Below are 71,679 nucleotides of genomic sequence, written 5' to 3' on the forward strand. Positions count from 1 at the left end.
ATGCTTTGAAAACTTCTGCTGAAATTGCTGCAAAAGGTCCTTGTGAAACTTATGCTGGGAGCAGAGTCAGCCAGGTTTGTCTGATGTGTGTAATATGCCTGTCATTTGTGCTGAATATATGCCGTGATTTGTACAACTATGCATTATTTCACATACAAAATTAACTGATGGTAGAAAACAATAAAATATTTCCTTGCTCACCATCAGCAGCAAAGTATTTATGGAGATATCAGAATTTAGCATGATTTACTTATCAACTATGAAAAACTCCACAACAATTTACCTGTGAGAACCTGTGAGATAGGCTCTTCCCACTACTTCTGTCCCCAACAAACCATTGATCATAATTAACCACTAGCTGCAAATTTGCAGTATCCGTATCTCTATTGTAATAATTGTATTCAGATATTGGTATTCTTTCTCGAATTGTTTTTAATGGAACTCTTAGAGTTATGTATGTACAATCATCAGACCGTTTTGTTCCTCTGTAGGATTTTAACAGCCAAATCCTATTTCTAAGGTTCTTGTCCATACACCTATGCAGGGCATTCTTCAACCTGATATGTGGAATGTAGTGCCATCAGACAGATGGGACTGGCCAGCTGTAAGAGGGATGATTTCCAAAGTTGGATTAAGGAACTCTCTTCTGGTTGCTCCAATGCCCACTGCTTCTACTAGTCAAATTCTTGGCAACAACGAGTGCTTTGAACCATACACGTCAAACATTTACAGTCGAAGAGTTCTAAGGTTTGTATATCTGCTCCTTGTAGCGCTGAGCTGTTGAAATTATGATGGTTCGATGACATACTTGCTTTTCTCTTGGCAGTGGTGAGTTTGTTGTAGTGAACAAGCATCTCCTCCATGATTTGACCGAGATGGGTGTGTGGTCTCCTGTTCTGAAGAACAATATTATCTACCAGGATGGCTCTGTCCAAAAGATCACTGAGATCCCAGACGATCTAAAAGCAATTTACAAGTATGTGAAATATGATCATCTCATGCTTTAGTTTTTAAAGGTGTCAGTTTATGCATATCTGAACTTTTCTATATCATTGAACCAGGACTGTTTGGGAGATCAAGCAGAAAACTGTTGTTGACATGGCTGTTGACCGTGGCTGCTATATTGATCAAAGCCAGAGCCTCAATATCCACATGGATCAAGCAAGCTCTGGAAAGCTGACTTCCCTGCACTTCCACGCTTGGTCAAAGGTTTGCCTTGGCTCTACCGTTCTGTAGTTTTACTGAGAAGTTCAGCAATTAGTGACATGTTTAGGTTCCTGATTTCCCAGAAAGCACAAGTGCATCAACAGAAACATAACATTTTTTTCCTGTCATGTGCTAGGGCCTGAAAACTGGGATGTATTACCTGAGGACGCGAGCTGCTGCTGATGCGATCAAATTCACAGTGGATACTAGTCTTCTCAAGGTGATAAGACAACTTACCCCAGTCCCTTTTTGGGTGCTTTGATGAACTGCAGATTTTACAGCGATTTTTTGCTCAACTGCCAAGTCATCATTCTTACCACGAGTAACAACAAATGTGCAGGATAAGAAGCTTGCCGAGGAGGAAGAGGATCTGGAGGCGAAAATGGCACAGGTGACCTGCTCCTTGAACAATCGGGAGGACTGCCTGGCCTGTGGAAGTTAGATTTGCTGTTCGCCCTTGTGACGTGCTACGCTGACCCATACAATTAATTTCCGCTGGCTTGTTGTTCGGTCTGATTATCTCGATAGCTGTAAGCTGCCTGGGCATGATGAACTCTGGATCAAAGCAACCGTTGTGCGCTCATGCATAGGCAGTTGGGCATCGTGCTTGTATATCACCTATATCTAATTAATGTATAATATTTGCATGGAACAATTTTTATCTGAATAGTCCCTGGTATTCTTAATCTATGGAATTGGCAGTAGCCAAGGGGTTCCATGGATTGCATTTTATTTCCAGATTTTTCTTGGACACTTTTGGTGTGATTCTGTCCATGCATAAATCAGCCAAGGGGTCCGTGAGCATGGACAGCACCGCAACCTGGTTTTACCACCGTGGCTGGTTAGGAATCAGATGTGGTAAGTGTATTGTTTACCAATTTGGGATTTTTTTCCCAAATTAAACCGATTTGGTTTGATTTTCGTAATTCTAGTATTCTACGTGTGAGACATGTGGTGCTTGTGGTTGGAAATCCTTGTTGAAGCATTGTGAAGAAGACAAGAATATCTTTGAAGATTTGATTCAAAAGGTGGAAGATGAGCTTGAGCTAGCTCATGAGAAGAAGCGTAAGATGGAGGAGCTCATGCCAACATTGAAGATGATAAGTATACAATAAAATGGAAAAAGATGCAATTGGAGTTGTAAATTGCCAACCTTGTTGATGAGTAAAGAACGACCTGAATGAAAAAAGTTGATGATGGGGGAGGGCGTTTTTGCTCTCGGGCTCAAATGAGCTCCTTTTCTGCGCCACACATTTGGTCTTCAAGTCTGTGCCATGTCAACTTGCAATAACTACGGTGGGCTAGCGGCTAACGATTGTTGGAGGACGTGTGAAGCCTATAGGTTGAAATGCCTGTTGCACAGTCGTAGATCTGAAAACTGCAGGCTGCTATTGACTCGTACCACCAACCTCCACAAAAATGAACGGTCCACAAAAGATGCTCATCTGAGCCCGGGATCAGATAAGCATTTTCCAAGATGATGATAATAGAAAGATATGCTATGGAGAAAGAAATTTGCCTTTGATATGCATTTGGTGCAACTGTGATCTTAGTCAAGATTGTAATTGCAATGATAGTCATGAAGCAGTTGCGTTTGTCACCAAATCGAATTTAGGGAGCTATTTTACTTCTTTTGTTGTGAAAGAGCATTGCGAACCTCCAATATATTTCTCTCTCCTCTCCTAAAAAGTACATTTTAGAAGTGAGTTTCTCCTCCTCTGAAGATGCACTAACAATAGTTAGAAAATGGCAGAAGTTGAAATGTACACTGCAAATCCACTCCTTAACGGCTGACTATATTATTGGTTGCCACTCGCCAAAACTACAACCCTACAGGACTTGGTTGTTTAATCCGTGGATTCGGTGGACCTGGGTGCGCAACACCTGATTATGATTTTTTTTAAATGCTATTTCAAAGTTTTAATTTTTTTTAAAAAAATGCATGCATGTATATATTATCTTGATACTTACTCGTGTAAAGTTTCATAGAAAAATACGATTGTATGTGACCTACACAAAAATAAGAAAATGAAAATTTCTAATTCTTTGAACAGTATAAATCCAATCATTATACTGTCATTTGGATATTTTGTGATTTTCATGTAGGCCACATATAAACATATTTTTTCTGCGAAAGCTTACACGAGTATGTATCAAGATAATATGTACATGCAAAATTTTATTTTAAATAGCATTTTTTTTTCAAATTTTGTGAAACTGGATGCGCGCACCCAGGTTCCGTTGGTATTTTTGCTCATGAACACAACTAATTTAGCTATGCTTTTGCTCCTCTGATAGCTTGGTGGCCCGGTCCACCTGCTAACAAAATGAGGCAGAGAATAAAGCATGGCATATTCTTACCAAATTTCTGAGCTACCTTTTCCTCACCATTTTATTCGTATTGTCCATGGAATATCCAATGGCACACTGTTCTAAATTTAATAAAACCACGTAGGAATATTAGTAGAGTAGACATTATTTTTGGTGTCTTAACTTTAATTTCCTAAGAGCGCGTAGAACTCACGCCTCACTGTCCCTGCACACAGCTCACATGTAACACGTGCCGGAAAAAGATACTAGAGGCCCCGGGCCGCTGGTTCGCTTAATATTGACACGCCTTGAACTCTAATTGAACATATTTTCTTGTACTTGTACGCCCTCATTGCTATATATAAATATAGCGGAGCGAAAATCTATTTTAAGATGCTTGTACATTTTTTGTTATGTTTTAATCTATTTTCTAGATAAAAAATTTGTTTCATCAATATACATTCTAGTTTGTAGCCAACAAAAACATAGAAAACAAAACGGTCTTGCTCTTCCTATTAGGAAACAACCTAAGGGAGAGAGAAAGAGAGCTGGAGGAGGAGGCTAAGCTAGGGTTTGGATTACCCTTGGGTCGCCCACATAGGAGCGACATGGGAGCCTGGGGTTTCCTTCCTCCGGCTAAATACATCATGGTGCAACTAGTTTACTTATGGCCTAGTAAGGCCTCGTTTTTTTTTGTTGGGATTGAATCCATGCATAAAATCAATCCTGGCATGGACATGGTTGATCCAGTTCCATCACCCAGTCCATGTTAGACCAATCCCGGTTCATCCCATCCGCGGTGTGGATATTTTTCCACAAGCTGGTTGGTGAGATTTTTTTCCTCGGACCAAACGAGAAGGAATTGGACTGGATGGGTCGGGCTCTAATCCCTCAGGGGCGTTTCACTAGGCTGAAAAAAACTATCGTGGGATGGACATGCGGGATTAGGTCGTGATCCAGACCGATCCCCACATGTTCGAGATTAAACGAACGAGACTTGGGTCCTAGATTCAGGTTTTACCATATGCATAGATGATGCCCCAAGAGGCACATGTGCCTCTCCGCATGTTCGATCTAGAAACATGTGAAGGTGTCGCGTGTGCGCATCTCGTGTGGTGATGTACATGCATAAATTTCGCGATTATTTTACTTTTTAAGAATTAATTAATACCTTCTCTTTCTTTTTGAGAAATGTTGAAAGAACAACACTCAATTTTCGCAATAAAATAAAATTAACAAGAGGGTATATTCCTAGTATATTGAACTATATACCCCATCCTAGGGAGAGACCCGAATCTAGGAGGAAAGAAAATACTCCCACCAAGTTGGACCAGCTTTGGGAGCAAACAGCGGGTCAGGTCGGGTAGGACGGCGCCGTCGCCCGCCTCCCTCAATTTCCGAATTCGATTCGATCTCCGGCCAGGCCTATTTTTATCTCCCTCCTCCTCCTGGCAGGATTGCTCCATATCTCGGCCGCGACGGATTCCCCAATCAGATTCCTATCCTTGACTGGTACGCTCTCGCCCTCTTCCCCCCTCGTTCTTATTTGGTTTGTGTTCTTGCTTGCTATGTGGATTTATTCCCCCCTTCCTCTTGTCCTCATTCCAGATTTCCCGCCCTCTTATTGCTCGATTGGTTCAGCCACACCGCTTAATTTTCCGTTCTTCTTTCCCTGCTCCGATTTCCTTCTTCCAAAGTCCTCTTTCTTCCAGCTTTCCTGGAACTTATTCAGGATAATCTGTTCCTCTCTTTCTCCCTGCTCTCCGCACACTCCTGCAATGGCGGAGCAAGAAAGCGTCTTTCCCCTACCGCGCAAGGCTGCCGCAATTAGAAGTCTGCGTACGCAGATCGCCATCACCAATCACGCTCCCTCCTTTCGTCGCATTTTTTAAAAAATAAAGAAAAAAGCTTCCTTTTGTTTTCTCTTTTGCAAGTGTATCCCACGAAAAAAGACTGGTCAAATTAAACCTCCACATCATGTATGCAGGAGGAGCAAGGTAGCCGGCGACCTCCGCCGTCCACAGGGCTCGGCTGTCAATTCAACTTTGACAGCCAGCCCAGTCCTACTCCAGTTCCAGCCAGGAGATCGATTCGACCAGGTAAGCAACAAACAAATTCCTAATCTTGTTATATAACAGTACATGTATTGACCCTGACAAAGACGTGTACTTGGCCATATGGACCTCACATGGTCTGTGGGTTCGTTTGGTGAATTGGGTCACACAAATGTCGTGGCACACATGTTTTCTATGTATTCTGCAGTTGAATTCAGTTCAATTCAATTTATGCGAACCGCGTGCAAGGACCGACATCTAACTCTATTCTTGCTGTTGTTTCTCTTCTTCTCAGGACTCAGGGCAGGGGAAGGCAAATAAGTACTAGCAGAAAGCAGCTCCTCCTCATTGGCAAAGTCAGGCAGTTATGGCTTTCTTCTCGGCCCCGCTCCATCGACCCCTCTCCGCCATGGCGGTCGCTGCCTTCGCTGCGGTCACCTCCATCGAACTGCCCGACAGGCTATCCCACCACCACAGGCTCGTTGGCGCCAATGCCGGCACCGTCATGCCCCTTCCTCCATCCACCAAACCAGAATCTGCACCGCCTCCGCCTTCAACCTCGGCGCTGTCTGGGCTACAGTTCTTCCCACGCAACCACCACCAGGCTGCGTTTGACCTGGCCGCGAAGGCGCCTGTCGCGTCCCTGCCGGTCATCAACATGGTGTACCAGTACGCGAGGTTCACCAAGGCCGAGGGCGCGACGCCCGCTGTCCCTTCCTTGTCGACGGATGCTCTGTACCGCTGGCATCTGCCACACCCTGGGGCGCGCAGTGGCTCATCTGATGACAGGTCGCAAACCGTGGTGGTTCTGCTTGGGTGGCTGGGCTCGAAGCAGAAGCATCACAAGAGATATGCTGAGTGGTACACCTCCAGGGGGTTCCATGCTGTGACGTTCACGCTGCCCATGTCTGACATCGTCAGCTATAATGTCAGAGGGAAGGCTGAGAAAAATGTCGAGATGCTCTCCGAACATCTCGCCGATTGGGTCAGGGAGGAGGACGGGAAGAAGATTGTCTTCCACACTTTCAGTAACACCGGCTGGCTTTGGTACGTGCACCTTCTTTTGGATTTATCACAGCAAGAATTAACTGTAACCTTTGGTTTTCTTAAGCTTATGAGTCCTTTGTGTGTTTGTTGCAGCTATGGTGTGATACTTGAGAACTTGCAGCGGCAAGATCCTTCCGCAGTGCACAAAATTAAGGGTTCCATAGTCGATTCAGCGCCTGTTGCTGTCCCTGATTCTCAGGTAAAAACTGTAGCTAACCTCAGGTGAACGGAATTAAACTGTTACTGTTTAGTGTTTACTTTGTTATTTCTGCACATCCAAATTTCATTGTTTATCAGAAAAATGTCTTTCACATATGCTGTCATTTACTCATATATTCCCCAGTCATTTTTTCCCTCATATCACGTAGAAAAAAGGTTTGTTGGAACCTAAACATAGTTACTAAATTTTGTGATTTTTCCCGAGCTCAGGTTTGGGCTCTAGGTTTCTCGGCGGCTATCATGAAGAAACACAGCGTAGCAACAAAAGGAGCTATATCAAACGATACAAGGTCCGATGTCCTAGTTGTGGAGTCTCAAAGAGATATTAAGCCAGCAGCAACCGAGGCTGTTCTACTATCTGCATTGGAGAAGTTTTTTGATGTTGTTCTGAACTATCCAGCCATAAATAGGTATGTATCCCATTCACATATGCATGAGTGATTTGCATTTTCAGTCCTATTCTCCATGCTTTTTCAATGTTTCTGTTTGTAAATGTGAGGCGTGGCCTCTGACTTGTATATATGAGTTCAATGTTTGATTGGCGCTTGCACAATTACTCTGGTCATCATTGATTATATCATGCCATGGCTTATGATGTAACCGTTTTGGTAGCAAAATATAATAAAATATCTATTATAGAGTATATCATGCACGAAACTATGACATGGTTCGGTTGATCAACATATCTCTACGTGTTGACAGGAGGCTTCATCATGTTATTGGTGATTACGCCAGTATTTCTGCCCCTGACAGTTGATAAAGAAAAAAAACTATCTACTATTGAAATAGCACACCAATGCTATAGATCCTAATCCTAAATGCAGTGAAATGACTACATGGTTCAGTTCAGCAACAATCTTGTATTTTTACAGGAGGCTATCCGGTGTTATGGAGATTTTGTCTTCGAACCAACCAAACTGCCCCCAGCTGTACATATACAGCTCTGCCGACCGGGTCATCCCCGCAAAGTCAGTGGAGTCATTCGTGGAGAGCCAACGAAAAGCGGGGTGTGAGGTGAGGTCGTGTGACTTTGTGTCGTCCCCTCACGTAGACCACTACCGAAGCAATCCGGGTCTCTACACCTCTGAGCTGACCAAGTTCTTGGAGGACTGTGTGCTGACCCATCGGGCGGATGAGTCGTCGTCATCTCCGCCATAGGATGTTCGTGCAGCAGTACAAACAAATTTGTTCCTGGTTATCCATTACAATGTACCAGGATTATATGACAATTGATTATACATCTGACCCGATTTATTCTTTTTTTTTTTTTCACTCGTGGGTTACGTTTAGGAGGCACAACTGTACAAAACATGAGAGAGGGAAGCAAAACAAAATTGTGGCTTGCTGACTGACGACTTGCTGTTCGTTCCATTGCACAAATCATTCATTTGTCTGGATGAGAGATGTAATGTTTCTTTGTGAATACTCTAATGACTAGTTATTGTGTCTCGACAACTTACTGTTCGTTCCATTACACAAATCATTCATTTGCCTGTATGAGAGACCTGCTGTTCTTTGTGAATACTCTAATGACTAGTTATTGTGTCTCTGTTTGAGGTTCTTGCTTTGATTCCGCATAGTTTTCTTGGCAATTGATTAAGCTTTTGTTTCTTCTGTTATGCTAAAAGGACTAGTTGAATGCCCGTGCGTTGCTACGGACCTCCAAGTTTTGTACCTCACCACACAAGCAAACATAATGCACATGAATATTCCAGCATTTCAATAACATGGGTACATAGAATGTTTATATTCATAGTTACTCAATCAAAGACGAGAAAAGGATAATGTCTACAATGTTGCTTGTGAAGTTTCTACCAAATAAATTTAATTACTGAAGCAATAATAGGAGAAAAAACATGCATCAAACACAACAGGATGGAAAGCATCAGACAAGGTCGAGATGCACGATTATGAAGAACGCGTCCAGTAGCACGCCATCCTTCTTACTGTCATTCATTTCGTCACGCCTCTTCACGTTGTCCACCACCTGCTATTATTTTCTAAGTAGGTGAAGGTGGCACATGATACTGAATCTTGATTCAAGATTGCATATAGTGTGAGCCTAGGTAGGCACACAATGAAGAAACAGGAAAATGGTACATGTTACTTTGATGGATCTTCCCGTCACATTCAGAAATTGTATTTATAACAATAATTGACCATGTCAAGTTTCTATATAAAATCAGAAGTAAGCAAGGAGGAAACACAACAGATGCAACAACATATATGTGTACCATTAATTAACAAATCTACCGGTAAAATGAGTAGAAATCATGCATACGAAAAATTAAGTTCAAAGAAAAAAAAGCGAAGGGGCCGAATTCATCTAATTACAACATGGAAGGGTAATGTGTATTTTAATGCAAGAATATGATTTAAAACGGGATGACTGAGCTTAAGAGTATCAAAATGGCGTTCTAATACGTACCACATCAAATCTCTTTGAAACAACATGTTATGATGCATAAGAAGTGCTTCACCACATTTCGAGACTTGTACCATATATCCCTGTCATTTTCACAATCAAAGTAAACAATAAATATCATGGGGTGTTTTATAAAATATACAAGTCTACTGTAAAACCTATTAAAATTTACCCTCCAGAAAGTCATTATCTTTTCCTATTGGCGAACAAAAAAATTATATTTTAGCATTGAAAGTTTGAAACATCAAAACCAACTACTGAATAGTGATCTGCTGAGGAATATGAAAGTTAAGCGAGGTACTATGTTCTAAGTTAACATAACACACCTTTTATTTTGGCAAAATCGTACATCTATGGATCAATGAAAAACACTAAACCTAGTTTAAAACCTAAGAAAATTACCAAACCTTTGCAAGACCCATCATGACACACTCAGGACATAGCATTCTGAGTTATTTTATACACCCATAAATACCTAATTCTACAGCTTGAGAATATACACAATATATTCGAGCTATATAACTGACCATCAGTGCTCCTAAATATCCCAATTGGGGTTCAATAAATAAAAGTATTCAGTTGTCATGTGAGAATAAGATACTCCGGTAGAAGTTTTCATTTTCTTGGCTTCCTATTGAGATATACACCATTGTATACCAAACAAATTGTACTGAAAACATGAGCTGTTTCTTCTGTTATGCTAAAAGGATGTTGAGCTGTTTCTGGTGCTCTTATTTTTCTGAATTATTATGGATAAACAAAATTGTAAACTGTGATCATAATGCCTAGTTTATGATAAGGAATTTTGATGCGATGATGATGCATGACTTCACTTTGCAAAAACAACCCGGTCGGGGACGCGCGCTGATCCCCAGCCTCGCGCTCATTGGCCATGGCTTCATTGAGGTCCCCACTGCTTTCCTGGCCAGCACTTTGCTACGACGCGATTGGGTCGGTCGTGGCCTGCGCAGCAGGTTGGTCCGGTGTCGTTTGTGCAGCTGTTGCAGCTTTGGCCCTCCAGACTTTGGCAGGTTGTGCAGTGCGGCCAGCCTTGGCCTTTCTCTTTTTGGCGTGGCGACGAGGATGGCGGGCCCCGTAGCTGTCCGGCCAGGGGTCCACCGCCCTTTCCAGAACTGGTGGCGCCGCCGCGTTGCGGCCGCCGGAGCCTCAACCGGGATCAACACCGACGCCGTCGGCGCGGGATGTGCGGGGCGCGGTCCAACCAAAGGAGTCCACGGCCATGCCATCCGCACGACCCTCGGGTGCGGCTCCGGTGCGCCGCCTCTTCCGGCCCCTGCGTCGCTGAGCGCCATCTTGTTGGGGCAAAGCAGTGCTTCACCTCTGGCTGCTAGTGGAGGCAATTTGGAGGCTTGCTGCGACCGGTCAGCGCCGCACGACGGTGGCACCGGAAGCCTTGCAAACCCGCCTTCTCCCGCCACCTCGCCAGCCAAGACTCCGGAAGCTTCTCCCAAGATGGATGCTGGACCGGCCCACAATGCCCATGAGGCCACCAACATGACCTCGGAGGCCCAGGAGACCCAGGAGGAGGCAAACCTGGCCCAGCTGACCATGGACTTGGCCAACGCCAGCGCCGTGCCAAACACGACAAGCCTCACCACGCCAGCTGCATGCCCCACGCCGGCGCCATCTGCTCCGGCCAGACGCTTCGCCTCACCGCCGATCACGCTGAGGAGAAGACCACGGCCTGCGGAGCCACCAGCCACGTGGACGCTGGGCGACTTCCTAACGGCTGCCACCAAGGAGCTGGGCTCTGCCTACCCCGGGGAAAAAGACGCGCCGCCACCCACCCAACTTTGCGCCACGACGTGGACGCTCGGCTTCCTCTGCAAAAACGGTCAATGCGCCGCCCACTGCTGAGCGACGTGCCCACATACAGGTCCTGCGCACGCTCGGCATTATCGACACGGATCAGGCCATCACGGCGGAGGCCATGAAAGCCTACGACGACGTCTTTGCAGCACCAATCCCACTCGTCGTCCTCACTGCGATCGCAGCTCTGGTGGACCGCCAACTACCCGCCCATCTGATGACCCCGAATGCTAGCGCGACGCCGGATAGCCGGCCAGTCGTTGCTTAGGCTACGTGCCCGTTTTGTGCTTCGTCGATCATGTTTCTATGGATTACGGACTCAAAATTGTAATTTGGAATGTACGTGGGCTCAACGCGCGTGCGCGCCGCATCGCCATCCGCTCGCTGTTGGCCACCACAGATGCCTCGATTGTCTGCCTCTAGGAAACGAAGATGGAATTGCTCTACTCGTCCATTGTCCTTGAAACGCTTGGCTCGGAGTTCGATGATTTCACATACCTACCGGCGGTCGATACTCGCGGCGGCATCTTGCTTGCATGGAGGATCCGGGTGGTGACCGTCACCGACCCAGAGTTCACCATGAACACGATCACCGCCAAGGTCCGCACCCAGTCCAGCACCGGCCCATGGTGGATCACGGTGGTGTACGGCCCGCAGGAGGACGCCGAGAAAATCACCTTCCTACAGGAGCTACGCGACATCCGCAGGGACTGCGAGGGTCCATGGATGATCTGCGGTGACTTCAACCTGATCTATCAAGACGAGGATAAGAACAATAGTAACCTAGACCGGAGAATGATGGGGCGATTTCGACGCGTCATCAACAACCTCGCACTCAAAGAGGTGTATCTCAACGAACGTCGCTATACTTGGTCCAACGCGCAGTCACCGCCCACCCTCGTCCGCTTGGATCACGTCTTATGCACTGTGGACTGGGAAGAGCAGCATTGTCATTGTCATCTGCGATGCATCGCCTCTGTCGTCTCGGACCACAACCCCTTGCTGCTTGACTGCTCGCCCCTGCCCCCTGCGCACCGGCGTTTTCACTTCGAGGATTTCTGGGTTCGTATGCTCGGGTTCCAGGAGACGGTGGCGTCGGCCTGGCAATCCATTCACCAAGCCGATCCCTTCCTGCGCCTGCTCCTAAGAATGCAGGCCATGGCGCGAAGACTGACAAGTTGGAGCGCGCTCACCGTGGGCAACGTGCGGCACAAACTTGCCCTATCGCGTGTGCTTCTGCTGAGTTTTGACAAGGCACAAGAGGGGAGGGTGTTATCTGCCCAGGAGGAATGGCTGCGCAAGGACATCAAGCGAAAGTACCTGGGCCTTGCATCACTCGAACGGACCATGGCTAGGCAGCGAGCTCGCATCGCCTCCCTCAAGGACGGCGACGCCAACACTTCGTTCTATCATCGACAATGCTCCTACCGCGAGCTGAAGAACACGATCCATAGCCTATCGGCTGGCGGGCGCACGCTCACGGACCCTGCAGAGATCGCGGAGGCCGCCTTCCTCCACTACGATGGACTGCTGGGCACGGAGGAGCCGCGTGACTGTACGCTCAACTTCGCCGACCTGATCACGCGCCAGGAGGACCTGCTTGACCTTGACGCACCGTTCAGCGAGGGGGAGATATGGCAGGCAGTACGGCGCATGCCCGCAAGGAAGGCGTGTTATCACCAGAATTTGACCGAGTCAGAGGTGGGCCGCGATCAAGATGGACTCGAAGAATATATATATAGAAGAAATACGTGAATCGGCCTTTTATACCAAGTTGGGCTTAATTGCCCGTGTATCTGTAACATATTAGATCGCATCTAGGTTAGAGGTTAGAATCTTACTCGTGCACGGTTTGGTGCACGCCCACATTAGAAAGTCCGCTGGACTATAAATATGTATCTAGGGTTTATGGAATAAACAACAACCAACGTTCAACCACAAACAAATCTCGGCGCATCGCCAACTCCTTCGTCTCGAGGGTTTCTACCGGTAAGCACCATGCTGCCTAGATCGCATCTTGCGATCTAGGCAGCACAAGCCTGCCCACGTTTACTCCAAAAAAAAAAAAAAAAAAAGCCTGCCCACGTTGTTCATGCGTTGCTCGTACTGAAGCCTTTTTGATGGCGAGCAACGTAGTTATCTTAGATATGTTAGGGTTAGCATTGTTCTTCATATTACATACTTTCGTAGTGCAACCCTTGCATGTCTAGCCGCCCTTACACCTATCTTAGGTGTAGGGGCGGCACCCCGCTTGATCATAGTTTAGTAGATCTGATCCGTTACGGTTGCTCCTTGTTTCGTCAAGGATTAGTTTAACATCCGCAATAGTTAGTCCTTACAAAGGGTTGGAGGATCCAGCGGCGTGTAGGGTGGCGTTTGCTAGCCCTAGAAAGGATGTTCCGGGGATCAACCTCGTGTTGGTTTTTAGGTCCTGTCTAGGATCGGCTTACGGTCGCCGTGCGCGAGCGCGAGGCCCAATCGTGAGTAGGATGATCCGATTATGCGGTGAAAACCCTAAATCGTCGTAGATCTAATCAGCTTTATCTTGATCAAGCAGGACCACCATATATTCGGACACCTCGTCCGAATCATGGGTGGATCGGCTCTTTGAGCCGATTCACGAGACAACCTCGAGAGCCGATCGAGGCTCGTATTTAACGTTTACGTGTGTGCCCTGCGCAGGAAACTAAGCGAGGCATCATCCACACCTTCCCGACCAGGTATAGGTCGGGTGGCATGCCCTTGCGGTTGGCATCGGCGCGTGCGACCAGGAGGCTTTGCGGGCCGTCGCTCCGAGGGACCGGGGCCAGCCGCAGCCCTAGTTGTTCCCGGCTCTACCGTGTTGCCCGTCTCGCCCGCCAGGGGGTTTCTGACGTCAACACATTCTGGCACGCCCGGTGGGACAACCTTCGACATCCACCACATCGCCATCTACATCCGAGATGGCGGAAGACACTCCGGTCACATACGAGGATCTGCCCGATGAGCTCAAGAAGAAACATGACGAGATCAAGGCAACCCTCGAAGCCGAACTCATAGGCTCTTTCCACCGAACCCGCTCCCATGGCGTCAGGTGGAAGGGTTTCACACCTGAAGGCGCGCTCGATGGAGTGGACCTGTCCGCCCGGTCGAAGAACGCACTGTGTCACCGCGGCAGGAGATCAACTACATGGTGGCTCATTCGCTGCACCGCCACTCTGAGAGCCCGGTGAACACCTTGGAGCGTGTCGCTCTGCGCGTCGTCAAGGAAATCATGAGCCACCGGTATTCTCCATCGGGACCAGCTCTGGGGACTTTCAAGGGAGAGATGCCGCTCCAGCCCCAGCCTGTTCGCATGGGCAGCACCGGAACTGCCGAACTCATCGGCATACGTCGTCTACAAGATTGGTGGTGATCCTAGTGACTACCAATTCCTACCCGAGGCACCCAAGGAGATCCCGCACGGATACGCGTGCGCATACGTCACGGACTGCAACTCCCGGGCACTCTCGAACCAGGCTGCAATATCGGGGGCCTCCGAACGGCAGGAGGAACGTCGAGAGCCGATCTCGAGAAGCAATCGTGGCCGGCTAAGTACGCCACCCCGACAAACCTCCAAAGCCCAGCTCCTGCAGTTGGCTTAGAACCGGAAAAGCAAGCATGGCTGGTTAAGTATGCCACCCCGGCGAATCTTCGGGGTTCGACACCTTCAGCCATCACAGCGGATCAGATTTGTGCAATTCGAAAGACCGGTTCGGTATGATGCCGAAAAGGAAGGCGTTCGGCTACACCAAGCCGTACCCCAACAACTACGAACTGATCCCGCTGCCACCCAAATATCGGCTCCCGGACTTCACGAAGTTTAGTGGATCGAGATGGGTCCAGCTCCATCGAGCATGTGAGCCGATATTTGGCACAGCTGGGCACGATCTCAGCGTCAGACGAGTTGCGCGTGAGGTTCTTCGCACAGTCCCTCACAGGATCGGCTTTCGGGTGGTACACATCGCTACCACCGAACTCCATCCGGACTTGGAAGCAGATTGGAAGAGCAGTTCCATGAGCAGGTATCACTCGGAGGCTTCCGATGTTGGTATTGCCGATCTAGCGCAAGTACGACGAAGCGCGGGAAACAAGTGTCGGAATACGTCCAGCGCTTCAGGACCATTAGGAACCGATGCTTTTCGGCTCATATAAGTGAAAAAGAAGCGATCGAGTTGGCGGTGGTGGGTCTCTCATCATCAATCAAGGACGTGGCCTCTCAAGCGAGACTACCCTTCGTTGGCGCACATGGTGCAAAAGCTGTCAGCATATGAACAGCGCCACCCGGATGTTTACCGAGACAAATTCAAGCGGGTGGTGACTTTGGTTGAGGCGGACGAAGATGAAGGTGCCATGGGAGATCGGGAGGTAGCAAGTGGCTGAATGGACTCGAGCGACAGGCCCCGTGACCCGCAAATGGGTGAAGCCACAAGGCCCTCCAAAAGGGTTCGACTTCGACGTGACCAAGACCGAACAGATTTTTGATCTCTTACTCACGGAGAAGCATATAAAGGTACCCGAAGGCCACAAGATCCCCACGGCGCAAGAGCTGAACGGAAAGCCATATTGCAAATGGCATAACACGTTCTCCCACACCACCAACGACTGCAGGGTGTGGCGGCAGCAGATCCAAATGGCGATAGAAAATGGACGGTTGATTTTTAACCAGTACGCCATGAAGGTCGACACACACCCTTTCCCCGCCGTTAACATGGTGGAGTATACTTACCACGGAGGGTGCCAGCCGGATTTCTCGTGCAAAATCAATATGGTAGATCTTGGACACCACGCTGGCAAGGATGGAGATGAGGGCAGCTGCTCTCATAGCAAAGATACAGAGGAAGCCGCTCCACGCGATCAGCTCCGCCAAGATGGCAAGCGCTACGTAACAGAGGGAGAAGTGAAGAACATAATATATCAGCGACCTCTCTCTGATCACCTCCTCAACAAGTATGTGAGTCAGTACGACCAACGCCGACGGTCCAGCGATGATGATGAAAGAGATCGTCTGGCTAGAGAAGCCAGAAGACACCATCGGCATAATCGCGATGAGGAGGAGCACGAGCGTTGTGCCAAGGGAAAGGCAAGGGAGCGAGACGACGAGGACAGCACCGGGATTGTCCCTTCTTCGAGCACCGCTGGGATTCAGGAATGAGCCGATTGCCAACAATCGGCAATTGCCCAGAATGCAACCGGAAGAAGAAGGAGGCAGCCAACGTGTCCGTGTTCGGGCGCTTAGGACCTCTCCCGCCGCAGAGCAAACGGGCTGAATCCCCTCGGTTGAAAGATCTCGAAGATTCAGAAGACGAGGGAGAAGAAGAAGACAGGTATCACCGGCCAAGGTGGTGCCCTGATGGACTTAGCCGTTCCCAGAAACGCAGGGTTCAACGATTGCGCGGCCTGGAAGAAGCCGAGAGGTTATACTTGCATACATTGAGGAAGGCAAGGCCTGATCTGGCTGCGAAGGTTCAGCGAACCCTGGATGAAGAGGGTCGTCCACGGAAAATGGAGTGGCGCCCCAAGCAAAGGAAAGCCGATGATGAAACATCGGCCGGCACAAACATGGTACTCGTTCTTCCGACAAAGCTTAGCGCTCCACGATTACACGATGCACTCAAGGTGGGCGACAGAGCAAGCGCACCAACATGATAAAGTCGAGATTGGGCTGGTTTTATCTACCGGCCTGAACGAGTAGCAAGAGCACGTCAATGAGCAAACGTGGCGAGGCTGATCCTTGTGATCGGCCCCAAAAATTTATGAAGGGACATTACAAAACCTTCACCGAGCAAGCAAACGTGGAGGCCGATTCCAGCAATCGGCCAAAATTATCCTCACCAACCATTCTGCCTCGGGTTCGACATGTTATCCAACGGAGCCGATACCATCAATTCTCTTGACAGAATCGGCTCCGGGGGCACCCAGGTAGATAAAACACGAGGATATGCGATGAAGTGCCTCATTCTTTGGTAATGAGTATTAAAGTATGGGGGCCGATGCACAAGTCGGCCGTAAAAATCTCTCGAAAATTCGAAAATTTTCGAGCACGGACCGATGCGACGCAGACATCGACTTAAGGATATAAAAGCCGATGCATGGCCATCGACTCAAGAGGAATAACTGTTACGATCAGAGAGTCGATGGAGCACGAAGGGAGATTTTAATGGAAGAACTCCTCAATGGAGTAGTTTAAGGGCTCAGATCCTCTCTTCAAGAACAATGCCAAGAGCAGCCTGGACGTGCAGATCGGGTCAAGGATGAATTGCATAAGATCCACCAAAGGAAAGGAGCCGATCTAGCCGGCAAGGTGCAGGAAGAACTGAAGAAGCTCGGGGGGCAGTTCACCTTGAAGGCTCTTTGCCCTGGGAAGCCGATTTATGTGCAAATTGGCTGGTTCTGCATGAAAGGCTCCCTCGGGCATAATCAAGCCCAGGTCCATACAGCTGATTTGCGTATCCTCGTCTCTGTTTTGCCTTGGCGGAGACTCGGGGGGCAACAGGCCTGGTAGGTGCCCTATTTTTAAGAGCCGATTGGAGTTACCTCGGCTGTCACTGCATCATGATCTTCTCAGGGAGGAACTGGGAAGGAAAAACCGTCGTCTGGTACGAGGTTTGGACAGTGCTGGTGCTGCAAGAAAAGGAAGAGACTGGTTTCTCAAATTAGCCGATGAACAGTCATCGGCTGCGGGACTGCAAAATGCCACGGTCGAGAGAAACAGTAATAGCCCGATTTGTTGCTATCGGACTTGGTGTGGCAAGCGGGAGGATGGAAATTGGATTGATGAAAGGGGAAATTGGAAGAACAATTCTCATTAATTCAAAAGAGCGGCTTTACAAGAAGAGCCGATGGCTCTCAAAAGAGGGATCTGGTGCCTAGTGCACTGCTACTGCTAGTCCTACTCTACTAGTCGTCGCTGTCCTCATCATCGCCGTCGTCGAGGTCGTCGGCGCTGCTGCCCCAGCCGTCGGCTGGAGCTTCCTCCTCCTCCTCGTCATCATCATCATCCTCGCTATCCGCCCAGCTGCGGAAGCGCTTCGTTGGAGGATACCCAATGGAGGAGGAGGAATCATCTTCCTCCTCCTCATCTTCTTCTTCCTCGTCGTCATCGTCGTCCCCGCTGTCCGCCCACATGCGGGAGCGCTTCTTCGGCGGAAGCCTGGCGGAGGGGGAGGCCTTGGTCCTCTCCGCTTCTCCTCCCTTCTTCTCCTTGTCAGAGGAGATGGGGTGCGCCCCGGAGCGGGGATCGTCCTCTTCCTTGTTCTTCGGCAACGGTTGGAGAGAGAGGCCTGAAGCGGAGGAGGAAGAGGAAGACATGGCTGCAGGATAGAAGGGTTTTTTGGTTTGGCGAACAGAGCAGAGCAAGGGGATGGAGTGGTGAACCGTTTGGCACAGATAAATAAAGAGAGTGTAGTGGAGATTTAATGCCATGACGGTTCTCGAGGACGCGATGCCGAAATTGACAATTCATACAGAGAAGCCCAGGAGGCAAGGCATCATGATGAAGATTCTGCGGCAGTTCTGCTCTGCCACGACATGACCCGGCGAAAGAAAGCGTAATGATTTTGGAAATGTCATTTCCAAAACCAGGGGGGCATGTGTTATCACCAGAATTTGACCGAGTCAGAGGTGGGCCGCGATCAAGATGGACTCGAAGAATATATATATAGAAGAAATACGTGAATCGGCCTTTTATACCAAGTTGGGCTTAATTGCCCGTGTATCTGTAACATATTAGATCGCATCTAGGTTAGAGGTTAGAATCTTACTCGTGCACGGTTTGGTGCACGCCCACATTAGAAAGTCCGCTGGACTATAAATATGTATCTAGGGTTTATGGAATAAACAACAACCAACGTTCAACCACAAACAAATCTCGGCGCATCGCCAACTCCTTCGTCTCGAGGGTTTCTACCGGTAAGCACCATGCTGCCTAGATCGCATCTTGCGATCTAGGCAGCACAAGCCTGCCCACGTTGTTCATGCGTTGCTCGTATCGAAGCCTTTTTGATGGCGAGCAACGTAGTTATCTTAGATATGTTAGGGTTAGCATTGTTCTTCATATTACATACTTTCGTAGTGCAACCCTTGCATGTCTAGCCGCCCTTACACCTATCTTAGGTGTAGGGGCGGCACCCGCTTGATCATAGTTTAGTAGATCTGATCCGTTACGGTTGCTCCTTGTTTCGTCAAGGATTAGTTTAACATCCGCAATAGTTAGGCCTTACAAAGGGTTGGAGGATCCAGCGGTGTGTAGGGTGGCGTTTGCTAGCCCTAGAAAGGATGTTCCGGGGATCAACCTCGTGTTGGTTTTTAGGCCCTGTCTAGGATCGGCTTACGGTCGCCGTGCGCGAGCGCGAGGCCCAATCGTGAGTAGGATGATCCGATTATGCGGTGAAAACCCTAAATCGTCGTAGATCTAATCAGCTTTATCTTGATCAAGCAGGACCACCATATATTCGGACACCTCGTCCGAATCATGGGTGGATCGGCTCTTTGAGCCGATTCACAGGACAACCTGAGAGCCAATCGAGGCTCGTATTTAACGTTTACGTGTGTGCCCCTGCAGGAAACTAAGCGAGGCATCATCCACACCTTCCCGACCAGGTATAGGTCGGGTGGCACGCCCTTGTGATAAACATCGGACGTGCGACCAGGAGGCTTTGCGGGCCGTCGCTCTGAGGGACTGGGGCCAGCCGCAGCCCTAGTTGTTCCCGGCTCTACTGTGTTGCCCGTCTCTGCCCGCCAGGGGGTTTCTGACGTCAACAAGGCGTCAGGCCCGGACGGCTTCACTGCCGAATTCCTGCGCGCATGCTGGCCTCTGGTAAAGCACGATGTCGTCGACATGTTCCAACAGCTATACGAGCTACGAGGCCGCGGTTTTTCCAAGCTGAACCAAGCGTTCCTCACCCTGCTGCCAAAGCATGCCGGCGCGTCCACCTTCCGCGACTTCAGGCCGATAAGCCTGATCCACCTCATGGCCAAGCTTTTTGCCAAGGTGTTGTCCCTGCGTCTCGCGCTGAAACTGGATGGCATTGTCAGCCCGGTCCAGAATGCGTTCATCGGTGGCCGAAGCCTCCACGACAACTTCGTCCTTGTCCGGCAATCGGCAAGGCTCCTACACCAGCTGGGCGCGCCACGCATCCTCCTCAAACTCGACCTGGCACGAGAGTTCGACTCCATCGCCTGGCCGTTCCTCTTCGAGGCTCTGCGCCAGTATGGTTTCGGTAATCGCTTCCTCGAGTGGATGGCCATCTAGCTGTCCTCCACGAGTACGCGGGTGCTCATCAATGGCGTCTTCCGGCCCAGCAATTTGGCATAGGAGAGGGCTAAGGCAGGGCGACCCCCTTTCGCCGCAGCTCTTCGTCCTCGCAGTTGACACTTTGGGGAAGCTATTCAAGCGCGCCGTTGAGCCTCGCGTCCTAGGGCAACTACACCCGCGGAAAGAGATGCCCACGATCTCGCTATATGCTGATGACGTGATCCTCTTTTGCCATCCCACACCTGAGGAGGTTGTGGCTGTCAAGGAAACGCTGAACCTGTTCGGCCGCGCCTCCGGCCTCCGCGTCAATTACACCAAGAGCACCGCGACTCTGATTCGATGTGTTCACGAGGATGTCCATGCAGCCGTCCAGCAGCTGACCTGCCCGATCGTCGAGCTACCAATCACTTACCTTGGCATACCCCTGGCCGTGAGGAAACCCACAGCTGCGCAATTGCAGCCCGTGGTCGACAGGGTCGCGGCGAAGCTCCCCACCTGGAAGGCAGGACTCATGGACAAGGCTGGCCGCCTGGCTATGGTCAAATCTGTCCTAGGCGCCATCCCGATCCACCAACTGCTGGTGATAGCCCCTGACAAAAAAACCATCAAGCTGATCGTCAAAATCCAGCGAGGTTTCCTTTGGGCTGGGCGTGCTGATGCCTAGGGTGGCCATTGTCACGTGAATTGGCAGCGGGTGGCGAGGCCGATCTCCCTTGGGGGCCTGGGCGTGCACGACCTGGAGCGCACGGGCCTCTCCCTGCGCTTGCGTTGGCTATGGCTCAGTCGCACAGATCCTCGCCGCGCCTGGCATGATCTGGACCTACAGTTCACCGCTGATGAGCGCGCCCTGTTCTTCGCATCCACCACGATGCAGATCGGAGACGGACGCAAGGCATTGTTCTGGGAGGACAGATGGCTCAATGGACGGTCCATCGGCGAGATCGCGCCGCTCTTGTATGCTTGCATCCCCAAGCGCAGAAGAAAGCTGAGGACAGTGGCGGACGGTCTGCAGGACCATGCCTGGGCATGAGACATCCATGGCACGCTCGGGCTCCATGAGATTGGGCAGTACCTTTTAATCTGGCAAGCCATTGACGGCACACAGCTCCACGACGCCCGAGACCAGCTGCTCTGGAAGTGGACGGCGAACGGCAACTACTCTGCCAGCTCCGCTTACCTCGCCACGTTCCAGGATTCCACCCTCTGCCCGGTGTGGAAACACATTTGGAAAGCTTGGGCGCCACCACGGGTCAAGTTTTTCAACTGGTTAGGGTCCCAGAATCGATGCTGGACTACCGACCGGCTGGTGCGTCGAGGCCTGCAACACCACCCCCGCTGCATATTATGCGATCACCACCCCCGCCGCCTATTATGCGATCGGGAACCCGAGACCATGCGACACCTAGTCATCCACTGCCCCTTTGCCAAGCAAGTTTGGCTCCAGGCTTTGGCTTGGTTGCGTTTGTCGTGCCGCACGCCACGGGACACAAATGATTCTATCTTCACTTGGCTGGTGGAAGCGAAGCAAACGACGCCCAAACCTCTCCGCAAAGGGCTGGGATCAGCAGCGCTGCTCCTGCCATGGATGATTTGGAAGCACAGAAACGACTGTGTTTTTGAGGGAGCACGGCCATCTGTGCACGACCTGATGTCCAAAGTCAAGGAAGAAGCATCCCTCTGGGCTAAGGCAGGTGCTACGGGGCTTAGGGTAGCGCTGCCGGCGACCTGGGATGTACACTGAGTAGCTGAGTGTGTATATTGTATGCTGCCTCCTAGGGGGATTGTAAACATTCTATCTTTTCAATGAAATGAGACGCAAAGGTCCTTTGCGTTTTCTCGAAAAATGATGCATGACCCTGGCGCCGTGGTGCTTGTCACCGACGCCTCCCTCGACCAGCAGCTCACGGTTCTCCGAGATCGATGGGGAGATAGAGCTCGATCTGGCCACGGGTGAGTGGTTGTCCAGGTTTCCCTCTCGGTGCTTGATGGTGGTTCGGAAGTGAGGGAAGGACGGGCTCTGGGAATGACTTAAATTGATCTGAAATGGTGGCTATTGGAAAGTTTTAGCATGCTGGATTCAAAGAAAACTGAATTAGCCTGTTCTACCAAGTCTGGCTGGCGCTTAACAATGCAAGAAAAGCAACATCAGTATTCAGTTTGAGCCCGGAGGAGCCAGCTTTCCCTAGGCACAGATGACGGCAAGCCAGAACAAATGGTGAGAAGATCGAGGTTCACACTAAGTAGAAGGTTATTCATGATGGAGACTAACAACACGACCAACACAGCAGCGCGCAAGCTAGCAAAGGAGGGCTGCAGTTTTAAGTAGTGTAAGACTTGTTCTGTCAGCCGCCGGACTTTGTTGTCTCAGCGCTCTTCTATAGACATTGACTAAGTAGGCAGCATTTCTCTCTAGAAAAAAACAGGACAAGCATGAGCAATGAATTTGCTTCTAAATAGTGCCCGAAAGTTCTGAACTTACTTAACTGGGAGTACGAGTAGCTGGGTAAGGAAACAACTACTTGTACACCAAAAATCCTCGCAATGGCAATATATATACTCTGTATCATAAAGCAAAATTTCATCGGTCTCAGATCAAAGCAATTGTATCCGGGCAGACGTGGCGATGCCATGTTTCAGCTTGTCCACGAGCACGTCGACATCCTTGCTAGCTCTGCTGAACGTGTGCCTAGAACTGGCTAGCGCCGGCCATCTCGGCAACGTGACCGTGCAACCGTCACAGCCCAAGTCCTCCACACCAAGGGTAAGTTTCTCCAGGTTCACAGCCATCTCCAAGATCCTTCTCGCGAGTGGCATGTCCTTGAACACATGGAACGCGCGGCGGATGGACACCTCCTTCAGGCGGCGGTGCCTAAACCCGAGCGGCGGTATGCACACCGTGTCCGTCTCTATGTCGAGTTTCTTGTGCCAGTCGGGGTGGCACACGTGGTTGAAGACCTGCATTCACACGCGCACGCATAGAGTATGTATCAAAGACATGGATAACATTTTTTTTTACAAATTTATAAATGCTCATTATGTCTGTATTGTAGATGCAACGTTGTGTCAACAAATCTCGAATAAATATGAGTTGTGGAAATCAATACTCGTAAAGAGTGAGGGGCAAACACATACCTCGATGTGAAGAGTCTGCAAGCGTGGTGCAGCTCCAAGTAGATGAAAGACGAGCCACGAAAAGTCATTGGTAGGATGGATCTTCTCTAGATTGAGCTCCTTTAGCCCGCCGAGTGCGGGCCTCATATATTTTGGGTATTCTGGTTGCACCCAGATCTATCATAGGTAGTCATGAACAAAATCTCAAAGAGCATGACAATACACATTTATGAATGCATGTGAGAACCTTAAAAACATCTAACATAGAAGCCCACGGTTTACTTGAAAAGCATCATAGCACACACCCGTACAAACATGCAAAATTTCATTTATAAAAACTCTTAATTCGTACTTTGGAGCGTTGGTTTCGAAGTGGAATACTTTGTATTGATTTATTATCATGGACCAATGGAACTATATCCAACCACCTACATGTATAGAAGCATCAACCTCTCGCTCATCTCTCCATACATCAACATGGTCTATTTCCATCTGTAATGCCTCCTAACCTCAAATATTAAAAGAGTTAAGCCATATATATATATATATAGTGGAGTACCTTGGTAGCTTCAAATGAGAGCGTTAGCACCTCTAGCTGGTGGGGCTCCAGCATGAGGAACTCGCTCAGCCTCCACTCTGAATGATATTCCTCGTCGTCGTAGGCTTCTTCGTACTGCTCGTAATGGAGTGTGAGCTTCTTGAGCAGCGGCGTGCACCCGAAGGACGCTGGCGGCGGCTGTGCGCCGTCGTCCTCCTCGACGAGCACCCGCCACCCGCAGTGGAACTCGACGAGGCTGGGCGCCTGCAGGAGCGTGATGCCGGGGACGTTGCACTCGAGGCACAGAAGCGTTCTGAGCCGCGACTCGGGCGGCGCGTCCACGACCATGACCGTCATGGGCGGCACGAATCCGCAGAAGCGCATGGACAGGTGCTCGAGGGCGCGGCAGTGGCGGACGAGGTTTGTGATGGCGTCGGGGTCGGTGAACCTGAGGTTCTCGACGGCGAGGCTGGTGAGGGCCCGGAACGCGCGCGGGCAGCCGCGGAGGAACTGCGTGAAGCGCGCGCCGTAGCCGAGCATGAGCTCGGCCGTGGCGTCCCAGGTTCCGCAGAGGTCGCGCCTCTCCGTGAGGAGCTCGAGCTCGATGGCGGCGCCGGCCTTGATCCTGCCGCAGCGGGCCGCCTCGCCGACGAGCCTCCCGACGCGCCGCAGCAGCTCGTACTTGGTGAGGATCATCTTTAGCTTGAGCGTCTCGATGACCCGTGCGCTTGGCGGAGCCTCGAGGAAGTACCACAGCGACTGGACGAGGCCCTGGCTGGCGTGGTGCTGGCAGGGCAGGAACCAGTCCCTGCGGCCGCGCCGCGCGCGCGCCGCCTCGGCGGGGCACCAACCGGAGGCGAGGAAGAAGTCGCCGACGTCGAGGGAGACGTGGGGGATGTGGTACCTAGGCAGATGCCTCCACCGGCGCGAGAGGAGGCAGGTCTTGCCGACCGTGTGGACGTCGCCGACATTCACCAGCCGCTGCACCATGTCGAGGAGGACGTCGTCGGGGAGACCCGTCAGCCCGTCGTCTTCCTTGCCGGCGGCGGCCGTGTCCACGTGATCGCAAGTCATTGGTGATGGCATCTCTTCCTGATCTCCCGTAGGCAGCCGTCTTCGCAGGTGGGGGTGTGGCTCGTCGTCGGAGTTGGCGGCGGCACTCTCGCGTGCAGTACGTGGGCTGTCCGAACTCCTGTGGCGGTAATATATAGGCAGGCACGGTAGGAATCGCAATCTCTCTCGATCTCTCTTTTCCATTACAAGCAACAGAGTTGTTTCACGGCTACACGATTTTTTCCTTGCAGGTAAAGGAGAGTTCTATTGGTTACGTTAGTTCGTCGTGGTGGTGAGACAAGAGTTGTACTCCCTCCTTTCCACCAAAATTTTCCCAACTTTGTTAAAATTCGGATATATCTATCTACCTACTAAGTAGCGAGATACATCCAAATTTTAACAAAGTTAAGATATGGGACAGAGAGAGTATAACAAGTGCAAATAAAACAAAATCTATAGTATCCCCCTTTTGGTACTATTTATAAACTTCTACCTACTAAATAGTGTCTAGATACATCCAAATTTTGACAAAGTTAAGATACTTTTGGTGAGACAGAGAGAGAGTATAACAAGTGCAAATAAAGCAAAATCTATAGTATCCCCCTTTTGATACTATTTATAAACTTCTCGAAACAGTCCTTCATCATTCTTTATAAGGGATAATTGGATTTATACCACTCCCAATTTTACCGGTTGCATATATGCCATTACAAAAACTTAAAACTTGAGGGATATGTTACTTTAACTCTCTAAGAGCAACTCTAATCGAGCCCATAAATGCTGCCGAAACTGAATTTTTCTAGCGGATTTACGGGTTTGGCCCCAAAGCCGCGTAGAGTAGAGCATGAACTCGCCGCCCGACCAGAAAAAAGTTCTCGGGGCCCAAGAAACTCCGCACGCGGCCCCTATATACAGACCACGAAGGGGAGCTCGGTTCCAAAACCCTAATCCCCTCCGTCGTGTCTTCCGCGACTCTGACGAGAAATCCGAGCGCAGCCGCCGCCGCATTAACGCATCCGTGTCCTCCACCTCCACCGCATGGCTGGCGCCGGCAACTGCGAGAGGGAGGTGGTCGATTGGTGGCAGCAACTCGTCGCCTTGCCCCCCGATCTTCCGCTTGGACGGGGAGGTGGACGACGGAGGAGGCACGACTCGACCTCCGAGCGGAAGACCTCCGTCGTCCTCCGCCGTCTTCCGTTGGGAGGTCGCGCCTCCTCCGCCGTCCTCCGCTTCGTCGTCGTCCGCCTCCCCGTCCTCCGCCGCGCGCAGAAGCCCCGGTAAGTATCCCAGGGCCGAATTTTGTTCATCGTTAGGTCGCGCGTCGGAGGAACTACCTATATATGATCTTTAGTTTGCGACCGCCATGTAAATTATGTATGTATGACTATGAATTTCATCGCCGAACTTGTTTGCAATGAACAATTCTCCCGCTAAATTTAAAATTCAAGTTTTTCGGTTCCGATTACGAGTTCTATTCTACGCGACCTCCAAATTCGCTCGAAAACGTTTTTCGAGAGACTGAAGTCACGCTTTTTAGGTTGCGTGTTTACGGGCTCTGTTAGAGATGCTCTAACACCTCTACCGATGCGAAGATGCCATTTTCTCCAATTCGAGGATGTATAGTTGTATACTATCTAACTACCAATGGAAGTACCTTATCTGAACATTCTTTTACACCTTAGGGTCAATTCCCCCCGACTCAGACTTGAGTTGCTCACCAGTTCCCCTACCACCACTACAAGCGACGAACCCTAAATCGCCCGGCGGTCGACGGCTGGAGGGAGGCGAGTCCCTGACAGAGTAGTGGTAGGCGACGAAGCTACCGCTACCGCTACGCCTCCAACCCACACCCCGGACGAAGATGCTGCTGTGCCCCCACTCGCCCGACGCTGCTGCTGTGTTGGGCCACCGTGGCTTGAGCTGGAGCCAAGCCCGGCGTCGTCAGGCATCTCCAACGGGACGATGCAAAGGGTCGTCCATGGTCTGAATATACGTCTCTACTCATCCCATTGGCCTGGCGCATAATGTCCGACACTTCCGTATAGACGCCAACGCGACCCAAATATGTTGCACTGACAGCACGGTGGTCCACACGCCTGGGAGCGGCAGGGGCACAGATGCTTCCCCTTTAGCGCGGCATAACTTACGGATGGTGCGTTATAGCTTTTCTGCTCCGTGTTAATGGCGCCCCTCGCCTTCCGCACGCGTGTGCTGGTGGGGGGCAGTGTCGTAACGGCTTACGGCAGGCCATTGAAAGTGGCGTCTAATCCCTTTTAAGGTCCGCGGGCGGCGTCCATTTTCTTGACCACACCATTGCTAGAGCCCGTCGTATCCACCCGACCGACACCATGGGGAAGCCTTTGCCGTTCCGCAAGACAAATAACAACCACGAGGCTAGCGGCTCGCGGTCTGGCAAGATGCCGCAAGTAGGACGCTAAGTACGCATCGAATTCGCGTGCCGCCTCTGGGAGGAAAACCGGTTGGTGCCATGGCTGTATGCGAGCCTACCGGGAGGAGGCTGATACCTCAACACTAGGCGCGTGTCTGTCCCACCCGTGCCACGCGAGGGCCGAGAGCATCGTAACAAGGTGTGCCACCGTCGAACCATTTTGCCGGCCGATCTTCGAGAAGATCTGGCGTACGTGCTCAACTCCTACAACTGGATCTCATTCGGGACGTGGGAGTTTGACGCGCACCAATGAGCGGGATACCTTGGTGACGTCGACTACTTCGACCGCAAGCTCGTCGCGGACGACGATGACAAGGGCGAGTACAACGACAGCAACGTGGACAGGGGCGAGGACGCGGAGGACGACGATGCCGCCGAGGCCGAAGCCTCGTCTTGGACGGCCATGTTCAAGGCGGAGACAACAACCACGATGACGGCGGTTCGGCGTGGGATCCGGAGACCCAACCGCCGGACATTAGCAAGGAGGAGGCCATTTCCATCGCAATGGCCAATAGCGAGCTCGACCAGCTCGCAATGCGGGACAGCCTCACCATCTAGCTTCATGAGTCGTCGCTGGCGCAGGGGAGGTCGATGACTCCTCTTACCACGCTGACACGTACCCAAGGGCGCCGGTCGTCTGCTGCTCCTTCGACGGCTTGGGATCCGTGGCCACCTTCAGCCCATCCTCCTGCTCCGCGGACGGTCGGGCAACAATAGGCTGCCCTTCCTCCTCCATCGTCGGTGTACCAGCTCCCATGGCGGATGCCGGAGTTCATCGACGTCGTCAGCGACGACGAGCAGTAGTCCGTAGCTAGGTTTTAGGTTTTGACTGTATTTTTTGAATTATGTCAATTATGGGTTTTCAATGGAATTTCTTTATGCGCCGGGCCGCTAGGAACCTCCCCACGTAAACGGACACGCAGTCAATTTCAACCATTTGGCCCAACCGTAACCGGACGGTTTACGTCCGTTTTGTCGTCCGATTTGTGTCGTCACGTTGGAGATGCCCTCAGGGAGAGGACGACGCACCATGAATTCCACGGAAATTGGTGTTGAAGTTTCTGGATATAAATTAAAACCTCTATGTGCCCAGAAACAGCTCAAATTAGAATAGTACTCATATTGATTTTCATGATTTTATGTAAAATTTTCAGATTTTTATGAGAAGTTTGACTTTTGGGCTAAAATTTGACAAATTTCTGGACAAAATAAAAAAATGTCAGTTTAGGGATGCACATCTACCCAGAAATGGCCCAAATTAGAACAGTAAACTCTTTTTGGTGCTTTTAATTTTCTGTGATTGTTTCAAATTTTTCTTAGAAGTTCAATGTTTTGCAAAAAAATGATTTTTTTGAATATTTTGGAGCCCCCAAAACCTAAAAGTGCTAACGAAATTTGAACACAGCTTACACATATGTTTTGAACCGTTACCATCTTAGGTGTAGAGAACGAAGTTTTTGTGAAGGCATATGTGCAATTTGTGGAATTGAGAGTGGCATAAAATTAATTAACCTTATAAATAAAGCGACCATGGCCGAATATATATATGGTGATGGGAGACCCCTTACTCAAGAAAAACAAAAGGAAACACGAAAAACCAAAACTTGCTACCCTGAAACAAGACCAATTAAACATGAAGCTCCACAACGACGCCCTTAGGAGGCTAACGACGCATCGCGCCGCCGCCGTCGAGACCGACGGTCAAGGGTTTTCACCCGGAGCTCTAGCGCGGAAAAAGTAACTAAAACGACGCCCCCAAGAAGGTTACGACACTCGCAGGCATTGCCGTTGTTGGAACCAAAGCTCTAAGTTTTCTCCCAGGAAAACTTTTGGCCCGCTCCTAACCTCTGGCCGCTCGATGTTCTCGAGTTAGGCCTCCAACACGCGATTTGGGAGCTGCCAAAGAAAATCACAGTACATAATATCACAAAATTTGGTGATTTAGGAATCACTTGGAACTTGGCTGGTGCTATTTATTCATATTTTGCATCATGACCAGATTTAATTTTATGAACCCAAACAGATAGGAGGGGATCTTACAGAATTTCTTCTTCGAAGTAGGCTTTCGCCCCGCTATATTAATATAGCACAAGACCGATACATCATAGGATCCATGGCTGGGGCAAACAGCACAAGCACGCCCAAAAGAAAACACAAAAGAAAAACAAGAGAAACTAATGCCGAAAAAGGTCGGATCGACGAAAACGGAGATGCCTCGCAACCGCTGCGCCCGCCGAAGAATATCCACCACAAGCCTAGCACATGGAAGCCCCGCGTACCAAGCAACACCTTCAAGAAGGGATGCGACGATGACGACGCTGCTGCCCGGAGTGAACATAGGGTTTCCCCGGTACGCGCAAGGACAGGGAAAAACAGGGCTTCACCGGACGCCCTTCAAGAAGGAAGGGTGGCGCCGCGCAGGCGTCACCGCGTCGGTGTCGGCGGAACCGACGGGGCTTTCTCCCGACCCTCGTAGTCCCGCCTTGGACGCTCCATCGTGCTCCGCCACACTTGCCGCCCACCGCCTCACGCCACCACGGCCTTGCAAGCACCACCGCCGTCTCACCGTGACCAACGAGCCGGGGACATCGGGAACAAGATGGGCCAACCGGGAGCGAGAGGTAGCACGACGAGCAGCCACGTCGGAGGGAACCGCCTCCACCGCCACTGCGGACACCGACCGGACGCGGTGACCGGATCACACCGGGCCCATCCGGCCCGGCCGAGCCCGAGCGGGCTCGTGAAGATCCGGTCTCCGCGCGCGGCGTGCGTACCGCCGGCAGCGCTACCCCCACGCCGGCCGCCCCGCCGTCCGTCACGAGGACCACCGCCGGGGAGGGAGCCGGCCCGCCCGGACCCGGATGGGGCCCGAAGGGCCCGGATCCTGGGCCGGGCGAGAGCCGTCCCGAGCCCCCACGCCGTCCCGCGGCCAGCGGCCGCGCCGCCGCCTCGTCGCCACCCGCCGCCACGCCGCCTGAGGGACGCGCCGCCGCCGGAACCTCGTCGACCTGGGTGCACCGTCGCCAGCCCGCCAGCCCCGCCTGGAGAGGAGAACGCCGGGTAGAGAAGGGCCCCCGCCGCCGGCACCGTCCGGGCTTTGCCCGACGGCTTCCGCCGGCGGCGGCGGCGGGGGTGGGCGGAGGAGAGGGGGTGGAGGAGAGCTAGGGTTGGACGCCCTGGAGTCGCCCGCGGGGGAGCGACCCGAGGGCAGAGCCGACGTTCCGTTCTTACAGAATTTCCTCCAAGCTTGTTCTGCATCTTTTCCTCATTAACTTCATTTTGAAGTTGTTCCAAGGTATCTATGTTTGTTTGACCATAATATACTAATTACACCTCACTGGAAGTATGGAATTAGATGATCTGAAAGGCATATTACAAGACACTAACCAGCAACCTTTGTTTTCTTCTTTGGAGTCTACACAAGAAATGTTCTGTACAGAAATTAACAATGTTTGCAACTAGTACATGCATTGAAGTTGAAGCTGACTGATCATCAACATCAGACATGTAAGAAAAGTCTAAAGATATGGTTCATGGAAGTTGTTTCAATCAGGAGCAGAACATCTTTCCATTAAAAAACTGCCTGATCAAGTTCATTGGTGAGCAAATTTTGAGGAGCTTGTAACATAATAGCTCTTGGTTTTGGCATGATATTTTATTTTATCCAATTACGTTTGAGGTAGCACATATCGGTATTCAGTAGCATAAGAGCATCTCCAGCCGCATCCCAAAGCGTCCCCAAAGGTATTTAGGGCGCGTCGGACATTTTTTTGTTCCCAGCCGCGCGCCCCAAATGTCCTTTCCGTTTGGCGCGGCCCAATACGGTGTCCGGCGCCCCGAGCCCGTCCCCGGTCCACAAGGAGCGCTCCGGGCACGCCGGACACAACGAGAAGCAAGGCGGGGAGTGGTGGGCCCGACGCGTCGCTGACACGGAAGTCTAAAACCCCATCGCCTACCTCTGGTCAAGCGATGTTAATGGCGCCCATGTTTTCCAGGCGACGCAGTGAAGCGTCTCGTCGTGCATGGCCACGTGGCCATCCGCGCCGGCCTTTATATCAGCCAATGCCCCGCTGCCGCCTCGCCTGCCACCGATATGCAATAAAGAGCGCCCACCTTCCTTCCTTTCGCCACGTTCCACAATCCAATCTCGCCGCACCTCCTTCCTTCCTCTCGCCGCGCGTCCTTCCGTCCCCACGCCGCGTCCAATGTCGTCCTCTTGTAAGACCATCCTCGCTGCGAATGGCTTCCGACGCGGCAGCCTCACGGTGTCGGAGGCGTGGGCATTGTACCACACGCGGTACCCCGTCCCGCCGGACATGCGGCTGCCAAACAGCGGCGGCTGGAGGCTGGCCGTCAACGGGATCGGCATCCCGCCACCACCGATGCCGGGCAGTGATCGATGGAGGGACGCGATCAGAACCCAGCGCGCCCATCTCAACACCAAGGAGCAGGCCGATCCCACCTGGGCCGCCACCGGCAACGACCTGGTGGGCGAACTTCTTCCAGGCACATCACGACGTCGACATGAACAACACGTGGAACAAGGAGGGGCGCGTCCGTTTCTGGGGCGTTCCCGAGTGCACCCTCCTGAACGTCGTCGACAACATCCACAATGGCGCCCCACGGCTAGAGATGCCTCCTTCCCCGCCGCCTTCCCTGCCGCCATCTCCTCGGGCTTCGGCGCACTCACAGCCGAGGAGGACGTACTCGTCCTCCTCGAACTCTTCTTCCCCGAGGCCGTCGCGGTCGATGTCTTCCTCGCACCGCGCCACGCCGTACACCGTGCCAAAGCGCGAGGTGAAGGATGGGCCCGAGTACATGACGCCGCCCGCGCTTCGGAGGCATGACAGCAGCAGCATCACCATCCGCGAGCCTGGGCGGCAGCAGAGGCGTGCATGCGGCGCCCTCCTCGTTCCGAAGCCGGAGGTGAAGGAGGAGCAGGGCGACGAGGAAGCCACGAAGGCCGCACAGCTGGCGGAGTACGAGCGGCGGCAGCGCCTCATCGCCAACCGCGATGACCCGGAGGACTCCCAGAGTTGCACGCCGCGTTCCTGGCGTCCATGAACGTCAAGGACACCTAGAGTGGCGACGTCGATGCGGCCATCGCCATGTCAATTCGCGATGCGGGGATGCCGCTCGTCGACCTCACCAACGACGACTAAGCTGGGCCCAGCGGCGCGGTGAAGGACGAGCCCGCCGACGAGACCGACGAGCGCGACAAGCGCGACGTCGTCCATGACGGCATGTACAACTTCCACCAGTACTACGACTCATCTGGGCGCCGCAAGTACTACTAGATTAGGGTTTAGGTTTAAATTTCATCAAAATTCATTCAAATCCATGTAACATGTAGCAAGTTTGAATGAATTCAACTGTTTTTGATTAAATTTACAAAATCTAAATTTCTGTGGCTGGGGAGCGACGTCCCCAAACGTCCCCAAACGTGGCACGAAGAAAATGCGTCCCCAAACGCTCGATTCGGCGCGATTTGTGGGACGCGGATGGAGATGCTCTAATAACTAATATAAGACAGATGGCAAGCTATCACAAATTAAAACTAGGTAAGTAGAAATGAAAATTAAATCGTACCAAGCGGTTTAGGAGGTTTACCCTGCTTTCCTCCCATGGATGGTCCTTCCTCATGTTTACTCAAAGTACCTATGAGTGGCCATGTGGGGGGAAAATGTGATGAAATTGTTAAGCGAAGTATCACTAGCTCGACATTTACACAATACAAAATATTAAAGAAGACTACTATTTTACTAGTAAGGGCATTCCTCCTAGTAGCAGTAGGCTGTTTACCCTTAATTAACTTGTACAGCACCATTTGTACTAGCTGCAGAGTCTGAAGCATCCTTCTTTTCTTCCTTTTCTTCCCGGGGAGCAGATCTTTTAGGGCTATTTTCAGGAGAAGAATCAGAAAGCATTACCGTAGCAGTACTTGGTGCCTGTACCCCCAAAAAATAACAGCCATATCCGTGAATTAGTACCTAGCAACCATGTAATTGCAAAACAAGAGTATCAGTTATACAGAATATTTGTCCGCGGGAGAATAGGTCACAATGACGAAATGTCAAACTAGATCGAGAAAAACAACATGCCGGCTTTCGGCAAAGCCCACCGGCACCAAAACAAAGATAGCCTTAGTAATATGAAAGCAAGATATTCATATTCAGAGCAACACGAAGCATCTGAGAAAGACATATGCTAGAAATGGTGGCCATTTGCAAGACCGTGCAACCTGTTCTAAGGACTTGCGGTAGGACTCGATTCTAACTGAATTCTGCACCACGGCCACATACATCGCAGAATTAAGCAACAAAGTAGCACAATTTCGCGTATGCACCTATCCATGAAATTGATAAATCTATTCTGCAAGAAACTCCTGTAGAGATAAGAGCTCAATTGCCGGAGAATACGGGTAGATACCCCCGGCATTTTCCCACGACTAAAGCAGCGGGATGAGATGGGTACCTTGAACGCAACAAGCCAGTCGGGTCGCCATCTTCGTCCCCCATGCTCCGATTTGGAGGTTTCAAACGAACGAACCTAGGCCCGGTGAGACTGTTGGGGTTTCGGCTGCGCCGAGATTTTAGCGGTTTTTGCCTCCGGGGAGGAAGCAGCAGCCCTGCCTGTGCGAGGCCAGCGAGAAAATAGGAACAAGGTCACGGGCAGCCCCAGACGGAGGTCACGGACAGCAGATCGATGGGAGGACGGGGGCCTGCGCCGGAGCACCTGCGGAACCTGCACACGGAAAAGGCAGAGAATGAGAGGGGCGGTAGAGAGATACCACGGGAGAGTGAGCCTCGCGGGGATTGGAAGGTCGGACGGAGGCCGGCGGAGCCATTCTGAGCCGGAGAAGGATGGCGGGGTACCTGCGCCGCCGCCGGCGACGGTACGGGTTCTGCGCGACCTTTCGGCGAATGAAGATGGCAAATGAGAAAAAGAAAAAACTACTGTACCAGATGATTTTGCCAGAGAACTACAATTTTAGTGTTTTTGTTTTGAGAAATAAATACCACTTCAGAGGTACAATTTAAGGTTTTTTATGTGGGTATGATCGTGACAAGAAACACAATTTTTTGTTGCGAATCAAAAGCACTAATTTTCGTGTTTAGCTATTTAACACGATTTTGACTATATGGGCCCACTTGTCATGTCCACGTGGCAAATGAAAAGCAAATGTACCAACTTCATTTTACAAAACAACCTCAATTTCTAATTTTCGTGCCACACATAGGTCCTTATCAATTTCCCACACACACGCCTTGGTCTTTTTGCCCTTTCTGGCATCGATGTCGCATGGGGTGCGAGTTGTCGCTGCCTCGAGCACCCGCCGGTCGCCGTAAGAGGACAAGCTGAGCGAGCAGTGGGGAGGTGGGCGAGCCGTCGCTGCCCCGCTCTTTGCCGTAGTGCACGAGCACCTACCCTGTCGTCGCCTTTGGTCGGGGACACACTTATATCGAGCAAGCTCCACGCCGCGCTCAGGCGAGATGCGCGAGCAGTGGAGAGGCGTGTGAGTTGCGCGACCTGCAGATGAGACCATCGTGGCGAGGGGTCACCGCCAACCAGGCCTTGTCTCGAGCTACCGCTGCCCGATGGACGAGTACCGCCGCGTCAGATGTTGATTCCTAGTAGTGGAGGCGGGAAGCTTACGGAGGCTCACCGGTCGGTGCAACACCGGGAGGAACAGAGGAATGACTTCCATGACTTGAAGCAGAGGCCACGACGGAGACGAGCGCGAGGGTACGGCACGCGGATAGGGACGCAGAGAGACATGGTGCCACGTGCCGGAGGGCATCGCTCCGTGCAGCGTAGACAACCGAGATGGGTGGCGCTCAGGGATGCAGCAGCGTTGCACAATTCAGGAGTAGAGAGGCTCAAGTACGTGAGCTAGGGAGGTTGGGGAGTGGCGAGCCAGCGTTGCGCTCGGGGAAGAGACAAGGGCCTTTTTTTCTCTGTCCTCGAGTTCGGGGAGGTATGTGCTATGACAAAGGAAGCTGGATTTTGGTTGGATTGATCGAAGGTGCCAAGAGGAAAATAAAAAGAAAGGGAAAAAAGAAAATACCTAACGCCTACCCTGAATAGTGGAGAACCTGTCTATGAAAGAAAATAATACTTTGAGGGTCAATTTGCAAAATCTAATAGGTAGTTAGATTTTCAGTTACCCGTATACTTGACAGGTGGACCCAAATGGTCAGAAAACAGGTTAATACCACTATTTGGCAAAACGAGTGCTTCCTGTCACGACCATATCATTGAAATTGTATGAAATTATATTTATGTGTCAAAACACCGTCAAATGGTAGTTTCTTGATAAGATAGTCCGAAATAAGGTAATTTTTTTGTCAATTCCTCCGCCAATATCCAATTAGAATTTACCATTAGAAACAAAAATAAGGAAAATATCAATCTGTCGTTTGGATTGATGAACCCCAGATTATATAGGGGCTGAGTTAGCAAACAATGTAAACCTCTTCACAGGGAAGTAGCAAGTACTAGACGAACTCTTTTTCTTCCAGGGTATCTAAGGGGGCTGGAAGGTTTTTAATGAGGCGGCTTGCTGGCTTAATATAAGATTTAAAAAAAAGAAAAGGAAAAAAGAAACAATTTCTGGATAGACTGGCAGCCGGGGCCCACACTAATCGTGTCCCCTTCCCATCCCGACTGCAGCTCTCTCCTCTCACACGAGACGCGGACCAACGCCGAGCACACGCGCGCGGCCAGCTTCTCCTACAAGGCCGGGCCGTCGGCGAGCGGCGCTAATGGCGCTCGCGCTCTCCACCCCGTTCGCGCCCTCCAGTTCGGCGCCCACCACCTCCCGCTGCGCTTTCCCTCCCCGCGGGGTCCACTTCGCCGCCGCCGCCGCGGGCAGGAGCGGCCTCCCGCTCGCGTGCGCCGCGCCGCGGAGCCGCGGGCGGGGGCGGCGCGGCGGGAGGCTGGTCGTGTGGGCGGCGGCCGACTACTACGCGACGCTGGGCGTGCAGCGCTCCGCGGACATCAAGGCCATCAAGGCCGCCTACCGGAAGCTCGCGCGCCAGGTGCTCGACGCTTGTCCCCTCCAACTATTTTACTCGTTTCATTGGCCTATCTGCCCCTTTTTATTGGATAGAACAGTTCCATGAGGAGTTCAGTTGGTTGAATCACACATGATGTCATTCTCTTGTTTGGATAATAAAGTTGTGTTAACCGTGTATAACATTGGAGCCATTATGTTGCTACTTTTTCCACAACAGACCAACTTCTCGGCCCGCGCTGTAAACTTTAATCACTATTTCTATTGGTGAATAACCGGATGATCTGGTATGGGCTTGCACGAAGTTGCTGCTCCGCTGCTCCAAGTCTCATTTTGTTTTTGTTTTATTATTGGTAGTTTCTGGTAGTTGTTCATGTGCGCTGAATTAATATGGCTCGCACGTCCAAGGTCTTTCTGGCTGGATTTTTGAATGCTCCACAATAAACACTTCCTAATTTCTATTTTGAACACATCTTCAATATTTGATTGCTTTTATTTATACATGAAATATCCCTCAGTTTTGTCAATAATAACACAACTAGTTCTGATAAAAGTTCTTTTTAGATCAGATGCGGCCGTTTTTTACAGGCAAACGATTTAGAAGAGTGTGTCCTGATACCATTCAGAAGAATTTTTAGTGAGATCATTACAGTTACATCCACAAGAACAAATCATAGTGTTTTCTTTCCTTTCTAGCTTCATACTCCAGCAATGTTCATTCTGGAACCATTAACACTGGAGAGCCCAACTCTCCTACCCATTGACATCAGTGTGCATTGTGCCACTACCATGTAGGAACCACCAGCATCATTGCTAGTTGAAGTTGTGCTAGGATCCTGAATCACAAATTCATGCTATTTAGGGCTATGTCTACATATGAAATCCAATGTTTTTGCCTTTAATCACGTGCCACATGCAATTGCTGTTTGCGGGGCCGTTGGAGTTGGCTTTGATGATTGGAGGGGGAATGAGATGATATGCTTGTGAGTTGTGAATACAGCTAGATCTTCAGAGGTATGTATCTGTTCACGTGAATCTGGTTGTGTAAGGATGCTGCAATACCATTTGAAGCCCACAATGGTATGGTTTTGGACCTAGGAGAGGATCTTATATAGGTCGTAGATTATTAAAGGGTAGCAGGCGTAAAGCACCCCTCCATGATAGGTTTAGAATGTCTTCATTCATTGCTATTTTTTTTAGAACGATAGTTGATTTCATATTTGAAGTGTGCGATTTATCACTTCACCAAGTGGCATGTTTTTTACCAGGTTTCAACATATGATGTGTACATTAGTTTCAAGTTACATTAAAAAATTGAGTTGTGACAATTTCTTCTCTTTTCATTTTATCTTTACTTTGTAGTATCACCCTGATGTCAATAAGGACCCTGGAGCAACTGACAAGTTTAAAGAGATAAGCTCAGCCTATGAGGTATGCACTGCATAGTTCAAAACACTGTGTGTGGTCTACAATCCAATCTACTCGGTAATCAGTTTGGATGGAGTTGCCTGTCTGAGTTATGAGTTCCTCTGTCTTGGTCCACTCTTTACTATTTAATCAATAATAAAGACCTTACGTTTTCTTTGTTGTCTTTATTCTGCATTCTGCTGTGCTGAATCTCATTATCATCAGGTGCTGTCAGACGATAAGAAGAGGGCGTTGTATGACCAATATGGTGAAGCTGGGGTTAAGAGTGCGGTTGGGGGTTCTGCTGGAGCTTATACGGTACTGCCTTTCAACTCTTCTTTGTTCTACCATTTAAATTGCAGTATCTTTCAATGTGACAACATGTATATTAATTTGAGTTATTTGGCTTATAAGAATACTTGACTAAAGTAAGTACCGTGGGGTTTTTCTGCTTAAACCAGGCTTGAGCTTTTTCCCATTTCTCTATGCAGAGTAATCCATTTGATCTGTTTGAGACATTCTTCGGAGCAAACATGGGTGGTGGTGGTGGATTTTCTGGTATGGACCAGAACGCATTTAGGACACGCAGAAGGAGCGCTGCTGCTCAGGGTGAAGACATCAGGTTTGTTGTAAGAAGGGTTAAAGTGAAATGATATTCAGAGCCCAGGTGTTTCACTAATGAGAAGGACTTGCTAAAGCTGTTCAAACAATTAGTTGATAACATCGTGTTTTCTGATTAGCATGAATTTGGCCACAGCTGCATGTTTTTGAGGTCCAGCATAATTTACAAGAAATAATACCTAAAGCATTTGAGGTCTAGCATTACCTGCAAAACCAATGTATATTAGTAGTATGAAATCAACTAAATTATAGTACTATTTTGTGTTGTGATCTTGGCTGCCTTGTGTTTATTAGCAACAAATGTTGCGCTTATTAGATCTACAAAGTTGTAGCTGTAATTAGTAACATTTTGTATATATAATCTAGTGTGATTTTAGACTTACACAGATTTATTCCACCAGATATGATGTGACTCTGGGGTTCTCAGAGGCAATATTTGGAACAGAAAAAGATATAATATTATCCCATTTGGAGACTTGTGATACTTGTAGCGGTTCTGGTTCAAAGGTTGGCTCAAAGACAAGAATATGCTCCACCTGTGGTGGGCGAGGGCAAGTAATGCGAACTGAGCAAACACCATTTGGTCTCTTCTCCCAGGTAACAACGAAGCATAACTGTTTATCCCCTTTACATTGTCATTCCAGATTTTCCAATAAACACACACTGACAACAGTGTCACAGCTTTCATGTTACAATAAATAGCTTTGGGACTATATTTCGTTGGGGGTAGTGTTATAACAAAATAAACATTAGCAGACAATTGTCAATGAGACATCGTGAAACTAAAGAAGATACTTGTACTATATGCTAGGGTATGAACAACAAATGACTGAAATATTACAGAAGTTGAACTTGAACATTTAGAGTAGCAAACAAGAAAGTGTAAAAGAACAGGAGCTAAAGCGGACTTTACTTTGTCAGTGCACCTGGGAGCTTATCACCTTGGGTGGACTCCTGAATTATTTTGATACCGGAGTTTCTTTTTAATGTCAAAATGAGTAATTTTATTTTGTGAATGCCTATAAACTAATTCTGATGGGTTGAAACAGCCAGGAGATGGAAATTTGCAGAAAATTTAGCATCATTCAGAACATGATAGTTCTCTTGTTTGTCCAACGATAGATGGCACTAAGTGTCTGAGTTATACTGCTCACTTCTGTAAACTAGTCTAATACTAGCATACCATATACAATATGCTCTATATAAGGTTGTCGAGCCTCAGGATTCTATTTCAGTACAATATCCAAAAATCTGTTATGATTAGTCTTGGTAGCCTGTACTTGTATGTTTACGCTTAATTCAATTACAATATCTAGCCTGTACTTGTATGTTTACACTTAATTCAATTTGATTATTTATGACAATTTTTCGTTGTTGCATAAGAGCTTTTCGTTTTCTTATTTTGTAGGTTTCTATTTGCCCCACATGTGTAGGAGAGGGTGAGGTCATTTCAGAGTATTGCAGGAAATGTTCAGGAGAGGGACGTGTTCGTGTCAGAAAGGAGATCAAAGTAAAAATTCCTCCAGGAGTTAGTAAAGGTAGTACACTTCGTGTACGTGGTGAAGGAGATGCAGGACCGAAAGGGTAAGCAAAGCATTTTCAGAAGACCCAAACATAAGTTATATACTTCATACTTTTATCATTGTGTTACTAGAGGAAATTATGTGGATCTTCTCTATAGCTTTGCTTATCCATATTTTAGGTTTACTTGTAGTCTACGTTACATAGTTTTGGAATTAACTACCGTTAGAACATAATAATTTGGCCATGGAGTACTGCCAGTGGCATTCACATAAGAGGCACACATCATTGCTCTGTTGTTTAGGCGAGTGGAAGTTTGTGGTCACCAGCTAGCAACAGGAAGTTACTTTCAGACTTTAGGTCTCTACATTTGTGTAGAGAATATTTTAATACGTTAAGCGCATACAGGATGGAAATAGCTTTCGGGTTATATGGATTTTAGTTTTTTTTGAGAGTCAACCAAGAGCTTTAATTAATTGTCACCGAAATTACATGCTTGTTCAGTACATTGAAGGATGTATTCTGGCACCTGGGATATCCAGGCACAGTCCGGGTCAGAAGAAGATGCAAATTTAGCAATGTTCTGAGCAGCTAAATTTGCTTCTCTATTTACATGCAAAATATCAAAATAGTTACATCCTTCTACCAGCTCCTGGATCTGTTTCACAGGTAGAATACTAGCTCTATGACTGTTTCTTGTTTTCCATAGCGAAACTAGCTCCAGCGAATCAGATTCTATAATAACTTGGCTAATGTTCATGCGTCTGATTAATTTAGCTCCATCCCTACGAGCATTATGCCTCAGCAGTTAACACGTCAGGGATAAAATCATGCCATGTACTGCTTGCCACAAGTACCATGCCATTATTATCTGTAATCACCACACCTGATTTTCCTTCCATACTATTGGTAGTATAAGCTGCATCTACATCTACCTTATGAAAACCTTCTCGTGGTCGTTGCCAATGTGTTTTGATCTCTGTCTTGACTCTGGAATATAGTTTTGAGCTGGCAAGAAGATCTGCTACAGTATCATGCACCCATCTACAAGCTTGTGTGATTTTCATCTGAGAATTTCCATGTAGTCTAACACTACCAAACCGACCACATGCCACAAAGAATATAACATGCTTTGTCTTCTTCGCAAATAGATGTATCAAGTAAATCTTGCGCCCGAGATAAAGGATGCAATTTTGGAAGTTTAATGTTAGAGAGATTTGAAAGTAGTCCAAAAAGTTTTAGCGTAGGGGCATTCAATTAGAGCATGGTATATTGTATCCCCTTTTGCACCAGACTCTAAGCAATTACCTTGTTTCTCTATATGCCTGTGAAGCAGCACCTCCCGAGCTGGTATGAAACCATGAATAACTCGCCACCAGAAGGTCCTAATTTTAGGAGGAACTGCCAATCTCCAAAGTTTAATCTATATGGATTTTAGTTTGTATTTGTAGATGGGCATTGCAAAAATTTATGATTTATGATTGAACTTTCAGGAAATGTCCAGATCATGTTTTTGTATGCTGTGTGCCTTTCCTTTAGCTTTCATACAATTCTTGTGGTTCAACATGTTCTATTTTTTAAGTTTTCATATCTTCATTGCGTGGATGTCCAATTAAATCCATGCTGAAACCCTTGTTTTTTTGGAAACAGAGGCCCCCTGGAGATCTTTTTGTTTGCCTTGATGTAGAGGAGCCCTCTGATATTAAAAGGGATGGTATCAACTTGTATTCCACTGTGTCGATAAGCTATGTTGAAGCTATTTTGGGTACTGTTCAAAAGGTAAATCTTTCTCTGTAGGAGTTTCCATCTCTTTGTGATCCCCAATTCTGATATTTGGTTTCAGCTATGCATTGTCTTACTTCAGTAAGCACATAGTTAGGTGAATGTATGAAGTTCTCACTTCACCTAATTAATGATTAGAAACAGCTCAAGAAAAGAAAATTAGAATCAAGATCTAAAGTAAAATAGTTTGGTTGCAGTTCTGATATAATTACCAAACTTTTAGTCATGGATGTGTTGTGATACCCCAAGTGTGTATGAGAGTTCATTCCGCGTTGCTTGTGCGAGTGTCATTTGGCGTATTTTCCTGCTGCTTTATGCGTCCCGGGAGTTCACAGTAATCATCGATCAGAAGATGCTATATTTTTTTGTCAACTCTTATTCTTAGGCTTAGATACTTTAACTATATTTTGGATCATGTTCAGCTCTATTTTTAATGCTAATGTTTCCCCCCTTTTGGGTTAAGATTCAATTGCTCAAACGTCAGATCATTGTATGTAATGAAAGCAAGGAACTTCCTGATGTTCCTTGCTTTCATGACCAGAGGAGGTGATCTTGTGACCTAGACTAGATGTGAGATTTGATTAGAAGCAAGTCTGTATTAGCCATGATTTTTAAGTGATGCTAACTTGAGCTGCGTGAATGTTAGAGCTACTGTTAAGCGAGGCCTGATCAGATTTGTTTTGCTCGATCTGATTCAAGTTTTGTGCCTTGCAACCGTAGATGGTACAAAGCAAAGTGCCATGTTGGTGGTTGTCTATTTCAAGTATGATGGCATATTGTGGTTGTTCATTTCATGTATAGACTACTGCCTACTATGTTTAAATTATGGTGTTATGTAATAAGTCCTTTCAAAATTTATTGCAAGCAGGTCAGAACTGTTGATGGAACTAGTGAACTTCGAATACCTCCAGGCACCCAACCTGGTGATGTAGTGGTCCTAGCTAAGCAAGGTGTTCCGTCATTGAATAGGCCATCTATACGTGGTGATCATCTATTCACTATTAAGGTTTCTATACCAAAACGTATAAGGTGAAATACACATCGTCTCCTGAGCTTATTCTTTGAGTACACGCTGAGCTACATAAGCACCCAGACCCTTGTCTCTGAATTACTATAAACTGGTGTTTCTTTCAGTGGGCGCGAAAGGAGTTACTTGAGGAACTTGCCTCGCTGGCCAATGGTGGTTTTGCTCGTGCACCAGTGAAACCAAAGCGTAAGCATGCATATATTAGATCCTTCTTTTGTCTCCATCTCTTCAGCCAAGTGTTATCTCGTCAGAACTTTGTTGGTGTCCTATCCTTATTGCTTGATCAGGCAAGTTTAAAAGAAACTAAAGTCTTGCATGTGTGTTGCAGCTATTCGCCAAGAGAACGGAAGCAGTGTTGCTCAAGAAGTACCAGATCAACCTGATGAAGAGGAGGTTGACTGGTTGAAGAAACTTTCAGATTTTGCTGGGTAAATGCTAAATTCAATTTCATTACAACGTAATTGCTGATGTGATTTTTTTTTTGTTTGTGTCTCATGATTGCCAGAAGGCCGTATAGTATCCTCAAAACCCTCGCTGATGACTGTCACTTATGCCTGAATATATTCTCATTCATTTTCTGCTTCCTTCATGTTTATTGAAAAGCATGTTAATGTGGAAACTTATGGTAAAAAAGTTATTGGTTATGCTGAAAAAACTTGAAAAAAAGTTGAACTGTGCATCCTCTTTCTGACATGTTACAAAAATATTGGAAGGATAAGTAAAGTCCAGAATAACTGTCAGTTTTTTTTTTGCGGGTAAGAGTAACAGTCAGTTTGAATGTAGAGGACTGATGCTGTCGTAGTTTGACCAAGTTTTGTGTGATAACCATTGCATTTGCAGTCTCTTGTGTATTATGTCGATGATGACCAAGTTAATCTCCATGTTGAATTCTTTCAGATCCATTGTCAATGGCGCATCCAAGTGGCTGAAGGACAACCTGTAGCCTGTAAATATCTTACTGCAGTTACGCCAATTGTCAATTCATCGGGATTCGAAGCGCTGCCACATGTGTTCTGTTGGAGATGTTCATCCTTTTACAGGCAGTGGAGTGGCAACGGAGAGGGTTGAGTGAGTGTCAGCTAATTTTATTGACGCCATTTCTATTTTTGATCCCCTTGTAAAGCATGGATTTTGCTGTAGTTCGCATTCGTTTTCCAAGAGCATGTAAACAGTCCCAAGTCACGGCCGCTGATGTTAAACTTACATCCACTGTAAATACATATGTCGTTCCAATAGTCTGTGTAAGCTAATATTTTTGTTAACCTAAACTCAGAATATACCCGTATCTTATTTAAGTTGCAACTGCCCCGCCCTCTTCTGCCCTACGGCAAGATTTCGATTTTCGTTGCTCTATCGGTCAGTTGCTGTTCCTTTTCTCACAATTTCACCCCATTTTCCCCTCTTCGCGAGAAGTTTCACGAGTTCCATGAACAGCAAAAGAGAGATTCTATTGGCCAGTGGAACCTGGTGCTACCTGTTTTACTGCGTCATTAGTAACAGGACCGGAGCTTGGTTGGTAGCAAAACCAAAATCAGTAGCTACAGAAGCAAACCAAGTGTAGGAAAATCAGGTTATGTCGCTGGCTTTTAGCTTGCCTCCTGTGTGTGCTTGTTAGTGTTTTGTGTTGCTCAGGACGTGGGTGTTAGCTGTAGTTTTTACGGTGTTCTCTTCAGGCTGTAATCGTTGATGCAACTCGATTCATTACACATTTTCGGCTGTAACTTTTCGATGGTAGTTAGCCTACGTCGTGCTATTTTTCCTAGCTTCTTTTAATTACTCAATGGTCATTTTTCAGCACAACTTTCCAACCGTAAATTTCAAGCGGTAGTTACCCTATGACAAACTTTTAAGGTTGCATAATTTTATGACCGTAATTTGTTGTCGGCTATTAACCATAAACTTTCTCTTAGATAGTAATTCTCTGACACAACTTTCGATCTGTATTTTTCCTACGTGATTTACATACTCTCACTCTTCAATGGTGCATAATTTCTCTTCAGCACCTAAATTTCCCGTGTTACTACACGCATCAGAAAATACACCCCAGACATGATATATCATCCAACCAGTGTATACACATATACTACCTACCGGTGTGAATATATATAGCTCGTGACGTTCCACCACATGGGCATTGGATAGCCATTATTTTCTACCAATCAACAAATGCCACGCCGGCATTTGCTAGAAAAAATATATGTTTTTTTTTATGTTTCTCTCCTTTTCCCAGTTGTAGTTTCAAGTTGATTTGTCGGTTTTTTTTATGGTTATTTATGCACGCAAAATTTTGACCGCAACAGTGATTATTCGACATTAATCCTTCATCAGCATGCTGGTAGTTATTCGACGCAAATCATAAGCTCCAAATAGTAATGTCCCTATGGCAATTATTTAAAACGGTTTTCCAATGGCGCGTAGTTCTTCAGAGATGGTATTTTCTTACGGTAATTTCGAAAGGTGCACAAGCAGTAATCTTCATTGGTAATTTTCAAATGTGCACGGGCAACAATTTTTAGCAATAATTTTCCGATGGTAACTCTCCATCTGTAGTTGCCTTTTTCTATAGTTCCTTCGTGGTTCTGCTATGATAACCGCGAGAAACAAAATACTCCACTATTTGTCGCCTCTTCTATTAAGAAATAATGTTAATACCTTCTGTTAATCACATAATGACCGCCCCTTACGAAAATACTACTACCTTCTTCCACATCTATTTTGACAGAAAAAAACTACATTATCCATGGCCTCTTCTATTCAAGAAACAAATGTTACAGTTTTTCATTAATCTTCTCGTGATAACCCTACGAGCACGGCGTGCCGCTGTGCCAATGCTTCCTACTACTACTACAAATAAAATAGATGATGACGGCCTTTGGAAATCTCCAGCAAGATATTTTTAGACTGCATGCATTAGAGCTCTCTGTCAAGATATTCAACGGTACTAAAATATACATATACCAAGATTTCAAATAAATGACACAAAGTAATCAATGATGGCATGCGATTGCTTTTTTACCTTTCTCTACTTAGATTTTTTTATATTTAATCATTGGTTTTCAAAAGCCAATGGCTCAATGGGGAAACAACAAACTTCTTTTCCATGCAAACATATGGTCTAAAATGTGTGTAAAGTCTATTATGTACAAGCAGTTAACAATGTATTATTCTAAAATTTTGTATTATCATTTATCGATATTATTGTATTGTTAAAAGTAAATTCGTATAGCGATAGAAAAAATGAGTAAAAAAGTTCACTATAAATGATAACTATGAACTACCTCCGGTACAGATTAACCGGCGTGCATGTAGAATTGCTGGAACCAAGGCGGTAGTGGATTGGAAGTGAAAAGTGTACGCTAGAGTCTAATATTGCATCGTTGATTGTGGAATTAATTAGGGGAGTCCAACAATTGGATTAGGCTCACCCTGCACGCAAAAGTATCCAAACGAAATTGCCCAATGACAACAGCCTTTAACCTGCATGTATTGGATCTTGACCGTTCATTCAATCTGCATGCAGTAGTTGTTCTCCCTGTTGGCTCCCGTTCACACTGCAAGCAACACGGTTGAAAAAGTGAGAGGAGAGTTCGAAGCGGAGGAGATTACGCCCTAATTAAATGTGGTAGTTAATGTAAACACACCTAAATAGGTAGCGATTTGAAACTGCATGGTTCTTCAGCAGCGCCGGTTAATCCGATCCCCAGGGAGTACTATTTTGGTTTCGACACACGTAAGGTATTAAATGATGTAATCAATATATCGTATTGTCCAAACCCCAAACTATTACACTGACCTAGGAAAATTGGGCGAGAGGAGAGAAAAATCTGGTGATGTTATGGTTCTCCAATACATATAAATCAAATTTGTAAATGGATGACAAAAACTAGAAGACGAGAGAGAAACCGGACCAAATCTCGAGTCCAATGTTGGACGGCATAGAGAGAGAGAGAGAGTGAAGAAGGACATAAACGGAAACCACGGTGGACACACGATTTGATACAACACTTTGGCGAAGCTACAACCACTGCAAGTATGTTTTCGCGATACAACAGTCATTGCACGTTAATTTTTTCATTAATCTAAAATTCATGGTACAATATTTTGATACGCTTTGATGGCTGCGACACTTGCTGAACTTTAGGTTGGCAAAGTGTGGATGGGAGCCAAATAACTCCTAAATGCACACCCATGTCTTGAGGTGCAATATTTTGACACCCTCCCGGATAGAAGAATGTTTACCCACTTGTGCATATCCATTTTATTCATCTTACAAGGCGTTGAGTACAATTTAAAGTGAAACTGAACAAGGGCATATCAGCTTGAATCCTGTGAGGAACTGAGGTTGAGGAGGATGAGGACGGCGGCCACCATGGGCAGGGACACCATGAGCAGCGCCTGCACGATGTTGGGCCGCGTGATGTCTGGTAGCAGGACGCTGCCGTACTTCACGGCGGCCGCGCCGCCGACGGACCCGAGGCCCAGCGTCCACAGGTAGCCGGCGTCGTCGTCCTGGATAATTTAACACATGAGCCGAAGGGAAAACCGAGTCAAATCTCGTCAAATGGCAGCAATTATTCTCGGTCGACTGGCCGCTGAACCGGCCAGAGCAGAACACAGCAGGGCATGATTTCTTTGGTTGATGGTGAACATGTTAAACTTGCAGAGAGAGAGTTCATGTATGCTGCTACCGATTCAGATAAAGGAAATCTTGGACTTGTGTCTCTGATGGTGCAGGCGAGAGAAGCAAATGAATGCACCTCCATGATGCTACGGAAGAATACGCGTGTGAATGGAAGCGGCCGGCTGACCTGCGGGGTTCGCTCCTTGCTGCCAGGCTCCGCCTTGGCGTCGTTGGCGTCGCGGGAGAAACGAGCGAGACCGACGCCGCGCCTCGCCGCGCGGGAGTCCTGGCGGCAGCTCAGGCGGAAGCTGCGGGGCAAAGGCGGCGGCGGGCTGGAGATGGAAGCGGTGGCCGGGGATAGCGCGGCTACCGCGCACGCGCCCACCATCGGAGTCCAGACGAGAGCGTCCGTCAACAACCGCGACAGGAAGCAGAGAGGGACTTCCGCGTAGCGCGCCGGTTCGCCTTATCCACTATCCCGCTCTGGACCAGGCCCAGGTGGAACGGACCCATCACAGACTCCATCCCGATTTCAGGCCCGTGATCCCTTCCAGCTATATACGGCTGAGTACACACTCAAAACAAAATAAAATAAAATAAAATAAAGCTACTCCCTTCGGTCCATACTAAGGCTGGTCATAGTGGGGAGAGTAACTTAGACTAGTAACATATGTCATGTTACTAGTCTAGTTTATTATCTTCATAGTAGGTACTCCCTCCGTCCATAAATAGATGCCAAAGATTTATTTAAATTCGGATGTATCTATATACTAAATCGTGTCTACATACATTCAAATTTAGATAAACTTTTGACATCTATTTATGGACAGAGGTAGTAGTAACTTATATGCGGTGTTATGCATTGTGTCATTTATTATGTTGTAGACTCATTTTGCTTTAGGGTGTGTGATGTTATGGTAACATATCTAGTTACCACTTCACTCTCTTTCTTCATTTATTGGTATGCCATGTCACCAAAATGTCTTGAGATGTGTGATATTACTAGCTATGTTACTCCCAGTGGCGGAACCAGCAATTGAACTAAGGGGGGTCGAAACCAAGCTCTAATTTTTTTTAACAGAAAAGAGCAAATGTATTCAATAAAAGAGGTCCAAACAGATTCAATTTGCATATTTCATCAAGTACAACAACAAAATAACTATAAAAAACAAGAACACCAAAATAGAGCTACATTTTGATAAGATAGTATCATACCATTAAGTTGCCTCCTCGTCGGCGTCCATCGAAGGCAGCCGGGGACGAGTCGAGCTGGGGGCAGCCGGGCAGGGCCGACCGGCCAAGCACAGGCCAGGAGATTGGAGTCGGAGATGGGGACGAGCTGAGGCGCTGAGCAGGGAGAGGCGACTGGAGACGAAGGCGGCGGCAGGCCGGCGGGAAAAGGCGGCGGGCCGCCGGAACGGCGACGACAGCACCGACCTCCTCGACCTGGTCAGGGACGCCGAGGCCCTGGCTGAAGCGGAGAAGGGAGCAGAGGAGGAGCAGGCGGCCCATGCGACGATCGACGCCGAGATGGAACAGCGCATGGTGGCAGCCACCGCAGCCGTAGAGGACTCTGACTCCGACATATCATGGTCTTTCGATGACCATGATGCGCCTACCCTAGAGGAGAAGGCGGCGGAGCAGAGAGCTATAGTCGAGTCCTTCGAGACGCTCAAGGACGACGCCGCCAACGCGAGGCTGCAGCAGTGCCTGCTAGAGGACGCGGCAGCGCACCGAGCCCTAGAAGCCGCACGGGAGGCGGTGGAGAAGCAGACGAGGGAGCGACGCAACGACAGGCCGGCCCGCCAGGCAGCAAGTAGTCTAGGCTTCTAGAACTACTTCGTATAATTTGAATGTACTAGGTTTCTATGCTTTCTATATATGTTGCAAATCTTTAAAAAATGGGTTGCCTCGGTGGGAGCACACCCAGATGCAAACGGACGCGCAAACAAAATACGTTCGCGAGGCGAGCAAATGGACGCTCGCGACCTCTTTTAGGAGTCCGAAATGTGTTGCCCCATTGAAGATTCCCTTAGGGTCGATTATTTTTCCCCAATTTCTGGGCCGGGTCGACCGACCATCCTTGACCCGGTGGTGGCTCCGCTCATGGTTACTCCCACTGCGAGCAATCTAATGGACTCAACTTTATCCAAATACACATGCATCTAGATACATCCGAATCTAGACAAAGTGAAATCCATTAATATGGACCGGAGGAAGTATATACATTGAGTAGAACGATCGAGAAGGCACACCTACGACCAGCTCTAATCAACGATCTAGCTCCTCCGGGTAGAACCCTGAGATGGCCGGTTCCGCAGATCACGCGACAAGAATGAAGGAATTCCATGGACAACGACCAAGCGGCGGCGGTGGCGGAGGTCCATCGGATCATTGCTCGCCACAAGAGCCGTGCTGCGGCCCGAGGTGCCAAACTCTGTGTGCCGGACTCGCGAGGTCCAGTACGTGAGAGGTTGAGCCGTTTGCGAGTCACTGACGAGGAAGACAATGAGGCGCTCAGCCATAGGCGGAGCCGTTTGCGGGCTGTGGTTGCCCTCTGCGCGTCGGTGTTGGCCAGGAGGTTGCTCAGCGCTGCAGATGGTGGTTTTTTCCGGTCCTTGTTGGCGGGCGCGAGTTCTTGGAACTCTTCGCTGGGCGAAAACTCTATCTTGGCGGCCGGCCGGGATCGACGACGGTGACGCCTATGGGCGCCGCATACTTCTTGAAGGCGTCGTCGAAGCGGGTGTTTCTTGTTCTCTGCCCGGGTTCTCCGGGGGAAACCCTAGATCCCTCGCAGGATCGGGCGTGGGCGGCGCTCTTGCGTCCCTTTGCCTCTTGGGGCCTCGCTTTGGATGTCCACCGGACAATGGGACTTGTGGAGTGTTTTGGTGGTTTTTTCGGCGGAGGCGGGTTCGTCTTCGGCCGAGGCGGGCGCGGCCTCGGGGCCGGTGTGGTAGTTGGAGCCGTGGCTCCGGTCTTTCGCCTCCGCCTGTTTGCGTTGAGGTGTGGTGTCGACCTGGCTGGTCGTCGACCCGTGTGGAGCGCAGCCTCGGGGCTGACGTGTGGTGTCGTGTTGTAACGGTTTTTCGGCTAGTTTTCCTCATAAACGGGCCAACTCTTTTCTCCTATATCAATGAAAGGCAAAGATTTTGCCTCGTTTCAAAAAAATAGACTATAAATTAGCTATGTGGACAGTCAAAAATGGTGACATAAATAGCTTGCATGCAAGGATAAATCAATAATGAATATTAGTAGGGATGAAATAAATGATGTGGATGGTTTACATGTAGAGATATGCTAACATTAATCCTGAAATCTTACGAGCGGGCGCGTGCCATACGGACATCCCGGTCACACGCACTAGGCCACAGGCTGTTGCGTCCCACTGGTAAGCTAGCTAATGTTAGGTGTCGCTTTTTAAAAAGCTGTAACTTTTAAACCGTGCGATGAAATTATAATTCGTTTTCACTTTTAAAATCTCCACGATAAGAGCTTCAAAACTAGACCACATTTTCATATGTTTCGATGAAATTTTTTAACAAGCAACTTTGATGCGCGACAGAGCACCTTTATTGTCCAGAAAAACAACTTTGGTGTACGATAAAGCAACTTTGGTGTGCAACGAACATGAACACTTTTTGGTACACGAAGGCACAACTTTTGTGCCCGACAACAATTTTGGTGTCCATAGAAGTAATTTGAATGTGTGACGAAGCAACTTAAGTGCCCCGCGGAGGAACAATTGTGCCCGGCGACGCAGTTTTCGAACCCTAGAGAGCAACTTTGGCGCCCGACCGAGCAAAATTAGTGTCCTGCAGAGCAACTTTAGTACTCGACGGAGCAAATTTGGTTTGTGACGACCCAATGTTGGCGCCCAGTGAAGCAACTTTGGTGCTCACCGAATAAATTTTGACGGATGGCTGAGCAACTTTGGCGTTCAGCAATGCAACTTTTATTGTGAATGTAGATTTATGTTGTGCAGCAAAGTTGCTTCTCCCAACACTAAAGTTGCATCGTCTCGCATTATAATTGCTTTGTCGCACGTAGAAGTTGCTTTAGAAAAAACTTCATCAAAATACATAGAAACGAGATCTAGTTTTGAAGAGCTCACCGCAAGAAATTCAAACGTGAAAGCGGATTCTAATTTCGACATCTGGTGCAAAAGTTATATGCTTTTAAACATTTTAAAAGGATAATTAATGTGCATGATGTCATCATAGTGCATGTGCTACAATCACTGGATGTCTAACCATAAATAATAGATGTTCACACGGACAAAACTAGTTTGCTTCCTTTTTTGGTTGAGTGCTCAGATGTATCAATGGGCACGCGGCCGCTCCCTATACTCATCCAACATTAATTGCAGTTAGTGGGGTTTTGCTTTATAAGAAGTATAGATTGATAATAAATGGGTATAGTATGGATATACCCATGAATATGAGGCTATACTCCTGCCCTATCAATGACTTAATGAGTAAGATAAGGGTACAAAAATATATTCATACCCTACCATACGGATACAACATCCGAGACCAATCTCGATCCTCCCTGTACAGCTAGCAGTTATGCATGGGAATTCTCTATCGGCAGCAGATGAGCAGGCATGTTTCTTTCACATCCACCATTCCTTCCTGATCAGTACCGTTGGCCCCGTGTGACGTGCCACGAGCTTCTGTAACCGCGGGGCAACTTGGACTCTGTGACGTGTCAATCGCCTCATGGACCCTGCATTGTGATCGAGATAAATTTACTCCATGATCAAATAGTACCCCAATCAACACGTACCTATCATTTCGTGTTAACAATTTCAAATCTCACGCGCATACGGACGTACACGTACGTAGGAATATTACTAGTATCATCTGATGACGCGGGAATGGGATGATGCTGATGAACTGCCTGCTGTTGGAACAGGAGGTGCGCGTTGACGAATAGCAGGAGGCCGCAGTAGGAGTCGATGACGTACTGCATGTCACGGAACTGCGTCGCCATTCCGCTGCCGCTCCAGAGCCGGCGCCAGAGCGTGCTCTTCTTGTAAGAATCGACGAGCCCGGCCGCGTCTACGAGAACCTCGCCGAAGGGATCTCCCGTCTCGAAGCACGGCAGGAGCAGCTCGACGCAGCTGGTCGCCGGCCCCTGCAACTGCGAGTGGAGCCTGCGGTGGCACCGCTCGAGCCTGGCGCACTCCCGCCGGTTGCTCCGCTGGACTCGGAGGAGGCTCGTGAACACGGCGGCGAGGAGGGCGAGCAATTGCGCCACGTTGGCGGTCTTCTCCAGCACGTACCAAGCCGATGCCTCCATCCCCATTACTTGCCTTGTCGATCACCCGATAAGCTTGTTTGCTTCGTCGTCCGGCCTTGTGAACGAATGGCGCTCAACTGCGCAGGGTTTTATAGTGTGTGCCAAAGAAATCGATATGACGACCGACTGATACGCTGGACAATCAAGAGAAAAGGGGAAGAGTTAAGGGATGTGTCTTCTTCTCATTTTGATAGGTCGTAAACTTAGTGGTGCTTATTATAGCTCGGAAAAGAAACTAAATTATAGATTACTATAACGGTCTTGCTCTTTGGCCCCTACCGCCCAGTCCTCTTTTACATGTTTCTCTTCTTCCGAGCATGGGGCCCACGCCCCACGCGATGGCACCCGTCACTACAATGACCATGCATATGAGAATATGAGACAAATCAGATGACGTAAGGGGTGACAGAACTACATGGAGTGACCTGGCCGTGGCCGGGAGGAGGCGCGCGGGAATATTGTTGAATATATAAACAAATAATCATATAATTTAATCTGAATAACTAATAGATAAAGCATATTATCAAAACAATAATTAAGCTAAGCATCAAGATTAATATAATAGGTGAATAGATTATATCTAAACGCGATAAATCAACCACATCTACTCCAAACGGTAGAACTAGTAACTCTAGCAAAATCTAATAGAGAGAGAACATATTCATATATGGTGCAACTTCAGCAGCAACAATGTCGATGTTGTGTTGTTGTCTCCCATATTGAGGTTGTGAAAGAGGTATTTAACGTCTGGAAATAAGTTGTTGGGGAATTCGTCAGAGGACGTCGTATTCTCAGCGGACGCGTGATACATCCAAAATGTATCTAATTTTTTAAACACTTTTGCTGTTATTTGCCCTCTAATTTGTGTGTTTTAAATACAACTAACGCGGACTAACACTGTTTTCAGCAGAATTGCTCTCGTGTCTCGTTTTTGTGCAGAAATCCAACTTTCAGGAAAATTCCCGGAAAATATCGCAAAATCCATATTTCACCCGAAGACTCACGGAGCCAGAATACGAGACGGAGGGGGGCACGAGTGGCCCACACCAGCCCTAGGCGCGGGCCAGGCTAGGCTGCGCCTAGGGGTGGCCTGGTTGCCTCGACCTCTCCTTCGCACTATATTAAGCCTTTGACCCTAAAAATCGAGGGGGATTCGACGTTTTTCCAGAAAGAGTTCCGCTGCTCCGCCGCCACCAGAAATACCAATTTGGAGACCAGAAACTCCGTTTTGGCACCCCGCCGGGACGGAGAATTGGAGAATATTATCGCCATCGCCATCACCGACGCCTCTCCATCAACCATCCATGTCTTTCCCATTCATATGTGAGTAGTTCCCTGCTGTAGGCTGTAGGGGATGGTAGGGATTGGATGAGATTGTTCATGTAATAGCTATAAGATTGTTATGGGCATAGTGCCTAGTATACGTTGTTAGTATTTTTGACATTGTTGCAAATTGTTGTGCGTAATGCTTGTCACTTTGGGCCAGAGTGCCATGATCTCAGATCTGAATATGTTATTGATTCATGAGGATAATTATTGTTTTTGACCATATATACAAGTTGTATACACATATCGTTGTCCAGAACCCGAGGCCCCAAAGTGACAAAAATTTGGATAACCGAAAGGGATGGCTGCGATGTGAGGATCACGTGTGTTCACAGAGTGTTAATGCTGTGCTCCGGCACTAAATTAAAAGAAGTACCTTAATTACCAGTAGTTTCCCTTGAGGTCCCGCTGCAACGGGCTGCTAGGACAAAAGATGTCGTGCAAGTTTCTCATTGCGAACACGCACGACTAAATAGGAACACACGCCTATGGTTACTTTATATTAGGATGCTTTTATCATTATACCTGCAAATACCCATGTCTTGCTATTATATGAATTCTCTTATCCATGCAGCGCCCGTTAATCCATCCCTATGCCTACAATATTTTAATCGTGATGTATACTGCAATCATCGCTACTACTGTTTTTATTTCATTACTGATGTTACTTCACTACTGCTACTGCTATAAAATTGTTACTACTGATAAACTGTTGTGAGCAAGTCTATTTCCAGGTGCATCTGAATTGACAACTCAGTTGTTAAAGCTTATAAATATTCTTTGGCTCCCCTTGTGTCGAATCTATAAATTTGGGTTTTACTTTCCTCGTAGAATGTTGCGATCCTCTATAGTTGTGGGTCATCATCGCGCTAGAGCGCTTTTCAAAAACCTGATCGCCCCTCACACGTATAGATCTACGAGAGGCGAGATTTCTGGGGCGCAAGGTTCTGGAGGCATGTAATCTATTGTTGCGTGGCGATTAAAGTCCGCACCAACGTTTATTAGTGCATGCCAAGGAGGTCCTAGGGCACAACCCACATCCGAGTCAACGCAACCCACCATCCAGAAAAGTTGGAACCGTTTCATAAAATATATGTTAATGACTCACAAATTAATAAACGATTAATTTTTCAAACAACAAAATTAAACAAGATGCATAGATAGGAGCTCGGCTCGGCTCAAACCTGCATCCCACAGGAGGAGCGCACGAGCGCTTGTTCTCTTCTCACACCTTAGTGGAAGTAGAAATACTCACCTTATAAACCGCTACAACTCTCTCTCAACTAGTAATGTGAGACTAAGCTTTACTCCCACATTGTGCAGCCATCCATATGAGCGAATGAGAATTTCATAATTTGTGTAGGCTATGGTCCTAAGGACCAATAGCAAATTCAAAAAATCTTGTACAAAGTCTAACGGTGGAATATTGAACTAGATAGGCCAAATCGGTATGAGCGCTGACCCGAAAAGGGTGGCCCGATTTAGTCGCCTTCATACCAGACTCACTCACAAAAGCCTAGTACGACGTGAAATCCCAGTCGAGCCACCAGGGATCACCGTGAAGAGCAAGCCAAGGATCCAACAGCGGTTAGGCGACTTAGGGTGACTCCCCCGTATGATGTAAACCCTAGGTCAAGCCACCTATACAAGACTCAACTAGAGAAGATAGTTGGACACACATTCATCCACCATTAGCCTTCATCTCTGCCTCCGGCGACTTCTAAACACATCTTTAATTTAATTTTAATTTTAATTTTCTTACAAATTTCAACAGAGTCAAAGAAATTATATCAAGTTATTTAATTGAATTAACATTCTAAGATTCTAATATTTATGGGAAGTTACACGAACCAAGGAAGCATACTAGAAATGACATACGTGTTAATAGGTAGGTATTGAGACAGTAGATACGGGCGGTTTTTCATTGAAAGCTTGTATTATTAAATTTAATGGGATTTTTTTCTATGTTGGTTGTTTGTTTTGTAGGATTAATTCTCATAGGAATATTTCTGAAGACTCCTTTGCACTAGATTTCATACGAAATCTAATATTCATTCATATCTCTTTTTCAGAATCTTTTTTTCCATGATGTAAGAAAAAAAATTGTTCAAATGAATTTGTATAGGATTGAAGTGGGCATAACATTGGAATCATATGTTTTTCCTATCCGTACTCAAACGTGCCCTACATGGTTAGCTTCCTTTAATCTCAAAGCTTCTCAACTCTAATTTTCTAGCCCGCGTTATCAATTCATTTCTAATTTTATTTGTTTCTCCCCATCCACATGCCCATGTGCATTTTTTTTTTGATCTAACATTTTTATTCTTGAAATCAAATCTAGTTCATATGAGATAAATAAAACATTGTTTACAACCGGATAATTGTTAACTAAAGTCACAACCGTGGAACAAACCCTAAACAATGTAAAAAATGTTGATCCAAAATGGGCAACATACAAATTCGTCGTTGTTACGCCACCATAACTCTCTCTCGCGATGGAGAATATTGAAAGAAAATCACACACTAAAGTAGTTGCATAGTTGGAGATTTGGCCTACTATTACGAATGTAAACCATGTGATCTACACATTCTTAATAAATATTCAAAATAATATGTATGAAGAAAGTTTTGAAAGTATGATTAAAGACATTTCCAAAACGATAACTACATGGACTGGATGGAGTATCGTCTACGAGCTAGCGTAGAGGCACATGACATAACTAGTTCTCATTACATATGGTGAATCAACTTGACAACTTGCTGGCATATACTCCATAGTGTATAATTCAGTTTTGTAGCGAGCAAGACGACCGTTTAATTTCGTTTTATTATTGTTGGAGTTAGCGTTGATAATTTCCACTCACCGTAGATCTACGTGGGACCAATCTCGATCGTCCATGTACAGTTTCTGTGGGGTACAAGAGACAATTCAACACCTTTTTATTGACTGTCCCTTAGCTAAGCTCTTATGCGTACGGTTAATTTCACTTATGATCTTTCACCTCCCACCAATATTACAAATATGTTTGGTAATTGGTTAAATAGAGTAGATAGACAATCTAAGGCCTTCATCCGGATTGGGGTTTCTGCCTTATGTTGATCTATTTGGAGGGTCAGAAATGATATAATTTTTAACAAAAAGGCTCTTTCCATTTTTTGCAGGTTATCCATATGGTCTCTCATTGGGTTCAGCTTTGGGCTCTACTATTATAATAACCCAGAAAATAGGATCAACGAAGGGTAGATTTAGAAATGGGATGTGCATTTCATCGCAAAACGGGGAAAATTTTCGCGCCTTATTGAAACTAAACCTAAGAGGGATCGAGGTTCTCTCTCATTTTGCAATTAGGGTTAGGCATTGTGAGTTAGGGAAATTTCGACATGATCTCTTTTGTATCTTGTTACTTTGGGGAATGATTGCATTTGATAAGTGTTAAACATTTAAATATAAACATCACACATTATAAACAATGAATTTAAATTCAAACACAAGTTATAAATTCAAATCATTTTGAATTTCAAAGTGAATATCCAATACAATCTTTAATCAAGAATTTACACCTTACATAATACAAAAGCTCATAAACCAAAACTTGAGCTTTATTGATATGTAACACAATTACAAAGTCTTTACATTATTCTTGATACAAGAATTGAGACATAATGATCAGAATGAAAAGAAAAGGAAAAAATTACAAGTTTAATCTAAACTAAACCTAAACTAAGTGACTTGAGAAGTGATCCTCTGGTCATATTCACCTTCAAAACCTGCAAAACAAAGAACAGATACTAGACAGAATATAAGTGTAGCAAGGTTCAGTTAGGACAGTTAGCAAAATAACACAAGATTCAGTTTGGACAGTGCAAACTATCACTGCACACTTGTGCTTGTCCAAAATCTGGACAGCACAAGATAAACATAGGCAGACCAGCACTGAGCAAGCCACAGTGGGCTCAAGTTTCACCATAGCAAGGCTGTTGCTAGGCAAGCAACAGCAAGGCAATGCAAGGGGTGAGTCATAAAGTGAATAAGCTTGTGTGTCATGGCCAGGGAAGAAGTAGAGGCCATATAAATAGCACACAAACCCTAGAACCATGACAGTCGACCACATTTGCAAATCACCAGGTAAGGGTGAAGCAAGAACAAGCACTAGTTCATCCAGTTCATAACCAAGGACAAGAAACAAACACAACCAACTTAGCCACCAGGAATCATGGTGACCTGACAAGATCAACCAGAGATTGGAGGTGAAGGGCTGAGTACAGAAACCACAAGTCTGCAACAACAAAACATTTCACACTAGGAGCTGGAACAAGGTATACCAAGTTCCTGGACAGATCCAATGGATTTGATCCATCAAATATGCATGAAATAAGCATGGGAATGAGCAGATGCTCATATGGGTAGATCATCACTTGGTTTTCACCAAGGATTACTGCCAGTCAGAAGCTACTAAAAATAGAAAGCATCTAGATACAAATCATGTGCATAGAAGCTAGCAAACATGCACAGATGCACACACTAGCCAGATCAGATGCACAGATAGCACCAGTAGATGAATTGCAAGGATTAGCAGCTAGTAAAGACTACACAGTAAATCCTAAGCTATGAACCATCAGTAACCCTAGATTTTCATCAAGCAAGCATATTGGCATTCATCTCAAGGATGATTCCCAAATATGCAAGCAAAGGTTGAGTAGCCACAAGATCCAACTAAATAGGTGAGCAACCAATCAGTAGCAAGGCTACTGAGGTCACTTCACACTTAGCATCAATTAAAAGGAAGCCAAATGTAGCACATCATTATCCAGGAATGGATTCAGATTCAATTGCTTGCTAAACACTCATGAATAGCCAAATCATTTGCAAGCAAGTCATTTAAGTCATTACTGCATAAGCAGTTCATCATCACTTAATTATTACAAGCATGAATTTATCACAGATCCATGCTTAGTACTGACAGCAGCATAATATAAGGCCACACAGCTTAATCACTGCATCATAGCCAATGGAGCAAGTCCAGGTAACTTGAATGAGCAACAGCAGAAGTAAGTAACAGTAAAGGGATGCTTGAGCATCAGCATCACCAAGGAAATTGATTCACTTAGCCACAGGATTAATCAATCACCAATTACTGACATTTAATTGATCAAATGGATCAATTAAACAAAATCAAGCCACACAGATAAGCTAGCCCACAAGCAAGGAATGATCCAATGGATCATTGGCTTGCATAGGAAGCACAGAAGCACCACTGGCACACACACAAGTGTCACTGATGCATCACAAGTACACCTAGACAAGCAAGCATGGTGTTCCAGTAAGCATAAGCAAGCCATAATCAAGTATAGCATGGCATAGCAGGCTTTTGAGCAAGCACAGAAGAGCATGGCAAGTACAGTGCATGCTAGGAGCAACAGAGAAGCAAGCACAGCATGAATAGCAAGCAAAGCAGCATGTGCCAGTACCAGTAAATGGTAATTGGGCCATGAGCTTGAAGTAGACAGAAGCACAGGAAGATTGCACGGCAATAGCATGGCTCTGGGTGATCACAGGATCACCAGAGATCAACAGAGCATGAGGAGGAAGAAGAACAGTGGCAAGGGAGGCGCACAGAAGAGAAGGAGGAGATGCAACACTTACTTGCGCCTGGAAGCAGAGGCTAGGGCATGGCGAGGCAGTGCTCGCGCGGCCCTAACAGCTGCGAGTCCAGGGAAGGCGCCGACGTTACGCCGGCGAACCCAGACACGAACCAGCACCACCGTAGCAAGCACCTGAGGCGACGGCACGAGTATTGCGAGCAGCACCCGCGCCAGGTCAACCCCAGGCGCGTACCCATCGTCGGCGGGGACGAGATCTCGCCGGAGTTCGTTGAGGCGATTCTCCATGAGATCCAGAACGGAGGCGATTCGCCAGGAGAGGAAGAGAAGGGGAAAACTGCGCGGACAGATCGATAGATCTGCACGCGGCGGTTCTAGATCGGTAGGTGGCTACGGCGGAGGAGCACGGCGATGGCCGGAGCGAGGCGGCGGCCATGGCGGCGACGCCATCGCCAGAACGTCGCGAGAGAAGCTAGGGTTAGAGACGAAAAGCGAGAGAGGGCCGAGTGAGTGAGAGCGGTGGGCCGTTCGGCTCCACCGAGCCGCTATGGGGCAAGCCTTAGTGGGCTGTCCCATGGGCTTAGGTTATTGGGCTGGCCCAATATGGGTCCAGGGGGGTATTTTGGTCTTTTAACAATTAATAAAAGGCCAGAACTTTACCAATTTTTAATAAATAAAATACAAGTCCAAAAATCCATCAAAAATTGGATTAGTGAATGAAAAATAAATCTTAACAAGAATAAAATATGAAAGGGAATTTAGGAAACAAATTCAAAATTATGAATTTTAAGGATTTAAATAATAACTTGGAATTTAAAATTATTATTTCCTTGTATTTAAAAATCAAGGAAAAATCTCAAATAAGTTCAAATACTTATTTTCAAACATTTCAAAATGAAATTCTACTATTCCAAGTCATTTCTATTGGAAAAGGGGATTTTTTCCAAAAAAATACTATATTCCTTTTTATTCCAAAAACTATAGAGATAACTTTATGATTTCAAATTATTTTTGGAATGATTAAGGGAATCACCAAGTAAAATAGTTTTACTTTGAATTGTTGTACTTTGTGTGAATTAAAATGGTTTATACTTTTAAATCAATTGCAAGTTACCGTCAAAGACATAAATCTTAACTCAACCCTAAAATTGCTATAATTCAGCGGCGTAAAGGGATTCAACATAAAATAATACATCCATGATTGCATTATTTGGATTTTATAACATTGTCCTTACCGGACAATGATGCTTCTTACAGAACTCGAGGTCCAGGTTCCATCAACTGCATTGAACTGCACTATCTCGCAGTCCACAGGCAAGTTCACCCTTGCTCATATCAACTTGAGTATTTTCTATCATTTTACCGCAAAGCTATATACTTATCATTCCTGCATTACAAATGAAATATTACTTTTCCAATTATGAATATGACTATGTGGTTGGCGATGGAACCATGGTATGTGTTGATATGGTGGAGGTTCCATTGCATGGGTTATATCACCCTAGGATTAATTACCAATGCCGTCCAGTGATTTTAGCGCCGTACAAATCGCGTTGACCATGAGATCTATAATGGCTCTGGGAAAGCCAGTCGTATCTTTTCCCTTCTGCACGCCAACGGATTGGTAGAGCCGGCGGGGTGTTGGAGGCACTGCCGTAGGTTGGGATAGCCTTTTAAATCCCCATCCATTAGTGATGATGGCTCTACGATCTATGAAGGATTGTCCGGAGTACACCATGAGTAAAGCCGTATTATCGGGGGAAGTCTACTGGAGGTGTACGGTTGGACAAAAGGGTGGGTTTGCAGTCGCGGAGAAGGCGGTGTGGGCTTGGATCTTTATACCCGGCCTCACACCAAAGGAAGTGTGAACGGGGGCAAGTCCTCGTGATGGCAAAAAGGGTGAGATCTCTTGTGGGAAAAGTAACGCACCTCTCGCAGAGTGTATCAAATTGTGGTCTGTCACTCCTTGTTCCGGGAAGGGAACTGCGAACGCGAGCAGAAAGGAACTCCATGAAGTTCTAGTCAACCTGTGAAGACCGACGGGCATAGTTTTCATAATAAAAGCAACCTTTTGAAGAAATGATTTCAAAACATGCATTGACCTGCGATTTCTCCGATCAATGGTCGTAGCTAGTGCATCAAACACCTTTTTACTCTTTTAGAACTTGCTGAGTACCTCTGTACTCACTTTCTTTCGACACCCTTGCTAGACTGTGATCCTGAAGTGGAGGCCATCAACGATGGAGCACCTGAAGGAAGTTACGAGCTGGTCTACGAGGAACCTAATCTTACCGGCGGAGTGGAAGGAGTAGACTATGGGATAGTCTACGGGCCAGATGTCACGGAGGTGGAGGATTAGTGATAAACCTTAGTATCATAGAGCCGAGCAACATAGAACTTACTTAAATAAGTTGTTGAGCTCTCTTTATAGTTGTTATGAGTTGTAATCGTACTTAAGTAGTATCTTAGGGTGTTCTCATAGGACCTGTGAGGATACCAATTTGTTAAGACAATGTTTGTAATAAAGTATGGAGTGTTATGACCTGCAATGTTTCTGTTGTACCACTCTGAGGGATATGGCAAATTGTGAAGAAGTCCCTTCACAAAGATCATATCAACGACTTGTATACTACAACATGCAGTGGTATGCTGGGTCACCGCAACTATCCCCGGAGGGGCAGCGGGATGCCATGGCTTCTGGATACACACATCTCCTGATGGTCGCTCAGGATATTTTGTGCCAGGCTGGTTGGTGACATACTAGAAGACTATGTTGATTTGTAGTCATAGTATGAGTTGTTTTCGATGGTTGATTTTTGTATCAATCCTCGGTGATGCGTGAGTTGTAAACGATACTATTTTAAACATTTTTATAATAAATGGCCGTGTGCATCGTCATGATGCAGAAGCCGGGGCATATCCCCATTTCGAAAAAAATGTACAGTTAGGCCTGTGAAATCACTATAGTCAGCTGATCAGCAGGCACGTTTCTTTCACATCCAGTAGCTACGTCGGTGTCCATTCCTGCTTGACCAGTACCGTTGGCTCCTATGGACCCTATGAACCCTATGTTACCAATTAAAAGTTATACTCCATAATAATTAGCCAATAATGACACATTTGATTGAGAGTCTTGCTGGAATTTTGGGCATTTGGCCTTTGGCCCATGGCCCATTATCAAATTCTGAAACTCACATGGCCCATTCCAATAATCAGTGGCAGCACTAGTGTGGGCTGAAGTTTAGTCCCACATTGCTAGGTGGGTTGTTCTAGTCCTAGTAAGTGAGTGAGAAGAGAGAGAGCCCTCGCGCACTCCTCCTCCTCTGCCGCCCGCCTCGCCACGACACGACACGACATGACACGAGTTGCGGGAATCTCGCCAAGCCGAGCTTATCTTTTTGCTGTTTGGGAAATTAATTATGTAATCAATTTTGAGTCATTAACGGACGCGTTACTCAGCCGTTTTGCCTTCCGGTTTTTCTGGATCGTGGCTGCGCCGACTCGGACGTGGGCTGCGCCCCCCGAACCGCACTATATAAGACCCTGCACAACCCTAGCCGCTGAGACTAGGACGCATACGCGACTACCTGTTTCCAGTTCATTGCGCCGCCGCCTTCGTCTTCCTCATCCCGTCCGTCGGAGTGCACCGACTGCCGGGACAGTAGGCCTCCGGAACCCTGCCTCTCGTGAACCTGTACGGGTGAGGGGCAATCAGGTTTTTGGGGAGCCCTCCGGCGCGACTAATGGCATCACGACGTCGTCATCGAACGACGAGGTCCTCCACACCGACAACTTCTTCCCGGGCCTCAGCGACTTCTTCGACAACCTCAACATGAGTGACAACAACGCTGCTGCGAAGTATGTGATCTTTTCGTTTCTCGTTCACTCTCTGTTAGAGTTTCTTCTTCTAGTTTCTGTGATAGATGCGAACAGTTTGTCTTGTTTAGATGTGATCTGTTCATCTATCTTTACTAGTCTGCACGATTAGTTTATTTGTTGTTTACACAGTCATGATTTATCATTTACTTGTACGGATTATTTCATACTATGAATATTTGCTTATATATTCAACAAGTCTGAGACACCTCAAGAGCTAACGTTTCTTGTTAGTTACTACCTCCATTTCAAAGGTTAAGTTTTATATTCTTCTTAGAAAGTTAAACTATGTCAAATCTAACTATTTTTTATCAAAAAATATTAACATATAAAATATAAATTAATATCATTAAATAGAAATAATAAAATATAATTTTTATGGCGCTCGCTAGGCGTGGGTCGCCAGATCCGCGCGCCAGCATCGGTTGCTCTTGCGTCCGTCAGATCAACATCATACGGTTCATATATTTTCTCACGTCGCTGTTAGCTCCTGCACGGTGTCAGGCTCTGTCAGGTCGTCTTTGGCGTTGTTACTTGCATGCGGAGGATGATGCTGACCAAAGCGCTGCTGCTTGCGTGCAGAGTCACTGATGGCCCGTCATGTGCTTGCTTTGTACATACACCTAGTAGCTTCCCTAGCTTTACTATTGCTAGTGTTACACACATAAGTGATGAGGACATCCCATCTCTTGATACAACCGCTGTACCTACAGCCACACAAATACAAGGACCAATCACTCGAGCTCGTGCCAAACAACTTAACTATCAGGTACTTTCGTTTCTTGGAACTATTCCTCATATACATGAGAATATGATGCTGCCTAAATCAGATATGTTTGTTACTCTTAGGAATGATGGACCTAGCATGGATGAGGAGGACAAGCATTGGAGCATGATCACGCATGGAGGAGATGGCAGCAAGCATTTGAGGATTGAAGATGACGCCGCAAGTGGAGATTTCAGAACTTTGAAGCCACCATAAGAAGAGATGAAGAGATGGACGAAATATAGAGTTTTCCACTTCATAATTTCGTCCATAGCATAATATGGTGCTGCGTCACCTTTAGTTTTGGGCCAGGCCCATGTCATTTTCGCTGGAATTAAGTCAGCCACTTTTTAGAGTCCGTATTGAAGGGGGAAAGACCTTCTAGGGTTTGGTTCGGCCACCATACGTATGGCTGGCCGAAACCCCACCTTTTCCTCCTTTAAATACCCCCATAGCCGTCACGTTTAGACTCGGATTTTGATTAGACTAAAAGTTAGCCATTGCTGCAACTCTCGTGTACTTCTTTTGAGGCCAACGCCCGAACAAGACCGACTATTCGGAATCCCACCTTATTCAATAAATCTTTCATCTTTCATCCGCAATATTTTGATTGCATCATTAGTTCTTACTTGTTCTCGATTTCAGGTAGGAATTAAGACCCTCGCTGGTCAGGCTGATCGTGCATCCGCAAGATCAGTAACTCCCGGAGATTGTCCTAGCGATTGCATTGGCGCACGAGCTTTGCACGTGTAGTCGGATCGTCAAGCACGAACTCCACCAACAAATCGAATTATCATCATCTCATCGAAAGATCGGACACCTTTGCCCTATCAAGTGGTATCAGATTTCAGGTTGCTCGGTGAGATTTTACTGTTTTCCTAGTGTAGATTGCATCTGCCATCATACCCATAAACCACGAAAAGCCAAAAAATACAGTTAGGGTTTCGATCATATCGTCCCATAAACCCCCTGCCACGCCTTGCATTGTCTTTTCAGTTTTGCATAGTTGAATTTGTGTCTGCATATTCGTGTCGAGTTGCTGGTCTTAGCGTCTAGTTCCTTTAGAGTTTCGAGTTCTGGTCATATTAGTCGCGCCGCCGCCGCCCACTCGCACCATACGCAGATCACCGCCATATACACCCACCATATACTTCCGCCACTACCAGATACACCCACCATATACTTCCGCCACTTCCGTATACACGCACCGTCATTATTGTGTCCATAGTCGTGTCCAGATAATCGCCGCCTTCCGTTTGTGAGTACAAGAGCAACAAACAAAAAAAAAAAAAGTTGCGAAAAAAAAAATCGCAAAAAAAAAAAAAAAAGTCAAATCCGCATCCCAGTCGGGTTTGACCCGATTTCCACTAGTCAGGTCGATTTTAGTCCGAATTGGGCAGTTTTCGACCGCAAACTTTGACCGACCATAACTTTTGCATACGAACTCCGTTTTCGACGTTTTACCAGTCAAAATCACCGGGAGAAAAAGTTCTATCCAGCCACAACAACTTCGTCGTTGTGCGACTTCCGGAACTCTCAGAATTGCCAAAAAAACGTCGGGAAGGTTGAGATTTTTGACGTTTTCAGTTTACTACCCGGAAATTCCTGTGTTTTTCACTTATATCTTGCTTTTGAGCTATTCCTTTGTGCTTGTTGGAGCCAACCACCACCATATATCACTCCATAGCTGCTCGTTGCTTGTGTGTCGCGCCGTGACTTCGTTGGTGAACTAGGCTCGCGTCTCTAGTACGGTCTAGCCTAGGACCAGCACAGTACCGTTGTTGAGCATATTTTCAATATTGCATTGCTGTTTTGACAATTGTTGTTTGCTACCACATTAGCCTTCCTACAGCTCTACATATTGTCTCCACGTGCACTGTGTCGACACCTGGGAATCGCTTTGGCAATCTTTGGAGACACTGATCCTTGTTGGTTGCCGTATCACCTTCCTCCTGTTTGGTAAGAACTTGTAAGAGCTTTGTATTTTGCTTGACGAATTGCGCGTGAACCACCATATTCTGTAGTTTGTAGGCATATACATTTGTGCTTTCCTATACTAACCATGACAGGACCTACACCGGGAGCTGTTGACCCGACCAAGATGACGTCTGAGCAGTTGCATGCTCACTTCACCCACCTTTTGGGCGGGCACGCACGCGACGTCGATGCGCGCATTGGTGATGTTGACGCCAAACTCACCGACGCGCTGGACAAGCTGGATGGCCTCGAGACAGCTTTCAACTCCAAGCTCGACGCCAAGTTCCAGGAGCTCTTGACGCGGTTGCCGCCACCTCGCGACAACGGGCGACGCCGCGCACGCCGCGTTCCTCGTGCGGATGTGCCTGCGGGTACCGCTCCTGCTGCTGCAGCCGCACCTGACGCGCCTTCTGATGAAGGATACGAAGACTATGACGGGGATGGGGACGAGCAGGTCGAGGAGAACGTGCTGGATGGCGAGGAAGTCGAACAACCCGCACCCGGTCGTCCACGACAACCGAACCGCAACGCTCGCCCACCTCCACGTCCGGTACGTAATGATGATGATCATGTTGCTAAGCTGAAACTGAATATTCCGCCATTTGAGGGTAGATATAATCTCGATACATATCTTACATGGGAATTGGAGGTAGAACAGCGTTTTGCATGTTTAAAATACCCTGATCACTTGCGTGTTAGTGCTGCTACTTGTGAGTTCAAAGATTTTGCTTCGATTTGGTGGTCTGAATATTGTAGAGCACATCCAGCAAATGTTCCTACTACTTGGGTTGGTTTAAAACTTGCTATGCGTACTCGTTTTGTTCCTCCACATTATCAACGTGATTTACTGAAAAAATTGTCTCGCTTAGAACAAGGAAAAAATTCTGTAGAAGACTATTATCAAGAATTGCAAACTGGCATGATTCGCTGTGGTATTGTAGAGGATAATGAGGCTATGCTTGCACGTTTCTTTGGTGGTTTGAATAAAGAGATTCAACATATTTTAGATTATAAGGAGTACAACACTATTACTCGCTTGTTTCATCTTGCTTGCAAAGCTGAACGTGAAGTGCAGGATCGTCAACCACCATGGAGAAGAGCTAATGTTTCTGCAGGTCGTACATCATCATGGTCTCCGCGACAATCAGCGCCACCATCTCGTGGTACTGCACCAGCTCCTACTACCTCCAAGTACACCGCGCCTGCATCACGAGCACCACCTGCTGCTACGACACCACCATCTTCTGGTCCTCCTCGGAGTTCATCTTCGATGGCCTCCACGGGGAAGACGCGCGACATACAATGTCGCAAATGCTTGGGTTTTGGACACATAGAGAGAGAATGCAAAACCAAGCGTGTGATGTTGGTGCGTGAAGATGGCGAATATGATTCTGCAAGTGACTTTGATGAAGATACATTGGCCCTTATTGCTGCACGTGATGGTGCTAATTCTGATTCTGAGAGAGAGATGGAGGTGATGGAAGCTGACACCGCTGATCGAGACAGGAGCTTAGTTGCACAGCGTGTGTTGAGCGTGCAATTGAGCAAAGCTGAGCATGATCAACGCCACAATCTGTTCCAAACACGAGGCGTTGTAAAAGAGCGAGCTATAAGGATCATCATTGATGGAGGGAGCTGCAATAATCTGGCTAGCGTTGACATGGTGGAGAAGCTTTCTCTCTCTACAAGACAACGCACACATCCATACTACATTCAATGGTTTGAGAGCTCTCGGAAGCTCAAGGTAACAAGAACTACACGTGTGCATTTTACTATTGGTACATATTCTGATTTTGTTGATTGTGATGTTGTACCTATGCAAGCTTGTTCTTTGTTACTTGGTAGACCTTGGCAATTTGATAGAGAATCTGTTCATAATGGTCGAACTAATCAGTATTCTCTTATGCATAATGGAAAGAAAATTGGTCTCAAACCTATGACTCCTGAACAAATACTAAAAGATGATCTTGCTAGAGCTAGTAGAGTAAAAAACGAGGAGAAAACTAAGAGTGAAAATCAGATTGTTGCTGCAGATTTTGTGCCTCATAAGACTAATACTAAATCTGATTCAAACCATGCTACTGAAATTCGTTTGAAGAATCCTTGTTTGCTTGCTAGCAAATCTGATATTGCTGAACTTGATGTGAACACTACTCAATGCTATGCTATTATTTGCAAAGAAGTTCTGTTTTCATTTGAGGATATGCCTCCTTCTTTGCCACTGCGGTTGCTAACCTTTTGCAGGAATTCATTGATGTGTTCCCACAAGATGTTCCCCCTGGACTACCACCTATCCGTGGTATAGAACACCAGATTGACTTGATTCCAGGAGCGTCGCTGCCCAACCGTGCACCATACCGTACCAATCCTGAAGAGACGAAAGAGATTCAGCGGCAAATTCAGGTTCTCCAAGATAAAGGTTACATTCGTGAGTCTCTTAGCCCATGTGCTGTTCCTATTATCTTGGTACCTAAGAAGGATGGTTCTTCACGCATGTGTACTGATTGTAGAGCTATTAATAATATTACCATTCGATACCGTCATCCTATACCTCGTTTAGATGATATGCTTGATGAATTGAATGGTTCTATTATGTTCTCTAAAGTTGATTTGCGTAGTGGTTACCACCAGATTCGTATGCAATTAGGAGATGAATGGAAAACAGCGTTTAAAACTAAGTTCGGCTTATATGAGTGGTTAGTGATGCCTTTTGGTCTAACTAATGCACCTAGTACTTTCATGAGACTGATGAACGAAGTTTTACGTGCTTTTATTGGACGTTTTGTGGTGGTATACTTTGATGATATTCTGATTTATAGCAAATCTTTGGAGGAACATTTGGATCATTTACGTGCTGTTTTCAATGCTTTACGTGATGCACGTTTGTATGGTAATCTTGAGAAGTGCACCTTTTGCACCAATCAAGTTGCGTTTCTTGGCTATGTTGTTACCGCGCAGGGAATTGAAGTTGATCCAGCCAAGATTGAGGCAATTGAGAGTTGGCCGCAGCCAAAGACGGTCACACAAGTGAGGAGTTTTCTTGGCCTCGTCTGGTTTCTATAGGCGCTTTGTGAAAGATTTTGGATCCATTGTTGCGCCGCTGAATGAGCTTACCAAGAAGGATGTGCCCTTTGTGTGAGGCGATGCACAACAAGAAGCATTCATGATTCTGAAACATAAGTTAACACATGCTCCATTACTCCAACTTCCTGATTTTAATAAGACTTTTGAGCTTGAATGTGATGCTAGTGGAATTGGTTTGGGAGGTGTGTTATTACAAGAGGGCAAACCTGTTGCATACTTTAGTGAAAAATTGAGTGGGCCTAGTATGAACTATTCTACTTATGATAAAGAATTATATGCGCTGGTTCGGACATTAGAAACTTGGCAACATTATTTATGGCCTAAAGAATTTGTTATACATTCTGATCATGAATCTTTGAAGCATATTCGTAGTCAAGCTAAGTTGAATCGCCGCCATGCAAAGTGGGTTGAGTTTATTGAGTCTTTTCCTTATGTTATCAAACACAAAAAGGGTAAAGATAATATTATTGCTGATGCTTTGTCGCGCCGTTATACTATGCTATCTCAACTTGACTTCAAGATTTTTGGATTAGAAACAATAAAGGAACAATACTTGCATGATGCTGATTTTAAAGATGTGTTGCTGAATTGTAACGATGGTAGAACATGGAACAAATTCGTCCTCAATGATGGATTTGTGTTCCGTGCTAACAAGCTATGCATCCCAGATGGTTCCGTTCGTCTTTTGTTGTTACAGGAGGCGCATGGAGGAGGATTGATGGGACACTTTGGTGTGAAGAAGACGGAGGATGTACTTGCTGCACACTTCTTTTGGCCACGTATGCGTCGAGATGTTGAGAGATTTGTGGCACGCTGCACTACATGTCAAAAAGCTAAGTCTCGACTTAATCCACATGGTTTGTATATGCCTCTTCCTGTTCCTAGTGTACCTTGGGAGGATATTTCTATGGATTTCGTTTTGGGTTTGCCTCGTACACAGAAGGGGAGGGATAGTATCTTTGTTGTTGTCGATAGATTTTCTAAGATGGCACACTTTATTCCATGTCACAAAACTGATGATGCTACACATGTTGCTGATTTGTTCTTTCGCGAAATTGTGCGTTTACATGGTGTGCCAAATACTATTGTTTCGATCGTGATACTAAATTTCTTAGCCACTTTTGGAGATGTTTATGGGCTAAGTTGGGGACTAAATTGCTCGTTTAGTACTACATGTCATCCCCAAACTGATGGACAAACTGAAGTAGTAAATAGAACTTTGTCTACTATGTAGCGGGCTGTTTTGAAGAAGAACTTAAAATTGTGGGAAGAATGTTTACCTCATGTTGAATTTGCTTACAATCGTTCGCTGCATTCTACCACTAAGATGTGCCCATTTGAGATTGTTTATGGTTTTGTACCACGTGCACCTATTGATTTGTTGCCTTTACCATCTTCTCGTGCAAAATAATTTGGATGCTACAAACCGTGCTGAATTGATACTAAAATTGCATGAGACTACTAAAGACAACATAGCACGCATGAATGCTAAGTATAAAATTGCTGGGGATAGAGGAAGAAAGCATGTTGTGTTTGATGTTGGTGATCTTGTTTGGTTGCATTTGCGCAAAGATCGTTTTCCTGCATTGCGCAAGCCTAAATTGATGCCACGTGTCGCTGGTCCTTTTAAGGTGTTGGAGAAAATAAATGATAATGCATATAAACGTGTCGCTAGTCCTACATTGAACATTGCAGATTTGAAGCCTTACTTTGGTGAAGAAGAGGAGCTTTCGTCGAGGACGACTTCAATTCAAGAAGGGGGCATGATGAGGACATCTCATCTATTGATACAACCGCTGTACCTACAACCACACAAATACAAGGACCAATCACTTGAGCTCGTGCCAAACAACTTAACTATCGTGTACTTTCGTTTCTTGGAACTATTCCTCATATACATGAGAATATGATGCTGCCTAAATCAGATATGTTTGTTACTCTTAGGAATGATGGACCTAGCATGGATGAGGAGGACAAGCATTGGAGCATGATCACGCATGGAGGAGATGGCAGCAAGCATTTGAGGATTGAAGATGACGCCGCAAGTGGAGATTTCAGAACTTTGAAGCCACCATAAGAAGAGATGAAGAGATGGACGAAATATAGAGTTTTCCACTTCATAATTTCGTCCATAGCATAATATGGTGCTGCGTCACCTTTAGTTTTGGGCCAGGCCCATGTCATTTTCGCAGGAATTAAGTCAGCCACTTTTTAGAGTCCGTATTGAAGGGGAAAAG

General features: G+C 47.0%; 3 protein-coding genes, 1 long non-coding RNA gene and 1 pseudogene across 5 annotated transcripts in view; 3 read left to right on the forward strand and 2 right to left on the reverse strand.

Annotated features, from left to right (window-relative positions):
* LOC124688835 (ribonucleoside-diphosphate reductase large subunit) overlaps positions 1–1,866 on the forward strand; it is a 5,550-nt gene extending 3,684 nt beyond the window's left edge. The window contains exons 13-17 of the mRNA XM_047222460.1: positions 545–747; positions 827–976; positions 1,062–1,209; positions 1,343–1,426; positions 1,547–1,866. Coding sequence (XP_047078416.1) covers positions 545–747; positions 827–976; positions 1,062–1,209; positions 1,343–1,426; positions 1,547–1,648 — 687 coding nt within the window. The 3' untranslated portion in view covers positions 1,649–1,866. The remainder of the gene's footprint in view (positions 1–544; positions 748–826; positions 977–1,061; positions 1,210–1,342; positions 1,427–1,546) is intronic.
* A 2,965-nt stretch (positions 1,867–4,831) lies between these two features.
* Positions 4,832–8,366, forward strand: LOC124688836 (transmembrane protein 53-like). Its single transcript, XM_047222461.1, has 6 exons — positions 4,832–5,028; positions 5,504–5,615; positions 5,866–6,617; positions 6,711–6,816; positions 7,047–7,246; positions 7,709–8,366. The coding sequence occupies exons 3-6, from the start codon at positions 5,938–5,940 to the stop codon at positions 7,992–7,994; spliced, it is 1,272 nt and encodes a 423-aa protein (XP_047078417.1). The 5' UTR covers positions 4,832–5,028; positions 5,504–5,615; positions 5,866–5,937; the 3' UTR covers positions 7,995–8,366.
* A 167-nt stretch (positions 8,367–8,533) lies between these two features.
* Positions 8,534–9,321, reverse strand: LOC124688837. 2 transcript variants are annotated; one of them, XR_006998636.1, is made up of 2 exons: positions 9,265–9,321; positions 8,534–8,823 (listed from the first exon to the last, which is right to left on the reverse strand). It is a non-coding gene; the product is annotated as an uncharacterized LOC124688837 (long non-coding RNA). The 2 variants fall into 2 exon arrangements; XR_006998637.1 differs by having other exon boundaries at positions 8,534–8,826; positions 9,265–9,320.
* A 26,945-nt stretch (positions 9,322–36,266) lies between these two features.
* LOC124693475 lies at positions 36,267–44,192 on the forward strand (annotated as a pseudogene).
* Positions 44,193–46,945: 2,753 nt separating this feature from the next.
* LOC124690969 lies at positions 46,946–47,899 on the reverse strand. The gene is made up of 2 exons (XM_047224276.1): positions 47,699–47,899; positions 46,946–47,399 (listed from the first exon to the last, which is right to left on the reverse strand). Exons 1-2 carry the CDS (start codon positions 47,897–47,899, stop codon positions 47,205–47,207), a joined length of 396 nt encoding a protein of 131 aa, XP_047080232.1. The 3' UTR covers positions 46,946–47,204.
* Positions 47,900–71,679: the final 23,780 nt, after the last annotated feature.

Source organism: Lolium rigidum, chromosome 2 (assembly GCF_022539505.1).
Source record: "Lolium rigidum isolate FL_2022 chromosome 2, APGP_CSIRO_Lrig_0.1, whole genome shotgun sequence".
Classification (NCBI taxonomy): domain Eukaryota; kingdom Viridiplantae; phylum Streptophyta; class Magnoliopsida; order Poales; family Poaceae; genus Lolium; species Lolium rigidum.

Coding starts and splice junctions, on each gene's coding strand:
- LOC124688836 (XM_047222461.1), top strand. CDS start 5,938: ATGGCTTTCTTCTCGGCCCCGCTCCATCGACCCCTCTCCGCCATGGCG. Junction 6,618..6,710: donor AGTAACACCGGCTGGCTTTG/GTACGTGCACCT, acceptor TGTTTGTTGCAG/CTATGGTGTGATACTTGAGA. Junction 6,817..7,046: donor TTGCTGTCCCTGATTCTCAG/GTAAAAACTGTA, acceptor TCCCGAGCTCAG/GTTTGGGCTCTAGGTTTCTC.
- LOC124690969 (XM_047224276.1), bottom strand. CDS start 47,899: ATGGTGGGCGCGTGCGCGGTAGCCGCGCTATCCCCGGCCACCGCTTCC. Junction 47,400..47,698: donor GCAAGGAGCGAACCCCGCAG/GTCAGCCGGCCG, acceptor TAAATTATCCAG/GACGACGACGCCGGCTACCT.